We start from the raw sequence: 72,089 nt of genomic DNA, 5'->3' as shown, positions 1-72,089 counted from the left end.
TTTTTATCTCCAACAATTCAAGTAACTTATTAAGGAAAGTATTATTTCAAACAAATTCATTGGATTCTACTTTATGGAATTCTATGAGTATCACACATGTTCACATACAGGAAATTCTTTCTGTTCTCTGCTATTCATTATTTTCTCTCTTTATGGTTTCATGTTAATAATATTATGATTGATTCATTATCCAATTATGGGTTTCTATTAATTGATTTTCCTGGGCATATATCAATGTTATAGAAAAACTATATGAACGTTGCCTTTTGAGGTGATATTATTAAGCACAAGAAAATATATTCTTTAATTTGCAACCTCTTCAATATCTTTCTCAAATTATGGTGAACACATTCATTTCTAATGATTTCATTCTTGATATTCCTACTTGGCTATAGAAATTTTGCTCAAGAATAATTATTGTAAAACATGAATCCTCATTTCTGTGATGTACTTGATGAGGGTATTAGGAGAATACTTGGCTTTAGTCCCTTGTATAATATAATATATTGAAGGTGGAACAATGGGATTCACCTGTCCTTCATCTTTTGGGCTCAAGTCTTGTGCTTTGCCACTGAGCCACAGCTCCACTTCCAAAGTTCTAGTGGTTAATTGGAGATGAGAATACCCTGCACTTTCCTGCTCCTGATCCAGTTGCATCATCCCAAATGCCTTTCAGGCCGAGTTTCCTGACAAAGACCATGAACAACAAAATCATCCCCGCTAACTCCATCTCTGGGGCCTCACTCTCTGCGGTCTTGGATGAACTCATAACACCTGAGGTGAAAATCCACAAACATGTTTTCTAGCTCATGTTTTCTCCTGGATGAAGGCCACAGATGTAGGACCCCAGGAAATGGTTTTACACATAACTTCGGGGACCCATAAGTGGCTGTGATGAAATGTGGGCTATAGTACAGATCTCTATCAATAAAAAGACACTTACACACATGGAAGGAGATATCTGAATATACATACCTGAAACTCTGGGCCTCACTCCCAGTCAGACCTTCTGCTTAGCAGATGCTTCAGGGATGTGCCCTGTGATTTTAACACTCCTCCTCCAGCTTCCCCTCCTTGTCAGGTCCTTGGCTGGCACCAGCTGCTTTTCTACCATGAAGCACCGAGCACACGTGGATGGTGATATGATGATTGCTGGGTTTTTCCCTCTCTATACTTTGGGGACAGATCGTGGTAACAGAGATGGTTCCAGACAAGAAGAGCACAAGCCGTGAGTAGCTCATCATTTTCTTCCCATTTCCTGTTTTGTATTCAGCATGGTGGAGGGCTGAGGGAAATCTGAGTGCACACATCAATGTTCTCTGTCTCCTCTACACTGACCTCCATCATTATTGTAACAGGAACAGCTCACTTGCATTGTTTTGTCTTATATCATCTGTTGAATCGTTTTTTTCTACCTGCTACAAGTACAGGACACTAATTTCCTTCCCTGCAGCTTCTCCTCAGCAGGTTGGAAAATACTTCAACTTACTCCAGCATCCCTGTATCTCCTCCATGGCAGCAGTCATTACTGAAAATGAAGTGACGGTCTTAAAATCAACCTCAGTCACTGCCACGTGTTCTGTTCTAAAGGCTACAGCCACATTCCCTTCACCTCTAGACCAAGAGTCAGATTTTTCTTTTTACTAGCAGCTATATTTTCAGGACATTGATAGCTTTTCTTGTTGAATGTTTGTGGCTCATTCTATGTTCTTACTACTCATTAGATTTATATCTGATGATCAAGGTTTGAAACTAACCAAGGTAGAAAAATCAGTGTGCATCTGATTATATAAAATAATATGGACATGAACTCACTGAAATGGAAACAAGTTTTTTCTTTGGTACTGTTGCTTTTTTAATTTATTGTTGTTCATTCATGTGTCTTTAGGAGGTAAAGGAGGCAGAGAAATTGTGAGACTAAGGATGAATTGAATGTAGCAGTGGTACTCACTGAACAATATGTTAAAATGAACTCTAGTACTTGTGGGTCGGGAAGTGTGACAAATAGAAAAAGCAAGGTAGGAGTGATCTTTTTCAAAAGGAAAAGTATTATTTTTTGCCAGTCCCGAGCTTGAGCTCAGAGTCTTCACACTATCCTTGGACTTTCTGAAGGCTAGAGCTCTACCACTTGAGTCACAGCACCACTCCTGGCTTTTTTCTATGTACATGGTACCAAGGAATCAAACCCAGTCTTTGTGCATGCTAGGCAAGCACTCTATCACTAGGCCAATATCCCGGACATTGTTAATAATTTTTATGGATTGATTTCCTACCTAACTCTTTCCCCACAGTTCTAGATCAATTCTAGTACTTTTGAGGAGGAGACTTTGGGAATAATTAAACAGGATCACATTATCTGTAAAAAAAAAATAAAAAGATAGTTTGTTTTTGTATTTTATTTATTATAGGGATAATTAAGAGGTGTTTCAGTTACATTTGTCAGGTAGTAGGTACATTACTTCTCAAATATTGATACCCCTTCTCATGTTTTTGTTCTGATTTCCCCCCAACCCCTCCCAATCATCTTGTTTCCCCCTTCAATTCCCTATTTCAAATAAACAAATAAACAGATATGCAATATACCAGGAAACAAAATCAGGTGCAATAACCACATGAGATTAACCATATGGGGAAAAAAGAGATAAGAAATAACTTCACATAGTATATTAAGAACAATATACATAAAAATAAACATCTTGTTTCCATATCCTTGAGTTCATGTTGTTTAGCCTCATCCTGTATGACCATATGCACATAGCTCTGATCTATTGTGATCCTCTGCCAGGAGAGTCCTAGATGTGTACTAATTATTGCAGATGAGGGAAACCATGGAGCCTATATCCTTTGGGTCTGGCTTACTTCACTTAATGTGATTTTTCCAAGTCTTTCCATTTCCTTAATAATGGGGCAAAGCCATTCTTTCTGATGGTAGCATAGAATTCCATGGTGTATAAGTACCACATCTTCTTGATCCAATCAACTACTGAGGGGCATCTGGTTTGGTTCTATATCTTTGCTATGGTAATAGTGCTGCAATGAACAGCGTTGGACTAGTGGATTTAGTATGTCCTTGTTTCTGGACATTTGGATAAATGCCAAGGAGTGGAATTGCTGGGTCATAGGGGAGCTCTATGTTAAGTCAGAAAGAAAGAGTGTTAAATGTTCCTTCCCTACTTTGATCATCTAAATGCCTTTCCCCTTGCCAACTGCTCTTGCTAGGAATTCCAGTACTATGCTGAAGAGGAGTGGAGAGAGTGGACATCCTGATCATGTTGCTGATTTTGGGGGGAGATGACTTTAGACTGTCACTATTAAATACCATGCTGATTGTAGGTTTTTCATGTAGGTTTGTATATGATCATGAACTTGCTTCTGTTGAAGGGTTGTAATATAGTCATTGACTTCCATATGTAAAGCTGGGTTTGCATCCCTGGAATGAATGCCATTTGATCCTTTTGTAAGATTCTCTCCATAAGTTGCTGTGTTCCACTTGTCAGCATTTTGATGAGAAATGATGAATCAGTGTTCAGAAGGGAAATAGTTCCAATGTTCTCTTTTTCTCAGTATGTCCTTCAGGAGTTGAAATAAATGTATTGTTTGCTTAATAGAATGAGTTTGGTGGTATTTCCTCCCTTTCTATTTTATTAAAGAGTTTGAGAAGTAATTGGATGATAATTCTCCCTTAAAAGTCTCAAAGATTTGGCTCTATTGCAAATCTCTGCTTGGAGAGCCCAGGGATACATAAGGCCATATAGTATGACACTAAATGAAAGGACCTCTAGGATATAGAAACGTAAGCCATATAATGAATGATTGTTGTCCTTAAGGTACTATGTTATCTCTCATCTCTTTTGCTGTCCCTTGATTATCTCATATTGTTACAGTATCTCACTTTGTTACCTGATATATCAGATATATTTGTATTTGGTTATTTGAAATTGGATAGGGAAGGGGGGAAAACAAGATGAGGGGTGGGGGTGGGGGGAGGGAAATGGGGACCAAGACATGTGAAAGGGTATCAAGGTATGTGAATTAATGCACCTTCTATCTGGCAAATATCATGTAACTCTTCTATTAATTACAATAAAAATATATGAAAAAAGAAATAACAAAAAAAAGTCTCAAAGAATTTGGCTGGACTTATTCACCATAGCTAAAATACGGAGGCAACCCAGATGCCCTTCAGTAGATGACTGGATCAAGAAGATGTGGTACTTTTATACAATGGAATTTTATGCTGCCATCAAAAAGAATGACTTTGCCCCATTTGGAAGGAAATGGAAAGACTTGAAAAAAATCACATTAAGTAAAATAAGCCAGGCCCAAAGGAACATAGGCTCTATGGTTTCCCTTATGTGCAGTAAGTAATACACCTCCAGGATTCTCCCAGCAGAGGATCACAATAGTAAAGAGTACATGTGGCCATAAAGGATGAGGATAAGCAAAATGAACTCCAGGATATGGAAACAAAAGCTTTATTTTTATGTTTGCTCTTCTCAATCTACTATATGAGGTTATTTCTCCCCCCCTTCTTGTTTCGATACTCTCCTTATGGTTTGTCTTTTGTTGTCATGTTGTCACTATACCTGACTTTGGTACCTGATATATTGTACATACATTTATTTGTTTATTTTAAATAGGGGAGGAAGGTGAAAAACAAGATGACTGAGACGTATGTGGGGGAGGGAAAATGGGAGAAAAACATCGGAAGGGATATCAATGTTGCAGAATTATTGTACCCACTATCTGACAAATGTAACTGAAACCTCTCTTCACATCACCATAACAATATAATGCAATTAAAATAAGAAGAGCTTGGCTATAAAGGGACGTTTATTATTGGCAATTTGATGTCATGGCTTGTGATGGGTCTGTTTAACTGATTTATGCCTTCCTGACTCAGTTCGGGTATTGTTATTTTCTCAAGTAATATACCCTTCTCTGTCAGATTAGTAAATCATAATTGCCACAGATGCTTATGAAGTGTTCCCATTTAATAATCTCGAGTTTTGCTTGAGTCTGTGGGCATGTTTCCTATTTCATATAGATTTTTATTTATTTGGGTGACTTCCCTTTTTTTCTTAGTTATGTTGCTAAAGGCCTACCAATTTTTTTTCAAAGAACCACCTATTCCTTTTGTATATTCTCTGCATGGTTTTTTATTTAGTCTCTAATTCTTTTAATTTTGCTCTAATTTTAATTATTTCCCTCCATGTACTGGTTTTGCTGTGTCTTGTTTCTGTTTTTTTAGAACTTTGCTGTGCATCAATGGGAGTTGGCATTTGAGTCTTCATTTATGTTGAATGCTAGATGAAACTAAATTTCCTTTTTATTTTCCTCGATGACACAATAATTACTCAGGAGAAAAGAGTTCTGTTTCCATGATTTTGAATACCTTTGTGATGGTTTGGGCTATTGAACCCTACTATTATTGTGATACAGAGTATACATTCTTATATATTTTTCTTCTTCCTTAATGGTTCTGTCCTTTGGACTGAAAAACTTATTTTAGTATTTTTTTGTAGTAAAGGTCCAGTGGAGATATATTGTGTTAACTGTATTTTTCTGGAACATCTCTCTACCTCCTTCACTTCTAAAGGCTATCTTTGCTAGGTACAATACTCTTGGTTGATGATTTACATAATTTTTATCCTCAGAAATCTAAAGACCTCCTGCCATGTTCTCCTAGCTGCCATAGACTTTACTGAGGAGTCGACTTTTAGGGGTACATGGCCACCTATTTGTTATGGATCCCATTTCTCTTCTACTCTACGGAATCTTCTCCATATAAATGTATCACTAATGAGAGCTTCATCATGACAGCGTGGGGTACATGTTGACTCCCCTGTCTTCTTTAGGTATCTTGTAATATTTCCATATTCACATTAGTAAGTTAAATTCTATCACTACTTATTTGAACAAGCATTTTAACTTTCTGGCATTCTATTTACTGAATTGGCCATACACCAATATCTGCTTCTTGTTCCAGTTTACTCCTCCATAATTTATTATCCAGTCACCTTTTCCTCAAGCTCATTATTTTCTTCTGTTTGAAGACATCACTCACATGATAGGCTCCCATGTTGGCAATAACACATATGACTGCATTATATGTTGAACAATTTTAGTTCCATCATGCCTGCATTGTTTCTTTTTTCTTGGAAAGAATTTATTAGCACTGATTTTTACATCATATTTCAAAGGTCATGCTTAAAAACAAGTATTCAAGAAGGGAATCTCTATCTGTAATCACTGGCACATAGATTTTAGAACATAATTAAAATTAAGCTGAGAGTTTGTATGTCATAGATACCAATCAATCTATATAACATTATATCTATAGAGTATACATCCCATCATAAATTTTTGTGTCTGTATAGTTATGGTTATTGACAATGTCAATAACCTTGGATACATGAATATAGAGTCATTGCTCTTGTACTGTTTGGATCTAAAATCCACATGTCAAGGAAACCATGTGCCTTTTGCTCCTTTGGGCTTGACTTGCCTTGCTCAACATGATTTGCTCTAGTTTCATCCACTTCCCAGAGACTATTATTTTATCTTGTTGGCTATGTAGAATTCCACCGTATATATGTACCACATTTGTTGTATCCACTCATCTGTACTGGGGAATCTGCGGTGTTTCCATCACTTGGCTATTGTGAATAGTGCAAAGTTGAACATGGCTGAGCAGGTGTCCTTATCATATCCTGGGTTATGATGCTCGGGGTAGATGCCCAGGAGTGGTATGGCTGGGTCGTAGGGAAGGTCTATTTTTAGGTTTTTGCATTTTCTATTTTTTAATGTAGGTTGATTTCATTTTATTAATGTCTTAAAATGCTCTTATACACATTTGCACACACACAAGGAAGATAGAAAGAAAGAAAGAAAGAAAGAAAGAAAGAAAGAAAGAAAGAAAGAAAGAAAGAAGGAAAGTTACTTTGATCATTTTTAGTCCTTAATATTAGTTCTTTTCAGCATCTTTTTACCATGTGTGGGCCTTGGCGCTGAAATTCCCATGTATAGCTTGCTGACAATGTTTCTTCCTCATCCCAGTTGGAGGCTCTCTCTTCAGGATGAAGTTCTTTGACTTGGATGCATCCCTTTGATTTTGTTACAGAAATATGAGTGAAATTCAGCAACTTGTGTTTGAGCTCTTCTTCTAATAGATATTGCTGGAACAGTTGTTGCATATGCTGGGTCTGTGAGCAGATCTTCCTATAGAATCTTCCTTACATGAACTTTTGCTTCTGAAGTTGCTCTTAAGTGGTACGTTCATTAGTTAGCCTGACTTGCCAGATGACACATAACACATGCCTGCTGATTTAAGTGAAGGATTAATTTTTCCACAGGTTGATCTGGTTTTCCTCAGATAAAGGTAACAGCATGTTTGATATCTTCTGAAATGCTAATCTAATTAATGGACAGCGACTTTTTGTTTGGTGAATTGGGCAGTAAGGAAAAGCAAGCTTTCTCTCAACTTAAATAAGTTTCTGAATCTCATGCAAGACATATTCCCTTCAAGTCTGTCCCTGACCCTATAAACCAGCATAAAACACTACACTTGCATTCCATCCCAAATGAGGGGAATGTCCTAGAAAATTCACTGGCAAAGAAGTAAATATTCATCCATGTCATGAGCTTAGAAATACTCATTCTCAGTGTCTATGTTCACTATGCAGATTTATCTTCAAGAACTACCAGTTGGTTTTGGCCTTGGCTTTTGCTATGGAGGAAATCAACAAAAACCCTGATCTTTTACATAACCTCACTCTAGGATTTGATGTCTACAATGTTCACCATGCATATTGGGGTGTATTTAAGAATCACTTCATTTGGCTCTTTGGGAAATACACATTTCCAAACTACTCCTGTATGAGAGAAAGTCTGTTGCAGCTCTTACAGGACCATTAGGAATAACGTCTGCTGAGATTGGAACAGTGATGGAACTCTACAGGTTTCCACAAGGTGAATGTTGGAGGGGTGGATGAATATAAAAGTCCAATTTGGGAACTACAGTGATAGGAAGAGAATGAATTTAAGAATATATCATATTTTGTGACATCAACAAGTAAATACTCAAATATATTAGGATCTGTATATTACTACTGTCTGGAAAGCAAGATGGAAACATTAGTCAGGCAAATGGATTATTCAATAATTTACTGCAACAAAACAAGGAAATGGAAAATGACTTTCAAATGTCAAGATATGTTGAGCATGATACTGGTGGCTGACAGGGACAATCTTAGTTACTCAGGAATCTTATCTCCAATTAAATAGCAAAAGGTAAAAAGAGAATATCTGGCTGAATGTTTACAGCCCCAGTCTTGAGGGAAAAAGCCAAGCAAGTGCAGAAAGCTCTGAGTTTGTACAGGCATTCACATGTATATACAAACAATACACAAAAGAATGCAAGATATTATGTTGTATAAAGTTATTTAGGCTGAGATAGAGAAAGGGGCAAGTGTTCTATCACATATGAAAGTGAAATTTAAAATAAGAAAAATATTATGAATTCAAGAGGCAACATGCATGTAATTATGTAATGTAGAAAAGATCAATCTGATTGAACTGTGGTATACATAGGAGTCAAACTCATAGTGCAATCTTACTGAGCTACAGACAGTCCTCCACATTACACACGATAAAGCTGAAGTATACAAGAGAAGGGTAACTGTTAAGGGAAAATTGCAGAGGAACAAGGAATGGAGCATGGGAAAAGAACATAAAATTCAAATGGAGTTGGGAAACTCAGGGACTGGGTGAGGTTGATGTACATGGGAGGAGTTGATGCAACTGTGAAAAATTAAGAAGCAGCTTAGGGATAAGGTGATATATTGTACAACTCTTAATATGATTCAAAAAGCAGAATAAAAATTACCACCATGTACTTCAACTGGTTCTTAATATTTCAAGACTGAGACTGTGATGGATGGCAATCTTCATTTATAAAGCATACAATTTTCTTTCCCTTTAGCTAACCTTTGGGCCTTTTGATAATGCCCTGGGTGACCATAAGAAGTTTCCTGCTCTCTATCAGGTAGCCAACAAGGACACATCAATAGCTGCCGCCATGGTCTCCTTACTGCTTCACTTCAGCTGGACCTGGGTGGGACTGCTGACCTCACAAGATGAGAATGGTTTGTGGATTATTTCTGAACTGAAAGAAGAGATGGTGAAGAACAGAGTTTGTGTGGCCTATGAGCTACTGATCTTAAGCCAAAGCTTGTCACAAATATTCAATTTAATGGCAGTATATAATCAGATAAATAAGTCTTCAGCAAATGTTCTCATCATATATGGTGATAATGAGTCCTTACTATCTTTACTGATATGTATTGAGCAACTTGTAATAAAAGGCAAAGTTTGTATCATGAACTCACACTGGGATTTAACCATAAGAAAGAGCTATTTCATGCTAGGCTCATTACACGTGCCTCTCATTTTTTCTCACCATCATGCAGATGTTTCTGGATTCACAGATTTTGTCAAGGCAGCTAACCCTTCCAAATACCCAGAGGACTTTTTCCTTGCCAAGCTGTGGTTTCTTTCTTTTAATTGCTCAGCTTCTGAGTCTGACTGTGTGACATGGGACAGTTGTCCTCCTGACGCCTCCTTGGATTGGTTGCCAGGGCATATGTTTGACACGACCATGTCTGCAGACAGTTACACTATCTACAACTCTGTGTATGCGCTGGCCCAGGCTCTCCATGAGATGCTTCTTCATCAAACAGAAGAACAAGCAAGGGGAAATGGAGACGGGACAGTGCCTTTCACTGCACAGGTAATTTGTCTATGTTACAAGGCGCACACTATATGCAAAGATACTTCCTAGATTGTGTCTCACTCTGTGAAAATAAATATTTAAGATGTTTTTCAAAATTCCAAAATTTATTTTGTTTAATCATGTGTGATACTATACACCTGTGGTTATATCTTCTCACATGAAATAGAAGGCTTGTAAAGAGGATAAAATGTCTACTACCTTTGCATAAATTCCTCCTTTTTGTATTTTTGCCAGTCCTGGGGTGTGAAGTCAGGACCTGGGTGCTGTTTCTGGGACTCTGTGCTCATGGATAGTGCTGTGCCCCTTGAGTCACAGCACTACTTCTGGCTGTTTCTCAGTACTTTACTACAAACAAGAGTATGAACAGACAAGTATATGAACCTGGAGATTTCATCCTCCTGAATACCTAGGATTACAAGTGTGAATCACTGATGGACAGATTTTGAATTTGTTTACTTGCAGATATTCTGCACATACTAATACCTAATGCTATCAAATCTGTAAATTTTGCTTTTCCCTACATATCTTCAGAACTAGCAAAGGAAGACTTGATGAACAGAATTATTCATGTCCTCTCGTTCATCTTTTCACGTCATCTAGTTACATTCAACTTTGGTATTAAGAATTTAGCAGGTTCAATCTATAGATATTCGTGAAAGTAGTGGTTGTGATAAGCTGTAGCTAGACAACTCAGTTGGATTCATTCACTGATATTCTCTGGGTATTCGTTTCTCTTCAAAGAATGCCTTATAATTCCTGCCTTTATTTCTTTCATTTTATCTTTGTAGTCATGTACAGAGGGGTTACAGTTACATTCATTAGGAAGTGGATACATTATTTCTTAATCATTCTTACCCCTTCCCATGTCTCATAGTCCATTTCTGAGTAACCAGGATTCAAAACATCATTTTCATTTCTCCATAGATTTCCTTCTGGAATTCTTCATTAGATATCTAAACTACCCTTGAATTCTAAATCAGAAGTTAAGGGGTTTTTGGAACCTTTCTTTCTTTCTTCCTTTCTTCCTTCCTTCCTTCTTTTTATCTTTCTTTTTTTCTTTTTTGGTGGCTCGTCAGTGATGGGACTTAAATTCTGGGCCTGGGTGCAGTCCTGAGCTCTACAGCTCAAGGCTACTGCCATACCCCTTGAGCCAAAGTGCCAATTCTGGTTCTCTGGTGGTTCATTGGTGGTAAAAGTCTCCTGATCATTAGTGCCCTGGCTGGCTTTTAGTTGCAGGCCTCAGATCTCAGCCTCCTGAATCGCTAGGATTACAGGTGTGAGCTACTCAGCCTTGCAGGAGCTTTTCTTAGTTCAGGTATTCAATCTTCATTCTGGAATGTTCTTCACCATGATATCTTGAATCCATTTTAGCTGCATTCTTTCCTGAAGAACATCCAGTTTTACAATCCTGCTGGAGATCAAGTGATTTTGGATGAGAAAAAGAAATTAGAGCCAGAGTACGACATTCTGAACATCTGGAATTTTCCTGAAGGTCTAGAACTTGGAGTGAAAGTAGGACAGTTTTCTCCTTATGCTCTCCATGGTAATCAACTGTCTTTATCTGAAGATATGGTAGAGTGGGCCATAGGAACTACAGAGGTGGGTTGAATCTAATCATAATGATTTTAAAGACATATATATATATACACACATACATACATACATACATACATACATACATACATATATACATACATACATATGCAAACATTCCTTTAAACTTACAGCTGGCTGAGTCCCAGCAACTTTCTCCTCTATCTCTAGATACTCATAGAGTTAAGATCTGAATACCATTGTGTAAGGTCAGCCAAAAGAAACATTTCTTTGGGATTCTTTTCTCCAATGAACCACCAAAAAATTTCTGGAAATAGAGCTGTGAATCAAGTAGTAGATGCTAACCTTGAGAAAAAAAAAGCTGAAGACCACTGCCCAGACCTTGAAGTTCAACCCCAGGATTAGCAATGAAAGATTAAATGTGTTTCTAAATACTGATGTAGAGTTTTGCCATAAAATATTCATTATATCTTTCCAGGAGGTTTCCTACACTGTGATCCCTTTAGGTGCTTGAAATGTTTACTTTGTTCCCTTCCATGGAAAGTTCATTCTATGCTTAGTTGACCTCCAACTTAGGCACCTTTGAGGATAGGAAATGTGGAAGGCAGATCTGCGAAGATGCTCACTTCATGGCCACTGGAGAACTAAAAGGAAGATACGATGGGCTTGGGGGGTCTCAAAATGCTATGAAGAGGACAAATTCCTCCTTGCTTTTCTCCACTTCATAGATGAGTAGTGATGACAGATAATGACAGGAATATAAGAAATTCTGTAGGGTTTTGCACTAGGACTGACTTCCTCACCATTAGTTTCCACCTATTAAAATGACCGTATTGTTCAATATTTCACTAGGCTAGAAATCCAGGTTGTAATCCATAAGTCTATGGTCATTGTGGGATATGTAATTTGTATCAGAATTCAATTAACTGACTGCACATAGCTACATAAAAACATTAAGCTTACTAATTCAATTCTTTCTAACAATAGATCTCTGGATTGTTAGCTCTGTAAACCGGCACAGTTACTGACAAACCCCAATTTTCCCCAGACTCCTCACTCTGTCTGCAGTGAGAGTTGTGGTCTTGGATTCAGGAAATCTCCTCAGGAGGGAAAGGCTGCCTGCTGCTTTGATTGTACCCCTTGCCCACACAATGAGATTGCTAATGAGACAGGTAAATCCACAGCTTATGAAAAAATGATGCATTTCTCCTTAGTTTTCCTCAATCTAGCCAAGTCAATGCAAAATTTTTAAATTATGATTGCACAGCCTCTTTTCTTTCTCTCTGTTAATAATTCAATCTTGATAAGTGGTTCTATTGCTATTTGAAATATGATACAACATTATCTTGAATTACATATTTTAGTAATATTTTCTAGTCTATTGCAGGCAGAGTTACATTCAGAAATGCTCCTTATTTCTAATGGGTAAGACAAAAGTAAAGTGGAACATAAAATGAAACAGAGGTCTTATAAGGACAGTGTTCATATTAAAAGTTACATTCTGTCCACATATATGACATGCATCTTTACAATTTAATTTTTTGTGGGTCTTGATGCTTGAACTCTGGGCCTGGGCACTGTCCGTGAGCTCTTCAGCTCAAGACTACAACCCTTGAGCCACAGCTCTACTTCCCTTTTTCTAATGATTAAACTCAAGGTTTTGTAGTGCTGCAGCTGGCTTTGAACTGCAATCCTCAGATCTCAGCCTCCTGAGTAGATAGGATTATAGTCGTGGTCTACCACACCTGCTTATAATGTTAAATTTTATTTTATTGTCTGGGTGATGTATTAAAGGGTTATAGATACATTTTTCAGGTAGTGAGTATATTACTTCTTTTGTTATTGTAGTTTCTTGACAGTATAAGGTATAGAGGGGTTGCAGTTACATTTATCAGATAATGGGGTGTGTTTCTTTTCAAAACGTGATACCTCTTCTCATGTTTTGTCTCCATTTCAGTCCCAATCATCTTGTTTTCCCCCTTATTTTTCCTATTTCAAATAAACAATTAAATATAGGTAGAATACACCAGGAAAGAAAGTCAGATACAATACTTTGTGAACGTTGTCAGCGTGATGTATAAAGGAGCTGTAGGTACAGTCCTCAAGTAGTGACTGCATTACTTCTTGAACATTGCTCCCATTTCCCCATATTTTTCCTCACTTTTGCTCATCCTATCCCATCCAAGCATTAGAGTTCATTTCCAACATATTGTTTTGTGAATATCACTGTTGTGTTGGCTCACCCTTTGCCCTTTGACACATCATTTTCCTTTTCCCCTTCCCTTCCCTAATTCACATAAGCAAATAAATGTACATATAATATACTAGATACCAAACTCATATACAGCAACACCAGAAGGTGAACCAAAAGGGGGAAAAAACAAAAGAGCAATGTAATAACTTCTCATAGTACGTTAAAATCAACATCCACAAAGATCAACCTCTTATTTCCATATCCTGGAGTTCATTCCCTTAGTTTTTTCCTATATCGTCATATGCTCATAGCTTTTGAGATATTGCAGTCCTCTGCTAGGTAATCCTAGACATACTGTGTTTATTACAAATCATGGAAACCATGGGGCCTATGTTCCTTTCGTCTGCTAACTTCACTTAATATATTTTCTAAGTCTTTCCATTTCCTTACATGGGACAAAGTCATCCATTCTTATGGCAGCATAGAATTCTGTTGTGTATAAACATCACATCTTCTTGATCCCTTCATTTACTGAGGTTCATCTGGGTAGTTTTCAAATCTTAGCTGTGGTAAATACTGCTGCAATGAACATGGTTGTGCTAGTAAGTTTAGTATGACCTTGTTTCTGGACGATTGGGTAAATGCCAAGGAGTGGGATTGCTGGGTCACAAGGGAGCTCTATGTTTAGTCTTTTGAGGAACCACCATACTGTTGCTTTAAATTCTGGCCACATGCCCACCAACATCTGTTGTTATTATATATCTTGATAATTGCATTTTGAACTGGGGTTAGGTGGAATAGTAAAGGTATGTTGATTTCTATTTTGTTTGATTTGCATTTCTTTATTCTTTTTCTTTATTTTTTTGTGGGTCATGGGGCTTGAACTTGCCCTGGGCGATGTTCCTGAGCCCTTCAGCTAAAGGCTACCACCCTACCATTGAGACAAGCCCCAGTTCCTGTTTTCTAGAGGTGAAATGGATATGAGTGTGAGGTCCTTTTGTGGCTGGGCTGGCTTTGAACCTTTATCCTCAGATTTCAGCCTCCTGAGTAGCTAGGATTACAGGTGTGAGCCACCATGTCCAGTTGATTTGTAATTTTTATGGCCAGAGATATCCAGCATTTGTTCATGTGTCTGTAGACCATTCTTATTTCCTCTTCAAGGAAGTCTGAAGTCTATAGTCCACCTTTAAAAGAGATGGTTGCTTCGTTGAGGATGTGTTTTTGAGAGATTTAATTTTTTTGAACTCTGGCTGTATTTTAGATGTGAGGCCCATGTCTGTTGTACATCTAGTGAAGCTCTTCTCCCACTCTGTGGGCTTTCTGTTTTTCTTCCTAGCTATGTCCTAAGCTTTTCACAATCAGTCTCATTTGTCCAAACTTCCTTTGATATCCTGTGTATCTAGGACTTCATTAAGAAAGTTTCAACCTTGGCTATGGAACCCTAAAGTATCTCCTATTCCTTCCTGTAAAGTTGTGAGGTTTCTACTTTCCCTCCAGGTCTTTGATCCATTTGGAATTGATTCTGGTGCAGGGTGCCATATAAGGATCCAAGTTAAGTTTTCTACAGGTGCTTATCCAATTCTGCAAGCACCATTTATTGAAGAGTATGTCTTTTTCCCATCCTATTGTTTTGTCTCCCTTATAGAAGTTAGGTGGCCATAGGTCTGTGGCTGATTTCTTGGTTTTCACAAATCATTGTCCCATAACATGTATATTTCTCTCTGCACTTTCCACATAGCAAGTACACAGAAATGTGGATTCAGTTTTAGAAGTGAAAATGTCTTAGAGTATCCAAGAGTACTTTTTCTGTTTCTACAGCTTCATAAATGGGTGGGAAAGAAAAATATAATGAGAAGAATTCAAGTATGCACCTCAGGGATAAAATTAACATGTTACATACACACATAAGCTGTATTGTTCAAAATTTTCAATTAGATTGAAGAACAGCACAGTACCACCTGTTAAAGTGTGTGAGAAAATGTTCAGAAAATAGTAAATAGGAGATTAAGATGTCCTAAAGGGCACATTATCCATACAAGGAGTGGTCAATGAAGGGAAAAGCAAGTTGACCAAAAAGCCTGAATAAGAAGAATATTGAAGGGGAAGGTGTTTATGGTTTAGAAAAGAAATTAAAATGCTTTTATAATAGGAAATGCTGACATATCAGGAATATATCTAAATGAATACTTTCTACATTTCTCTGAAGAAAATGAAGTTCACAATATTGATTAATGGCAGATTACACTTCTCTCCAGATATGGAGCAGTGTGTGAGGTGTGCAGATCACCAGTATGCCAACACACAGAGAGATGAGTGCCTCCTGAGAGCTGCAAGTTTCCTGGCTTTTGGAGATCTCTTGGGCATGGCTCTGGCCTGCATGGCTCTTTGCTTCTCTATGCTCACTGCTGCTGTGCTGGGATTATTTGTGAAACACCAAGACACTGCCATTGTCAAGGCCAACAACCGGGCTCTCAGCTACATCCAGCTCATCTCCCTCATCTTCTGTTTCCTCTGTGCCTTGCTCTTTATTGGCCGTCCCAATACAGCCACCTGCATCCTGCAGCAGATCACATTTGGAGTTGTGTTCACGGTGGCTGTCTCCACAGTGTTGGCCAAAACGGTGACTGTGGTCCTGGCCTTCAAGGCCACTTGTCCAGGGAGGAGGATGAGGGGGCTGCTGGTGTCTGGGGCTCCTAACCTCCTCATCCCCATCTGCACCCTCATCCAGGTGAGTCTGTGTGGCCTCTGGCTGGGAAGCTCTCCTCCCTTTGTGGATACAGATGCACACTCTGAACATGGCCACATCATCATCCTGTGCAACAAGGGCTCCCTCACTGCCTTCTACTGTGTCCTGGGCTACCTGGGCTCCCTGGCCCTGGCCAGGTTCACGGTGGCTTTCCTGGCCAGGAACCTGCCTGACACCTTCAATGAGGCCAAGTTCCTGACCTTCAGCATGCTGGTGTTCTGCAGTGTGTGGCTCACCTTCCTGCCTGTCTACCACAGTGCCAAGGGGAAGGTGATGGTGGCTGTGGAGGTCTTCTCCATCTTGGCCTCTGGGGCAGGCCTCCTGGGCTGCATTTTTGCCCCAAAGTGTTACATCATCATGTTAATACCCCATAAAATATCTTTGCATGACTTCAAGGATAAAAGACATAGTAGTAGAAATTAGCTTTCTTTTGTTTTCTTCATATATTTTTATTGTAATTAATAGAAGGGTTACATTTTATTCACCAGATCTAAGGTGTATTACTTCACATACATTGTTACCCTTTCTCATTGTCTTCATCCCCATTTTCCTCCCTCCACCCCTGCCCCTCATCTTGTTTTCCTACCTTCCCTATCCTATTTCAAATAACCAAATACGCATATATATACATTATATCAGATAACCAGGTGAAATACTGTAACAATATGCGATAACCAAGGGACAGCAAAAGAGATGAGAGATAACATAGAGAAATTAGCTTTCTTATGATTAAACTCATGTTTGATTTGTATATATATTGTGTGGTGTAAATATACAAGATTGTTAGTTGCTATTTCAGGATATTTAGTTCACTGAGTAAGAATCTATTGCTCAATTTTCAGGCAGTTTTAGACACATGTGGTGGCGATTACTATTAAACTCATGCAGTTTTATTTCCTACTATTTAACCTGCACTTGATCTTCTGTTCTTCTCCTAAGTTAGTTTTCAGTGTTGTCTATTCTCAATCAGTATTCTAAATTTTCCAGTATGCCAACTTCCATTCTGCAGACTTCCATGCTGCATAGACATCTAATACTTTTCCTTAACAAATTTTCCTTCACAAAGTTTTCCCTTTCAATATGATCCTTGAGAGATTGTTTTGTTCAAAACTTCTATATTTTTAATCACGGATTTCCCTTTTGTATTAATCCTGAGTGTCTTTTCTGGAACTCTTTTCTGTATGTCTGTCTAGATCTCTCCTATTTTCCACTCACCATCTCCTTCCTCTTCCTCATCCTTCTCACTCTGCTTTTCTGATTTAGCTTTAGGAAGACAGACATACACTCCAAGAATACTCTTCAGTTTAGGATTATAATGTATAAGATCTTCGAGTTTCTGTTCAAGTATGTAATATATTATAATTTGCACCTGTTTACCTGGGCAAGCCTTCTAATTTATTGCTATTTAATAACTCTTCCTTAATTTGGTATATCGAAATGTGTTCATTAAATATACAAGAGCTCATGTCTTACAATGGTGTCACATTTTAGAATCTGTTGAAGCATGAATATTTTTAACTGTCACATTCAAAAGCTCTTAATTTGATAAGGAAAACATTAGTTATTGTTTCAAATTTGTTGAGTTACTGAATTCACTCTACTTCTACTAAATTACATGTTTATAGAAATATGGACACAGTTGCAGTCATTTATTGTCTGTTGGATTTTGTTCCCATGATTCTTCTGATACTAGTTAAAAGTACTCATGTATTCTTGAACTTGGTACCTTAGCTTTTTCACTCAAGGCTCCGTTACCATGACTAGAACTCCATTTCTAGCTTGTTCGTTGTTGCTGCCTGCCGCAACGATGCATCACTTTGGAGGCAGACTGAGAATGATCACAGACTCAAATAGCTATAAGCACAGGTCTTTTTATTTCTGTCTCCTTTCTTCTTTCTCTCTGCTTCTCTTCCCCCTTTCCCAGAAATCCTCCACTATTTATATCCTTAAGCAGCCAATCACAATAAAGGTCATCTGCACACACAGCAAGCAAACATGGAAAAAAATCTAGCGACCACGCTGTATCCATGAGCACAGAAGAAACAAATCAAGCAATGCAAAGAAACTTCTTGGTTAGCAAGTACTGACTCATTGGCGAGCTGCCAGGCGCCATCTTCTAATCTTACTTCCTCAGGAGGCTGAAAGCAATGTCTGCAACAGTTGGTGTTGAAGTAGAAATATTAGTCTCATGAACTTTCCAAGCTAGGCTGACTTTGAATCTCTTTTCACTTTCATATTTCTAATAAAAAACAACTGTATATTTCTATTAAACAAATATGTCATAAAAATATAAGAATGTATTACAAACATATTATGTCCATATTATTTTTAGGGCATAAGTTTAACAAATGAAAATGTAACTATACTGCATGTATGTATAATTTCTCATATGTTAATCATGATATGATCAAAATACTCCTTAGTTTATATTGAGATTTTTCCATCTTTCTTATTTATTTGAGGAATTTCATTATTAGGACTGTTTTCATATTATTCATTAAAATGAGTCCCCATTTTGTGACAAATATTGGGAGAATATTAGATTTCAGTGCTTTTGGAGACCATTTTGCATTCCTTGCTAATTTCTTCTCTGTTGAGATTTCAGTGAACTTAGACAACTCTCCTTTCTCTTCAGTGAAGGAATGAAGAAAATGTACACATGGATGAACTGATATGTTGAAACAAAACTGGAAGTATGGCAGGCAGGGAGAGAATTTATGGCATATAAAAGAGAATATCCTGGGGCTGGGAGTTTGGTCTAGTGGTAGAGTGCTTGCCTAGCATGCACAAAGACCCAGGTTCGATTCCTCGGTACCACATACATTGCAAAAAAAGCCAGAAGTGGTGCTGAGGCTCAAGTGGTAGAGTGCTATCCTTGAGAAAGTCCAAGGACAGTGGTTAGGCCCTGAGCCCAGGCCCAGGTCTGGCAAAAAAAAAGAGAGAATATCCAGGATAAATAGACATACAGGAGGAAGAGGAAGAGAACAAGAAGAAAATCAGTCAACAGCAGTACATAGAAGATAAAATAATGAAATTGAACAGTGCCTGGTGCAATAGGGATAGAGGTCAGTGTAGAGGACACAGAGAATGTTGATGTGCCTATCCAGACTTCCCTCACCTATTACTGTCCTCCTGACTCCCTAACCCAACTTGTCAAGTTCATTTCTAGTGTCACTCTGGTGGTTCACTCTTTATTCCAATGTTTCTGTTTCTTTCCCCAACCCATGATTCAGAGGCAAAATCCAGCCTGTTTTGATACATGGTTATTTGAAATCGGATAGGGAAGGGAGGAAAACAAGATGGGGGCGGAATGGAGGGGGGAGGTAACTGACGACCAAGACAAGAGAAAGCGTATCAATGTATGTGAAGTAGTGCACCTTCTATCTGGTGAATATAATGTAACCTTTCTATTAATTACAATAAAAAATATATGGAAAAATATATGAAACCAAAGACCTATCTTTTGAGAACATTGATTAATTTTCTGTTTGTAAGCTGCATACTTATGTGTATAATCCTAAGAATTTATGTGGTTGATCTCTATCAAGGTTTGAAGCCAGCCCAGGCAGGAAAATCTGAGACTTTAGTCTTTATCAGCCAAAAGCTGAAAGAGAAGCTGTGACTCAAGTGACACGGCACTAGCTTTGAGTGAAAACAGCTCAAGGACCTTCTCCAGCCATTGATTTCATGCTCTCGGAGTCACACACACACACACACACACACACACACACACACACGCATGCACACACACACACATGCGCTATTACTTCGTAGTAGTAGTTGCTGTTTCCATCTAAGCCTTGTGTCATTCTTTCACATCACATATTCTTCACAGCCCAGATATGTCCAGGCAGCTCAGCACTATCATCAAAGAGACCATATGGGAGAAGAAGATCTGCCCAGAAGAGTTCTGTTTACTTGTGCACTTAACAGTGTCTCACTAGTACATGTGTATACCAAAGAAACATAATGACTTACATAACTTCAAGATATTCTAGCAAACTACCTGATTCCTATTGCAAAAGAAAATGTCCTTGTTTCTATCATTGTCATTTCTTTTCAAGTGCTGGTATGGCAATTCTAGCCTGAGGCAGCCGCCCACAATTGAGAGCAGAGACCACTGGATAAGAGTTACCCTCTTCTTTGTTATAAAAGATACAAGTCCTTATCTTATATGTCACTAGTTGTTTATCTTTCTTTCTCTTGTTCTGGATTTATTTTTGTGAGATTCAATTTTTGAGCTGTAGGTTTGTTTTACATATGAGACCCTCATCTATTGTATGACTAGCAAAGATCTTCTCTCATTGTGTGGGCTTTCTATTTATTTTTCTACCTATATCCTTTGCCATAAAGAGGCTCTGCAATTTAATGCAGACTCATTTGTTGAACATTTCTTGGATTTTTTGTGTGTTTCTGGACATGTATTGAGAAAGTTTTTATATATGCCATGCACTAAAGACAAGTAACTACCAACCAAAAATACTGTTCCCAGCTAAGTTCTCATTCCTACCTATGGGACAAATGAAAACTTTCCACAACAAGGAAAAATTGATGCAATTTATCTCCACCAAACCACCATTACAAAACATTCTCTAAGACGTTCTACACATTGAAAATCAACACAAACATGATATTGTCAGAGATACGACACTTATACAGAGTACCAGCTAATTATACCAAGAATGGACACAGTCCCTTAAAAAAATAGACAAAATCACCTTTCAATCCTTATTCTCAATATTAGTGGACATATCTCCAATTAAATGACATAGACTGACTAGCTGGATCAATAAGCAAGACATATCTTTCTTGAGATATTCAAGAGCAACATCATCCTCACAAAAGAAACAATCTGAAAGCTAAAGGCTGGGATATAATTTATCAAACAAACGATGTCCATAAACAGGCCAGAGTTGCAACTCTACTATCAGATAAAGTAAACTTCAAATATAAATTAGTAAGAATAGAAAAGAAAGTTATTACATACTAATGGAAGATCTCTCCTACAGGAGGAAATAACCATACTAAATATCTATATACCAAAAGCTGGAGCACCCAATGTCATAAACAAACATTATTTACAATAAAAACATACCTAGATCCAAAGGCAATGATTGCTGGTGACTTTAACACACCACTGCCACATCTGGAAAAAGAACTCAGCAGAGAAACTTCAGAACTGAACAACTGCATAGACCAACTAGACCTAACAGACATCGGCAGAATATTTCACCCAGAGACATCAAAATATACGTTTTTCTCAGAATCACATGGAACATTTCACCACTTTACATGTAACTATAATTCTTCTGTATATGAACTTCCTGCTCCCTGACAATAAAATTGAATTAAAAAAATACACACAGGGGCTAGGAATGTGTCCCAGTGGGAAAGTGCTTGCCTAGAATGCACAAAAACCTAGATTTGATTCCTTTGTACCACATAAACTTAAAAAGCCAGAAGGGGTGCTGTGACTGAACTGGTAGTACAGTAGGTAGCCTTACAAAAGTCCAAGGCCCATGACTTCAAGCTTCAGGACTGCCCAAAAACCACACACACGAAGGAAGATGGCGCCAAAACAATAGGGACACTGCCTAGCTCTCTCTGACAAAAAGAGAGAACCAGGGAGTCCCACGAGCCAACTACCTAAAGAAATCCACAACAACAAACTCAAAAACCAACGGAGAAGGACTCAAACCGGAAAAGAAATCCAGATAAAGCTCACATCCAACTTTCTCAAAGAATTCGGAACGCGAAGACCCCTCCCCCACCTCTCGCCGCTGGATCCAAGCCTAGAAAGGCAAGTAAAGCCGCGAAAAGCGGCAGCTGGTGCCGGACGAAGCCGCGAAAAGCGGCTTCAGCGGGTGCCGGCTCCACGCTGGGAAAGCAGCGGCGGGCGCCGGCTCTAATCCACTAAAAGCTGCAGCAGTGGAGGGCACCAGGCTGGGAGCCCAACGGCTGCAGAAACCAGACAGAACCGGGCCAGCGAATGGCGGAAGCAGCAGAACCCAGACGCGGAACCAGAATAGCAAGCAGTGGAACGCAGATGCAGAACACAGGTGGCGGTGGAGACCCGAGGGGAGTGAAAGACTCCCCACCACCGTGGAGCACCCGCAGACGGACACAGAGGCGTAATACAGTGCGTCCCCAAACACATCGGGAAAGCGGAGCAGATGCCAAGCAATAGAACTTAACTCAGACCCCAACACCCCGCCCGAGAAAGACTGGCGGGAGCAGGGGGGCAAGGAATTTAGAATCCTGTCCCTTCCCTGAACAGCCCCCTCCCTCAGGCCATTGACTGGAGATTGACAGGCGGGCTACCCATAACACCCAGCACCCCACCAAGGGAGGCGGGGCTGTCCCAACTCCCACCTGCCCAAAGGGCTCAACCCCCAGCCCTCTGACTGGAGACTGACAAGCGGGCGGACCCTAAGACTCAGCACCCCACCAGGGGAGGCAGAGCTGTCCCAGCTCCCACCCGCCCACCAGGCTCCTCTTCCAGGCCACTGGATCTGGAGAATGGAGGGCGTTGGGACCCTGCCTTACAACAGTGGGTAGGGGGTGCGGGTAAATAGGAGCCAGCATCTGTCCCCCTCAATTCTTGAGCAGGGCATCCTCCAGCTGGGAACCCTGAGCAAGACACGACCGAGGGGCTCCCCACAGTCACAGACTCTGACAAAGCAGTGGAAACACAGCAGGGATCTGAAGGGCCGACCAGCAACCAAGCTCCCCTTCTGAGAACCAAAAAGGCGCAGCTCTGCCCTTGGAGCCGACGTCCCCAGCTGGGCACTGCCCCTGGGAACAGAGGGGCCTCCTACTGGTCCTGCTGAGAGCCCCTGAAACTCTCAATCCCCACACCCTTGGCTTCGGGCCACCCCTGGAAGCAGCACAGGAAAACGTCCGCCAACCGCGCTCAGACGGAAGCTCGCAGATCCATCCCATGGACCACTGTGAGGCCACTGGTTGGGCTAAGAGCTAGTCGTGCAGCAACACATAAGTTTTATTCTAATACTTTCCAAACTTTGTACTCCAATACGCTACCTACTTACCCCCTGACCTCTCTCATTCTATTTTTCTATCTCTGGACCTCTGCTCGTCTTTCAACCCTTATACTACATGGATCTACACTTGATGGCTGTTGAGCAACACTGTACATCTAGGTGTTTAAATATTCTCTAGGCTCAGAGGGACTTAAAGACAATAGAGATTGCATTGAGAGGCTTATTGTTTTGGGTATAAATCGCTTATCAGTGGATTATTAGACTGGTCGGTAACTGCACAAAAAGAAAGAGTGATAACACCAATCAAAACTTGTGACCATCTAGAGTCTGCCAGCTACAGAGGTCTAGGTTGGTTATATCTGAAAAACTATAATCATGTTTAGTATTAATCTTGCTCCCATTTTCAAATGGGCAGAACAAGAAACTCAAGAAAAATGTCAAATCAAGAAACAACATCCCCCAAGACATGTGAGAGGGTATCAATGTATGCTAATTAATGCACCTTCTATCTGGCAAATACCATGTAACCCTTTTACTAATTACAATAAAAAAATTTAAAAAAAAAAGAAACAACATCCCCCACCCCCCACCCAATGTAAACAGCCAATAGAACAGTCACTGGCAAACCTAGAGGAGAGTCTTCCAAGTGCTGTACAAATGCAATTGATAAACATCATTAATGAAAAATGTGAAAATATAAAGAAAGAGATAAGGGAGGAAGCCATAGCTGAACAAGAGGAAACCATAAACAAGGTGATAAGTGAAAAAGAAGAAGCCATAAAGGAGGCCATAATAAAGATTTTTCAAAGAAAGATGGATGAATTCATAGAATCCACAAATAAAAAGGTGACCGAACTCCAGCAAATGTTCAAAGAAAATAAAGCTACTGAGCTAACCACTCAAATGGAAATCAAGGAGCTAAAGAAATCCATACATGATCTAAAAGAAGAGATGCAAGGCATCAAAAATGAGCAATTAGAAGCAAGGGAGACGAAAAATAACGTAGATAGCTTTGATAGCAGGTTAGACAATGCAGAGGAGAGGATCTCCGGGGCTGAAGATAATTTAGATATTATAGAGAAAGAACAGAAAATGAGTCAATCCAAATCTAGGAAAAATGAGAGAGCGCTTCAGGAGGTCCAAGATACAATTAGGAAGCCTAATTTAAGGCTAATTGGTATTGAGGAGGGTCTGGAGAAAGAGGTCAATGGTATTGGAAATATACTTCAGGGAATCATCTCAGAGAATTTCCCAAATATCCAGAAGGGCAGACCCATCCAGATACAAGGAGCTTTTAGAACCCCAAACAGACCTGACCAGAAAAGAACATCCCACCGCCACATCGTAATCCGAACTGGATCAGTAGAAACCAAAAAAAGGATCCTAAAGGCAGCCAGGGAAAAGGGTTCAGTAACCTATAAAGGAAAACAAATCAGAATAACCCCAGATTACTCAGCAGAGACCATGCAAGCAAGAAGTGACTGGAAGCATATATGTCATGCCCTTAAGTCAAATAACTACCAACCAAGAATACTGTACCCAGCTAAGCTCTCATTCATAACTGAGGGAACAATAAAAACATTCCATTCCAGGGAAAAGCTGCAACAATATGTCGCAACAAAACCAACACTACAGAGAATTCTGAAAGATGTTCTATACATAGAAAACCAAAATAAATGCAATATAGGGAAAGAAATGGCACCTAAACAGCATACCATCTAAGGACCACAAGAACTGTCAAGACACAGGCCCAAGTAAAAGCTTTTAAAAATGGTAGGACCTAATAAATATCTCTCAATCCTAACTCTCAATATCAATGGACTTAACTCTCCAATTAAACGGCATAGGCTGTCTAGTTGGATGAAAAAGCAAGAGCCATCGTTCTGCTGTCTTCAAGAGACACATCTTACCCAAAAAAACAAGCATCTTTTGAAAGTGAGAGGTTGGAATAAACTCTATCAAGCCAATGGCCCCCATAAACAGGCTGGAGTTGCCATCCTCATATCAGATAAAATAGACTTCAAACTAAAATTAATAAGAAAAGACAAAGAAGGTTACTACATACTACTAAAGGGATCTTTCCTCCAGGAAGACATAATGATCCTAAATATTTACACACCCAATCCCGAAGCTCCAAACTTCATCAAGCAAACTTTACTTACACTGAAACCATACATAGATCGAAATACAGTGATTGTCGGTGACTTTAGCACAGCACTCTCACCTATGGACAGATCAACAAGGCAAAAACTCAACAGAGAAACCTTAGAAGTGAGCAACTATATAGACCAACTAGATCTAACAGACATCTGCAGAATATTCCACCCAGCAACAACACAATATACATTTTTCTCAGCAGCACATGGAACATTTTCCAAAATAGATCACATCTTAGGCCATAAAACAAACCTGTACAGATTCAGAAACACTAAAATTATTCCATGCACACTCTCAGACCACAAAGGCATCAAACTGGAACTGAACACACATCTCCAACAACGAAAACCCTGTAACTCTTGGAAACTGAACAACACATTGTTGAATCACCAATGGGTCATCGAAGAGATCAGAACAGGAATCCAACAGTTTATGAAATTTAACAGTAAGGAGCACACAAAATACCAACTCCTTTGGGACACAGCAAAGACAGTACTCAGAGGAAAATTTATAGCGCTGAGTGCCTACAACAACAAGTTGGAAAAATTGCAAACCAACAACTTAATGTCTCACCTTAAGCTCCTGGAAAAAGAGCAACAAACCAACCCTAATCCCAGTAGAAGAAAGCAAATAATTAAAATCAAAGCAGAATTAAATGATTTGGAATCCAAAAAAACTATAGAAAGAATCAACAAAACAAGGAGTTGGTTCTTTGAAAGAAGTAACAAAATTGACAAGCCCTTAGCAAATCTTACCAAAAAAAGAAGAGAGCATATCGAAATAAACAAAATCGCAGATGAAAATGGTAATATCACGACAGAAATTACCAAGATCCAGAATATCATGAGGGAATACTTCTCAAACCTTTATGCCAACAAATTTGAGAATCTAGATGAAATGGATGAATTCCTAGCCAATATTAACATACCCACACTGAACCAAGAAGAACTAAGCCAACTCAACAGGCCTATTTCAAGCTCTGAAATAGGAATGGCAATTAGAGAACTTCCACCTAAGAAAAGCCCAGGGCCAGATGGATTCACAGCTGAATTCTATAAGGTCTTCAAAGCAGACCTCACACCAATACTCCTCAAGCTCTTCAACGAAATTGAAAATGAAGGTTCCTTACCAAACTCATTCTATGAAGCCAGTATAACCCTCATCCCCAAACCAGACAGAGATTCATCAAAGAAAGAGAACTATAGACCTATATCTTTGATGAACATCGATGCAAAACTTCTCAACAAAATACTGGCCAACCGTCTACAACAACTCATCAAAAAAATTATACACTATGATCAAACTGGATTCATCACAGGGAGGCAAAGCTGGTTCAACATACGCAAATCAATTAATATAATTCAACACATCAACAGGAGCAAGGACAAAAATCACATGATTGTCTCAATAGACGCGGAAAAGGCATTTGACAAGATCCAACACCCCTTTATATTAAAAGCTCTGGAGAAACTAGGAATCCATGGAACATTCCTCAATGTAATAAAGGCTGTGTATGAGAAACCGACTGCTAGTATTACACTTAGTGGTGAAAATCTAAAGCCATTCCCTCTAAAATCAGGAACAAGACAAGGATGCCCACTCTCTCCACTACTCTTTAACATAGTACTAGAATTCCTAGCCAGTGCAATAAGGCAAGAAGCAAGCATAAAGGGGATCCAAGTAGGGAAAGAGGAAATAAAACTATCCCTCTTTGCAGATGACATGATTCTGTATTTAAAGAATCCTATAGACTCTACTCCCAAGCTCCTTGAGCTGATTCAAAACTTTGGAAGAGTAGCAGGCTATAAAATCAACCCTCACAAATCAACTGCCTTCCTTTACGCCAACAGTGCGAGGAACGAGGCAATAATCAGGAAAGAAACTCCTTTCACAATAGCCTCAAAGAAAATAAAGTACCTAGGAATTAGCTTAACTAAGAATGTAAAGGACCTTTTTGATGAAAACTTTAAAACCCTAAAAAAGGAAATTAAAGCAGAACTAAGGAAATGGAAAAACCTCCCATGCTCCTGGATTGGAAGAATCAACATTGTGAAAATGACAATCTTGCCAAGAGCTATCTACAAATTCAATGCAATACCCATCAATATCTCAATGGCATTCTTTAAAGAAATAGAAGAGGCAATCCAAAATTTCATATGGAATAATAAAAGACCCCGTATAGCAAAAACACTTCTTAGCAGAAAGAACAGCGCCAGAGGAATTTCAATTCCAGACTTTAGACTCTATTACAGAGCTATAATTCTCAAAACAGCTTGGTACTGACACAGGAACAGGCCTGAAGACCAATGGAATAGAACTGAGGACCCAGATATTAAACCACAGACCTATGGCCACCTAATCTTTGACAAGGGAGCCAAAAAATAGAATGGAAGAAAGACAGCTTCTTCAACAAGTTGTGCTGGCAGAACTGGTTAAGCACCTGCAGAAAACTAAAGTTGGATCCTTCTTTGTCACCTTGCACTAGAATTAACTCCAAATGGATCAAAGCCCTGGAGGTAAAAACTGACACACTGAAAACTTTACAGGAAGGATTAGGAGATACAGTAGGCCTCCTTGGCACAGGTAGAAACTTTCTTAATAAGGACCAAGAATCACAACAAATCAGAGAAAGGCTGGATGAGTGGGACTGCATCAAACTGCAGAGCTTTTGTATGGCAAAGGACATAGCTAGTAAACTAATCAGGAAGCCTACAGAGTGGGAGAAGATCTTCACCAACCAAACAACGGACAAAGGCCTCATATCTATAATATATCAACAACTCAAAAAGTTGAATCACTCCAAAACTAACCTCCAAAGTAACAACCATCCCATTAAAAAATGGGCCAAAGACTTAAAGAGAGTCTTCTCTGAAGAAGAAACAAAAATGGCCTATAGACACATGAAGAAATGCTCAACATCTCTGGTCATAAAAGAAATGCAAATCAAAACAACTCTAAGATTCTACCTCACTCCAGTTAGAATGGCCAGGATCAGGAAAACGAATAACAACAGATGCTGGAGGGGATGTGGCCAGGAGGGATCACTAGTACACGGTTGGTGGGAGTGCAAACTTGTTCAACCACTATGGAAAGCAGTTTGGCAGTGCCTCAAAAGGCTAAACATAGAACTCCCCTATGACCCAGCAATTCCACTACTTGGCATTTACCCAACCATGCAGAAACAAGGGCATACTAAACCCACTAGCACAACAATGTTCATTGCAGCACTATTCACCATAGCAAAGATATGGAACCAACCTAGATGTCCCTCAGTTGATGAGTGGATCAACAAGTTGTGGTATTTGTACACAATGGAATTCTATGCTGCTGTCAGAAAGAATGACATCGCCCCATTTGTTAGGAAATGGAAAGACTTAGAAAAAATCATATTAAGTGAAGTAAGCCAGACTCAAAGGAACTTAGACTCAATGGTTTCCTTCATTCGTCATAATCAGTAGAAACCTTGGGCTCTACTAGCAAAGATCTGAAATAGAGCAATACATAAGGCCATATAATTTGAAGCTAATTGAAAGGACCTCCAGGATATTTAAACAAAAGCCATATAATGAATGATTGTTGTCCTTAATGTACTATGTTTTCTCTCATCTTCTTTGCTGTCCCTTGGTTATCTCATATTGGTATAGTATCTCACTTTGTTATCTGATAGATTGAATTTATTTGTATTTGGATATTTGAAATTTGATAGGGAAGGGGGGAAAACCAAGACGGGTGGTGTGTGGGGGGGGGAGGGTAACGGGTACCCAGACATGTGAAAGGGTATCAATGTATGTGAATTAATGCACCTTCTATCTGGCAAATATCATGTAACCTTTTAATAATTACAATAAAAAATGAATAAAAAACCACACACATAATACCTTATCACAGAAAGAAATATGTACACTCATTTCTTTAATAAACATTAATTCTGAAGTTCTCAATGAAATTCTGGGCACATGAATTCAAAAACTCATCAAAAAATTCATACATAATGATCAAAAACATTGGTTCTGGTCATGCAAACTGGTTTAATGTAAGAAAGACATGAATATCACAATAGATGAAAAATTAAAATAAAATAAAAAGCCTTTGACAAGATCCTGAAGCCCTTTATGATAAAAGGTATGGAAAGGGATTGGGAGTTTGGCCTAGTGGTAGACTGCTTGGCTAGCATGGACAAATACTAGGGTTTGATTCCTCAGCAACACATACATAGAAAAAGCCAGAAGTGGTGCTGTGGCTAAAGTTGTAGAGCTCTAGCCTTGAGAAAACCCAAGCACAGTGCTCAGGCCCTAAGTTCAAGCCAAGGACTATCAAAAAAAAAGCTCTGGAGAAGAGACGCTAGGAATCTATGGAACATTCCTCAATATAGTACAGTTTATGTATGAGAAACCCACAGCCAGCATGATACTAACTGGTGAAAAGTAAAAACCATCTCTGCTAAAATCAGGAACAAGATAAGGATGGTGAATCTCACCACTCCTCTTAAGTCTACTATTGGAATATCTAGCCAGAGCAGTAAGGATAGAAGCAGCCATAAAGTGGATAAAAATACAAAAAGGAGAAGTATGACTGAGGATTTAAAGAACCCCAAAGACCCCTCTCCAAATTACTTGGGCTCATCTGAAACTTTGAAAGGAAGCAGTGTATAAAATTAAACCACTCCCAGCAGAGGATCACAGCAGCTCAAAAGCTATATACATACAGCCATATTGATGAGGCTTCCCAACATGAACTCCAGGATATGGAAACAAGAGATTTGTCTTTCTACTTGTTGCTCTTAATGTACTATGTGAAGTTATGTCTTTTCTCTTTTTCCCTTATGGTTTATCTCAAGTTGTTATTGTATCTGACTTTGGTACCTGGTATACTGTGTATATGTTTATTTGTTTATTTGAAACAGGCAAGTGAAGGGTAAAAAGATGACTGCCATGGGGTGTGGGAGGGAAAATGGAAGACAAACATGGGAAGGGGTATCAATGTTCAAGAACTAATGTACCCACTACCTGACAAACGTAACCCCTCTTACATCACCCTGACAATAAAATACAAATTAAAAATAAATAAAGAAAATTAATATACAAAACTTAGTAGCTTTTCTGTATGCCAATAATGAAACAAATGAAACTGAAATCAGGAAACCTTTGTAGAAGCCTCAAAAAATATTAATAATAATAAAAGCTGGGGGCAGGGGCACACGCCTGTAATCCAAACCACTCAGGAGGCTAAGATCTGAGGACCATGGTTCAAAGCCACTTCAGGCACTAAAGTCCATGAGACATATTGCCAATAAACTACCAGAAAGCCAGAACTGGCACTGTGGCTCAAGAGGTAGGGCAATAGCCTTGAACTGAATAGCTCAGGCACAAACCCCAGGCCCAGAGTTCAAGCCCTATAACCAACCAAAGTTTTAAAGAACATCTATGATGAAAACTTTCAAAACCTGAAAAAAGAAATTAAAGTAGATTCAAGGAAGTTGAAAAAAACTTACATGCTCCTGAATTGGGAAAAATTAAAATTGTGAAAATGGCAGTACTTCCTGCACAAAGGCGTTTATGACTCAACATAATATCCATCAAAATCTCAAGAACATTCTTCCAGGATATAGAATAAGATATCCAAAGGTTAATGTGGAATTACAGAGGACTTAGAATAGCAGAAACAATCCTTAGCAGGATAGAGCTGGAAGAATATTAATACCAACTTCAAAAGCGAATTAGAAGGCTGTGGTTATAAGAAGAACTTGGTACTGGCCCATGAACAGGACAGAGGAGTAACAGAAAGAATAAAAGAGCCAGAAATAAACCCAGAGACCTATGTCCACCTAAACTTTGCAAAGGGAGCAAAAAAAAAAAAAAACGTAGGATAAAAGAGAGACAGCCTCTTCAATGAATACCAAGGAGCTGATCTTAAATGCTGTAAAAACAAAGAAAAAGCTATAATACAACAGGAAAATATTAGAATAACTGCAGACCTCTCCATGCAAACCCTAAATGCAAGAAAAGCTTGGAAAAACATCATTCATGTCCTGAAGACCAAGAACTGCAAACCCAAACTATATCCAGCAAAACTAGAATTTACATTTGAGCAAAAAACAAGAAGATTTCAGTCCAAAGAGAAGCTATATGGACACATGCACACTAAACCAGCATTACAAAAAATATTAAATAATCAAGAACAAATTGCAGAACATCAAGAACCCCCATCATGAAGCAATTACCTATAATTCACTAAACACAAAAGGGGAAAAAAGAGAGAGAAAGAAACTTAGAGATAAAAATAAATAATGACAATGGACTCTGACCACTTCTCCATAATTTCCCTAAATGTGAATGGGTTGAACAATCCAATCAAAAGACACAGAGCAGCAGACTGGATTAATAAACAAGACCCATCCATATGTTGTCTCCAAGAGACCCATCTCACTGCCAAAAACAGAAACAAATTCCAAGTGAATGGATGGAAATGAATTTTCCACTCCAATGCACCATGCAAAAAAGCAAGAGTAGCAATCTTAATCTCTGACAAAATTAACTTCTCAGTAAAATCAGTACATAAACATAAATACGGCCACTACATATTAGTAAAGGGTACAATCCATACCCTCAATATTACAGTTATAAACATTTACTCCCCCAACACGGAGCACCCAAATACATCAAGCAATCTCTCTTAGAATTATAGAACAAGATAGACTCAATCATAGTGGAAGCCTTCAATATACCATTCTCACCAAATGACAGATCAACTCAAGGAAAGTTAAGCAAAGACACCATCAACTTAAATGACACCATAGCCCAGCTGGGCTTAACAGATATTCACAGAGTCTTCCATTCAATGGAGAAACTTTTTACATTTTTCTCAGCAGCACATGGAACACACTCCAAAATAGATCATATAATAGTTCATACAGAAAACTTAAGCAGACACAAGAGGACTGATATAATCCCTTGCATTCTATGTGATCACACTGGAGTCAGAATAGTGCTGAACAGTGCAACAAAAGTCAAAAAACATTCAAATACTGGGGAGCTGAACAACACACTTCTGAATAACTCCTGGGTTAGAGATCAGATCAAAGAATAAATTCAAAACTTTCTTGAATTTAATGACAATCAAGAGACATCACAAAGGAACTTATGGGACACACAGCAAAGGCAGTTCTAAGGGGAAAATTTATTGCACTAGGAGCGCATATTAAAAAGACAGAAGAAAAGCATGTAAATAACCTAAAAAAGAAATTGAAGCACATAGAGGAGCAAGAAAAAGTTAATCTAAAACAACTAGAAGGACAGAAATTACAAAAATAAAATTAGAAATATCAGAGATTGAAATAAGATCCACTATACACAAAATTAATAACTCAAAAAGTTGGTTCTTTGAAAGAGTCAACAAAATAGACCCCTGGCAGGATTAAGCAAAAAAAGGAGAGGAGAGACTCAAATAAACAGATTAGAGACCCCACGGGAACAATCACAACTGATATCCAAGAAATTCAGTCCATTATGAATAAGTACTACCAGGGCCTACATTCAAAGAAACAAGAAAATCTAGTAGAAATGGAGGATTTCTTAAATAAATATAGGCTACCCACATTGAACAAGGAAGAGGTAAACAAATTGAACAAACCAATTTCATACAATGAAATTGCAGAAGAAATCAGGGAAATGCCAACCAAAAAAAGCCCAGGTCCAGATGGTTTCATTGTGGAATTCTACAAGATGTTTAAAGATGAAGTAACACCTGTACTCTTGAAACTCTTCCGAGAAAAAAAGCAGAAGGAACAATACCAAACTCCTTTTATGAAGCCAATATTACTCTCATCCCCAAACCAGGGAAAAACTCAACAAAAAAAGAAAACTACAGACCTATCTTTCTAATGAACACAGATGCAAAACTCCTCAATGAAATACTAGCCAACAGAACGCAGAAACAAATTTTAAAAATTATACACTACGATCAAGTAGGCTTCATCCCACAGATGCAAAGCTGGTTTAACATTCACAAATAATCAATGTAATGGATCACATCAATAGAGCTAAGGATAAGAATCATATGATAATTTCTCTGGTTGCGGAGAAGACATTTGACAAAATACAACATCCGTTCATGTTGAAAGAACTAGAAAAGTAGAAATAAGAGGTACATTCCTTAAAATAATCAAAGCCTTATATGACAAATCTACAGCCAGTATTATACTAAATAGTGAAAGACTGGAACCATTTACCTTAAAATCAGGAATCCACTTCTCTTCAGTATAGTGCCTTAGCCAGAGCAATAAGGCAAGAAAAAGACATCAATGGGATCCACATAGGAAAAGAAGAAATTAAACTATCCCTATTCTCAGATGACATGATCCTCTACTTGAGTGACCCAATATGCTCCACTCCCAAACTCCTAGAATTAATAAACCACTTTAGCAAAGTGGCAGGATACAATTAACCTTCAGAAGTCAGTAGCCTTCTTGCACACCAACAATACACAAACAGAAGGCCAAATCAAGAAAATGATCCAGTTTGCAATAGCCCCCAAAAGAATAAAATATTTAGGAATTAACTTAACCAAAGATGTAAAGGAATTATTTAATGAAAACTATAAAAGCTTAACAAAAGAAATTAAAGGGGACACTAGGAAATGGAAAGACATCCCATGCTCATGGGTATGAAGAACCAACATAGTGAAAATGGCTATACTGCCAAAATTGATATACAAATTCAATGCAATCCCCACCAAAATCCCAAAGATGTTCTTTACCGAAATAGAAGATACAATCCAATGGTTCATATGGAACAAGAAAAGACCGAGAATAGACAAAACAATTCTAGGCAAAAAGAGCAATGCAGGTGGTATTACAATACCAGACTTCAAACTCTACTATCGAGCTATAATAACATAAACAGCATGGTATTGGCACAAAACAGACCAGAAGACCAATGGAACAGAATAGAAGATCCAGAAATAGAACCACATGCCTATAGTCAACTTATATTTGACAAAGGAGCCAAAGATATACACTGGAACAAACACGATCTATTCAATTATTGGTGCTGGCAAAATTGGGCAGCCACATGCAGAAAACTAAAAATTCATCCTAGTCTTTCGCCATGCACAAGCATTAACTCAAAGTGGATTAAAGACCTCGATTTCAGTCTGGAAAGTGGTACATGATAGAGTAAGAGAGAAACTGGAACTCATAGGCACAGGCAAAAGATTCCTGAATGGAATCCCAGGGTCACAACAAAATGGAGAGAGACTTGATAAATGGAACTACCTAAAAATAAAAGGGTTCTGCACAGATAAAAGCATAGCTACTAAAGTAGAAGGACAGCCAACAAACTGGGAAAAGATATTTACCAATAACACATCTGACAAATGCTTAATATCCAGTATCTACAGGGAACTCGAGAAACTAATCCCCCTAAACCCAACAAACCATTCACTAAATGGATAAGGGAACTAAAGACAGACTTATCGAGAGAAGAGATTTTTTTTCTACGTATGTGGTACCGAGGAATTGAACCCGGGTCTTCATGCATGTTAGGCAAGCACTTTAACCACTAGGCCAAACTCCTGACCCCTCAAATAACTTATTAAGGAAAATATTATTTCAGACAACTTCATGGGATGCTAGTTTATATAATCCTAAGATTATCACACAAGTTCACATAGTGGAAATTCTTTCTATTCTATTCATCATTTTCTTTTTCTGTTTCATATTACTAATATATGATTGAGTCAATATCTGATATCCAAGTATGGATTTCTTTTAATTGATTCCTGTTGGATTGTAGCAACATTGTAGGGAAAATGTATAAATATTGCTTTTTTGGGGTGGTATGATTTAGAATACGTGAAAATGTATTCTTATATTTGTATTATCCTCAATATGTTTATCAAATTAGGAGAAAATTTTGCTTCTAATTATCTTATTCTTCATATTCCTTCCTTGTTTTAGAGAATCCTCATTTCTGTGACATACTTGATGAGGGTATTAGTAGAATATTTAGCTTTAGTCCCTTGTGTAATATTTGGGTCAGTCTTGAAGGTGGAACAATGGGATTCACCTGTCCTTCATCTTTTGTGCTCAAAACTTGTGCTCTGTCACTGAGCTACAGCTCAACTTCCAAAGTTTTAGTGGTTAATTGGAGATGAGAATACCCTGGACTTTCCTGCTCAGGCTGAGGCAATCCAGTTGCATCATCCCAAATGGCTTTCAGACAGAGTTTCCTGACAAAGACGATGAACAACAAACTCATCCCCGCTAACTCCATCTCTGGGGCCTCACTCTCTGCGGTCTTGGATGAACTCATAACACCTGAGGTGCAAATCCATAAACATGTTTTCTAGCTCATGTTTTCTCCTGGATGAAGGCCACAGATGTAGAACCCCATGAAATAGTTTTACATATAACTTCGGGGACCCATAAGTGGCTTTGATGAAATATGGGCTACAGTACAGATATCTATCAATAAAAAGACACTTACACATATGTAAGGAAATATCTGAATATACATACCTGAAACTCTGGGCCTCACTCCCAGTCAGACCTTCTGCTTAGCAGATGCTTCAGGGATGTGCCCTGTGATTTTAACACTCCTTCTCCTCCAGCTTCCCCTCCTTGTCAAGTCCTATGCTGGCACCAGCTGCTTTTCTACCATGAAGCACCGAGCACATATGGATGCAGATGTGATGATTGCTGGGTTTTTCCCTCTCTACACTTTGGGAACAGATCGTGGTAACAACGATGCTTCCAGTCAAGAAGAGCACAAGCCGTAAGTAACTCATCATTTTCTTTCCATTTCCTATTTTGTATTCAGCATGGTGGAGGGCTGAGGGAAATCTGAGGGCACACATCAATGTTCTTTGTTTCCTCTACACTGACCTCCATCCTTATTGCACCAGGAACAGCTCAGTTTCATTATTTTGTCTTACATCTACTGTGGAGTGATTTTCTACATGCTACGAGGGCAGGACACTAATTTCCTTCCCTGCAGCTTCTCCTCGGCAGGTTGGAAAATACTTCACCTTACTCCAGCATCCCTGTATCTCCTGCATCGCAGCTATCATTGCTGAAAATGAACTGATTTTCTTAAAATCAACCTGAGTCATTGCCTTTTGCTCTGTTTTAAAAGGCTTCAGCCACATTCCCTTCACCCCCAGACCAAGAGTCAGAATTTTTTTTTAGTAATACCTCTACTTTCAGGACATTGATAGCATTTCTTATTGAATGCTTGTGGCTTCTTCTATATTCTTACTACTCATTAGATTTATATCTGAGCATCAAGGTTTGAAACTAGCCAAGGTAGGAAAATCAGTGCACATCTGATTATATAAAATAATATTTATGGACATGAACTCACTGAAATGGAAACAAGAGTTTTTTCTTTGGTACTGTTTCCTTTTTCCTTTTTTTGTTGCTATTCATTCATGTGTCATTAGAAGGTAAAGGGAGCAGAGAAATTGTGGGAGAAAGGATGAACAAATGTAGCAGTGGCAATCACTGGACCATGTGTTGAAAATGAACTGTAGAACTTGTGGGTAAGGAAGGGAGGGGAATAGAGAGAGCTAGGGAAGGAGTGATATTTTTCAAAGAGAAAAGCATTCTTAGGTTGACTTATGTAACTGTAAACCCTCAGATGCACAAAGATATTGAAACTTGGGGCCCTCTCCGAATCACCTCCCTTGTTCCACACTTTGTGTGTTGCTTCTTCCACACTTTCCTTTCATAGACTTCAATAGTTATTAATTGAGCTCAGCAGTAGTGAACTTTGATGTTTACATTAGGAGTGGTCCTTGGTGTGTTACAGATTTTGTGATACTTAGACTAAAATGGATTACAACAAGCTTTTTTGGAATGATAGCAATCCAGGATGTTGAGAATGAAAGAAAAAGGGATAATACATTTAGTAGAGAGCTATAATCCAATCTGTAAGTGAATGTGCAGAAATACTGTAATGACCTCTTTTCCTTTGCTATTTTAAGATAAAATATTCAAGAAATACAAATGAAAACTACAACTGCATTGCATTCTTCCCATCCTTTGTAATGATGAATAATACATTTATGTTTCCTATGGTTATTACTAAATACACTAATTTTCCATCTGCAAAAAATATGTGTACAATTTGTCTCACACAATGACAATGCTAGCACATCCACAGCTCCCTCATGTACTCACCCTTACCAAGAAGTTCAATACATTATTTAAATTCTATTTTCTTAGGTAATTTTACATGAAGAAGTTTATGAACTCTACTGCTACAATACCCCTCCTTCAATTTTCTACCCTTTACCTATGTCTTGATTTTTGTCCATTTAACAGAGCAATTTAGGATGCATCTTGATCTGTGTCATGCCTTCAATATGCCTCTCACCCCTTCTACCCAACCCTTCCCTTATTTTTCCCAATTGGGTGGCAGTTGCAATGAATTCTTTCCTCTATTTTAATGACATTCCACATTCATACTTCTATTCCTCTGTATTTGTTCCACCACCTCCTGCCGGTATTCCTGCTCCTCGTTTTGTTAGACTTTGGGTTTCTCTTTCTATGTAATTATACTACCTGGTCACCTTAGATTCGATTACACTTCAGTTAATTCATTTAGAATTGCTTGGGTCACAAGCATTGTGCTTGTTGCAACATTCATAGGCACGTTCTAGTCTCCATTAAGGAGTGAAATCATGCAATGTGCGCTTCTCTGAGTCTGGCTTACTTCACTTAACATAATCCTCTCCAAGACCTTTCATCTCTTTATGAATGGTTCAATGTCATTGTTTCTAATGGATGAACAAAATTCCCTTGTGTTTATATACCACCATTTCTTGATTAATTCGTCCATTGAGAGGCATCTGGTCTGAGGCTATAATTCAGTTATAGTAAATAAAGGTGGTTGTGGTGGCCGCATTCGTGTATCCTTGTTGATATCTTATTGGATATGTGCCCAGAAAAGGAGTTTCTGGGTCAAAGGGTAGCTTGATCTTTGTGTTTTGGGGATCCCTCCTATAGCTTTCCAGACTGGCTGAACAAATTTACACTCCCACCACAGTGTCATAGATTTTTTCCTTTGGCCACATCCTTGCCAGCATTTATTATTGTTTTCTTGATAGTGACCATTCAAACTGGGGTGAGGCACAATCACTCTGTTGCTTTGACTTGCAGTTCTTTATGGCCAGAAATATTGAACATTTTTTTCATATGTCTATTGGTCATTCTTATTTCTTTGTCTTAGAATTCTGTCTTTAAGTCATCAGTTCATTTATTACTTGGGTTGTTGATTCTTTTCTTTGAGGGACTGACTATTTTGAACTCTGTGTATATTTTGGATAAGAGCCTTACTCTGAAGGATAGCGGATCAAAGTCTCTCTTGTTAACTATACGTTTTGCAATTTAGAAACTTTTATGTCACATTTATCAACATTTTTGATATTTCTGGCTCTGGATATTTCCTCAGAAATTGTTTATCCATTCTCAGAAGCCATAGTATTTCCTCTAGCCTTCCTGTAAAAGTTTCAAGTCTCTGACTTTACAGAGAGGTCTTTGATCCATTTTGAATTGAGGTGGTACAAGAGGGTGTTGGAGAATCAGGGCAGTTTTCTGCACATGGATGTACAATTTGGCCACTGGCATTTGTTGAATCAGCTAACTTATTTTTGGCATTTATTTTTAGGTCTTTATCTGAATATTAGATGGCTAAAGGTCTATGGATTTATTTCCTTGGACCTAGGCCTATTTTGGGGACAGTACATTCTCTTTTCATTACTATGACTCTGTAATAGGATTCTAAGTTTGTTATTGTCATACCTCCAACTCTCTTCCACCTGTTTAGAATTGCATTTACTAGTTCTGGTCTTTTGTAATTCTCTATTAATTTTTAGATGACTTTCTCAACCTCTGAAGAAATTGTTGGGATTTAATGGATAGTGCATTGAATTTATAAATTTCTTTAGGCAGTATTGCTGTTTTCACAATGCTAATTCTTTCTGTCCAAGAGAACAAAGTATCTTTCGAACTTCTTAAGTTTCTTCAATGTCCTGTTTCTTATTTTTTGTAAGTTTTCTATGTAGAGGTCCTTTACCTCTTTGACTAAATCCTAGCCTAAAGAGGCCATTGCAAATGGACTTGCTTTTCTCATTTCAGTCTTGCTCTTCTTATTAATATTAGTATAGGTCGATTTCTTAGCTGACTCTTTTCACACAGTTCTGAATCAACTCTAGTAGCTTTCAGGAGGAGATTTGGGGGCTATTTAGGTACAGGATCACATTATCTTTTTAAAAAATGAATAAATAAAAGAGAGAGAGAGGTTTAAATGTTCCATCCCTACTTAAATCCCCTAAAAGATTTTCCCCTTGCCAACTGCTCTTGCTAGGAATTCGGTACTATGCTGAAGAGAAATGGAGAGTGGACATCCTGATCATGTTGCTGATTTGGGGGGAGATGACTTCAGACTTTCACTATTAAACATAATTCTGGCTTTAGGTTTGACATATACAGCCTTCATTGTATTAGGGATTGGGCCATGGATTATTACCTTCTCCAGAACTTTTATCACAAATCTGCATCTCGTCAAAACATTTTTCTGTGTCTACACACATGATCATGTCATTCTCATGCTTCTGTTGATGAGTTGAAATGTGTTAATTGACTTTTATGCTTAGCATTCCTGGAATGAATGCCATTTGATCCTAGTGCACGATTTTCTCCATTGGTTATTGGGTTCCACTTGCCAGTATTTTGATGAGAAGTGGTGCATCAATGTTCATAAGGGAAATAGTTCCAACATTCTCTTTTTCTCAATATGTCCTTCTCTGTTTGAAGTACCTGCATTACTAGCTTAATAGAAAGAATTTGGTAGTCCTTCCTCCCTTTCTATTTCACAAAAAAAGTTTGAGAAATATTTGATCATAATTCTCCCTGAAAGGTTTTAAAGAGTCTGGCTTTGAAGCCATCAGATCCTGAGCTTCCCTGGAAGAGACGTCTGTTATTGCCAGTTTGATGTCATTGTTTGTGCTCCGTCCAATTAGTTGATTTATGCCACCCTGACTCAGTTTGGGTCTTTTTATCTTCTCAAGTAATATACTCTTCTCTGTCAGATTAGCATATCATATTTGTTGCCACAGATGCTTATGAAGTATTCCCTTTTAATATTCTTGAGTTTTGCTTGAGTCTATGGTTATTATTCGCATTTCATATGGAAGTTTATTGATTTGGGTGGCTGCCTTTTTTTCTTAGTTAACTTTTCTAAGGGCCTACCTTTTTTTTTTCAAAACTGACCTTTTCATTTTGCAGATTCTCTGGATGGTTTTTGTTTTAGTCTCTAATTCTTTTAATTTTGCTCTAATTTAAATAATTTCTATCTGTTTCCTGGCTTTTGTGTGTCTTATTGCTCTTTTTCTAAAATCTTGAGGTGCATCAATAGGGCATTGATTTGAGATTGTTCTAATTTGTTGATAGAAGCACTTATTGATATAAATTTCCCTCTGCCTTTGCTGCATCCCAAAGGAGTAGGCACTTGTGTCTTCATTTATGTTGAATGATAGAAGCAAATAAAATTCCTTTTTATTCTCCTCAATGACCCACTAATTGCTCAGCAAAGAAGCATTCTGTTTCCATGAGATTGAGTATATTTGTGATGATTTATATTGTTTAACTCTACTATTGTTGCAGTGAGATTTGACCAGATACAGGGTACACATACATGTTTATTTTTCTGGTTCCTTAGTGGTAATATCTTTAGGTCCAAAGGACTTACTTTAGTGCTTTTTGTAGTGAAGAGCTGGTGGAGATATACTCTATTAACTGTGCTTTTCTGGAACATCTCTTTCCCTCCTTCACTTCTAAAGACTACCTTTGCTAGGTACAAAACTCTTGTTTGAAATTTTGCATAATATTTATCCTCAGAAATGGAAAGATCTTCTGCCCTGGTCTCCTGATTGCCATGAACTCTACTAAGGAGTCAGGTGTTAGAAATAAATGGGACACCCATGTGTTGTCGGTTCCATTTTTCCTCTACTCAACAGAATCATCTCTCTATATATTTCACTTATGAAAGCTCAATCATGACAGCTTTGGGTACAGGTCAGAGTCAAAATATGATTCATCTTTCTTCATCAGGTATCTTACATTATATCCTTTACATAAAGAAGTTAAATTCTATCATTATTTATTAGAACAAGCATTTTATTTTTATTTACTTTTTATTAACAAATTTATTAATATAGATTTTTACATCATATATCTTTTATTGTTTTTGTTGGTTTTGTTTGTTTTTCATGTACTTTTATTGTAATTAATAGAAGGGTTCCATTATATTCACCAAATAGAAGGTGCATGACTTCATATAGATTGATACCCTTTCTCATGTCTTGGTCCACATTTCCCTCCCCCTACCCCCCCATCTTGTTTTCCTCCCTTCCCTATCCAACCTCAAATAGCCAAATATGTGTATATATATATATACATATATATATATAATAAATCAGGTAACCAGGTGAAATACTGTAACAATATGAGATAACCAGGGGACAGCAAAAGAGATGAGACATAGCATAGTGCATTAAGGACAAAAATCACTCATTATATGGCTTTTGTTTCTATAGCCTGGAGGTCCCTTCATTTAGGGTAATCCTATATGGCCTTATGTATCTAGGTTTTATTCTATTGTAAATCTCTTCTAGGAGGGCCCAAGGTTTCTACTGATTATGACGAATGAGGGAAATATGGAGCCTATGTTCCTTTGAGTTTGGTTTACTTCACTTAATATGATTGTTTCTAAGTCTTTCCATTTCTTACAAATGGGGCAATGTCATTCTTTCTGACAGCAGCAAAGAATTCCATTGTGTATAAATACCACATCTTGTTGATCCACTCATCAACTGAGAGGCATCTGAGTGGGTTCCATATCTTTGCTATGGTAAATAGTGCTGCAATGAACATCATTGTGCTAGTGGATTTAGTATGCCCTTGTTTCTGGACAATTGGGTAAATGCCAGGTAGTGAAATTGATGGGTTATAGGGGGGATCTATGTTTAGTCTTTTGAGGAACTGCCATACTGCTTTCCATAGTGGTTGAACGAATTTGCACTCCCACCAACAATGTAGTAGTGATCCCTCCTGGTCACATCCCCTCCAGCATCTGTTGTTATTAGATTTCTTGATCCTGGCCATTCTAACTGGAGTGAGGTGGAATCTTAGAGTTGTTTTGATTTGCATTTCTTTTATGGCCAGAAATGTCGAGCATTTCTTCATGTGTCTATAGGCCATTTTTATTTCTTCTTCAGAGAAGACTTTAAGTCTTTGGCCCATCTTTTAATGGGATGGTTATTTTTTTGGAGATTAGTTTTGGAGTGGTTCAATTTTCTCAGCTGTTGATATATTTTAGATATGAGGCCTTTGTCTGTTGTATGGTTAGTGAATAACTTCTCCCACTCTGTAGGTTTCTAGTTAATGTGTTAGCTATGTCCTTTGCCATACAGAAGATCTGCAGTTCAATGCAGTCCTACTTATCCAGACTTTCTCTAATTTGTCAGTGTATCTGCTTTTACCTCGAGGTCTTTGATCCATTTGGAGTTAATCCTGGTGCAGCGTGACAAAGAAGGATCCAACTTTAGTTTTCCGCAGGTGCTTAACCAGTTCTGCCAGCATCAATTGTTGAAGAGGCTGTCTTTCTTCCATTCTATTTTTTGGGCTCCCTTATCAAAGATTAAGTGGCCATAGATCTGTGGGTTAATATCTGGGTCCTCAGTTCTTTCTTTTCATATATTTTTTATTGTAATTAATAGAAGGGTTACACGATATTTGCCAGATACAAGGTGCATTAATTCACATACATTGATCTGGGTCCTCAGTTCTATTCCATTGGTTTGCATGCCTATTCTTGTGCCAATACCAAGCTGTTTCGGTCGCTATAGTTCTGTAATAGAGTCTAAGGTTTGGTATTGAAATTCTCCTGCGCTGTTCTTTCTGCTAAGAATTGTTTTTGTTATACGTAGTCTTTTATTATTCCATATGAAATTGTGGATTCCTCTTCTATTTCTTTAAAGAATGACATTGGGATATTGATGGGCATTGAGTTTAATTTGTAGATAGCTCTTGGCAAGATTGCCATTTTCACGGTGTTAATTCTTCCAATCCAGGAGCATGGGAGGTTTTTCCATTTCCTCAGTTCTGCTTTAATTTCCTTTTTCAGGGTTTAAAAGTTTTCATCAAAAAGGTCCTTTACAAAGGTATCAATGTATGTGAAGTAATGCACCTTCCATCTGGTGAATATAATGTAACCATTCTATTAATTGCAATATATATATATATATATATATGTCCTTTACATTCTTACTTAAGTTAATTCCTAGGTACTTTATTTTCTTTGAAACTATTGCCAAAGGAGTTGCTTTCCTGTTTGTTGCCTCACTCCACTCATTACTGGCATAGAGTAAGGCAGTTGATATTTGAGGGTTAATTTTATACCCTGCTACCTTTCCAAAGTTTTGAATCAGCTCAAGCAGCTTGGGAGTGGAGTCTATAGGGTTCTTTAAATAAGGAATCAAGTCCTCTGCAAAGAGGGAAATTTTCACTCCTCTTGGATCCCTATAGGGATTCCCTTTATGATTGCTTCTTGCCTTATTGCTCTAGCTAGGAATTCTAATACTATGTTAAAGAGGAGTGGAGAGAATGGGCATCTTTGTCTCATTCCTGATATTAGAGGGAATGGCTTTAGGTTTTTGCCATTAAGTATAATGCTAGCTGTGGGTTTGTCATACACAGCCTTTATTGTACTAAGGAATTGTTCCATTGATTCCTAGTTTCTCCAGAGCTTTTAGCACAAAGAGGAGTTGGATCTTGACAAATGCCTCTTATGTATCTATTGAGACAATCATGACTCTTTTCTTCTTCCTGTTGATGTGTTGATTATATTAATTGATTTGCCTATGTTGTACCAGTTTTGCATCCCTGTGATGAATCCTATTTGATCATAGTATATTTTTGTTGAGTTGCTGAAGACAATTAGCCAGTATTTTCTTGAGAAGTTTTGCATTAATATTTATGAAAGAAATGGGTCTTTACTTCACTTTCTTTGATGAATCTCTGTCTGGTTTGGGGATGAGGGTTATACTGGCTTCGTAGAATGAGTTTGGCAAAGAGCCTTCGTTTTCAATTTCGTTGAAGAGCTTGAGGAGTATTTGTGTGAGCTCTGCTTTGAAGATCTTATAGAATTCCGCTGTGAACCCATCTGGTCCTGGGCTTTTCTTGGATGGAAGGTCTGTTATTACTATTTCTATTTCTGTGCTTGAAATATGTCTATTTAGTTGGATTAGGTCTTCTTGGTTCAGTGTAGGTATGTTAATATTGGCTATAAATTCATCCATTTCTTCTAGATTCTTAAATTTGTTGGCATAAAGGTTTGAAAAGTATTCCCTCATGATGCTCTGGATCTTGGTAATTTCTATTGTGATATTACCATTCTCATCTGTGATTTTGTTTATTTGGGTGTGCTCCCTTCTTTTTTTGGTAAGATTTGCTAAGGGTCTGTCAATTTTGTTAATTTTTTCAAAGAACCAACTCCGTGTTTTATTGATTATTTCTATAGTTTTTTTGGATTCCAAATCAGTTAATTCTGCTTTGATTTTAATAATTTAGCTTCCTTCTACTGGGATTAGGGTTGGTTTGTTGCTCTTTTTCCAAAAGCTTGGGGTACGACATTAAATTGTTGGTTTGCGATTTTTCCAATTTTTTATTGTAGGCACTCAGAGCTATAAATTTTCCTCTGAGTACTGCCTTTGCCATGTCCCAAGGGAGCTGGTATTTTGTGTGCTCCTTTTTGTTAAATTTCATAAACTCTTGTATTTCTGTTTTGATCTCCTCGATGACCCATTGGTGATTCAACAATGTGTTGTTCAATCTCCATGAGTTGTAGGGTTTTGTTAGTGGTGATTGGTGTTCAGTTCCAATTTGATGCCTTTGTGGTCTGAGAGAATGCAGGGAATAATTTTAGTGTTTCTGAATCTGCACAGGTTTACTTTATGCCCTAAAATGTGGTCTATTTTGGAAAATGTTCCATGTGTTGCTGAAAAAAACATATATTGTGATGTGCTGGGTGAAATAATTAGCAGAAGTTTGTTATAACTAGTTGGTCTAAACAGTTGTTCAGTTCTAAAATTTCTCTGTTGAGTTTTTGCCTGGTTGATCTGTATATAGGTGAGAGTGGTGTGTTCAAGTCTCCTGCAATCACTGTGTTTCGATCTATGTGTGGTTTTAGTGAAAGTAAAGTTCGGTTAATTAAATTTCAGTCTCTGGGATTAGGTATGTAGATATTTAGGATGGTTATGTCCTCCTGGAAGAGAGAGCCCATTATTAATATGTAATATCCTTCTTTGTCTTTTCTCACTAATTTTAGTTTGAAGTCTATTGTACCTGATGTGAGGATGGCAACTCTAGCCTGTTTATGGGGGCTGTCATGTTGATAAACTTTATTCCAACCTCTCACTTTCAAAAACTGTCTTTTGGGGCAAGATATGTCTCTTGAAGACAGCAGAACGATGGATCTTGCTTTTTGATCCAACTAGACAGTCTATGCTGTTTTTTGGAGAGTTAAGTCCATTGATAATGAGAATTAGGATTGAAAAATATTTACTAGTTCCTGCCATTTTTAAAAGATTTTATTAGGGCCTGTGGCTTGACAGTTCTTGCAGTACTTAGCTGGTATGACTTTTAGATGTCATTTCTTTGTACGTATCATTTGTGTTGGTTTTTCAATGTGTAGAATTTTCTGTAATGCTGGTTTGGTTGCTACATATTGTTGCCACTTGTTCTTGGAATGGAAGGTTTTTATTTTTCCCTCAGTTATGAATGAGAGCTTAGCTGGGCACAGTATTCTTGGTTGGTAGTTATTTGTCTTAAGGGCATGACATATATCCTTCGAATCTCTTCTTGCTTGCATGATCTGTGCTGAGAAATTGGTTATTCTCATTGATTTTCCTTTGTAGGTGATTGTTCTCTTCTCCCTGGCTGCTTTTAGGATCCTTTCTTTGGTCGCTATTGATCCTGTACAGATTATAATGTGGTGGTGGGATGTCCTTTTCTGGTCAGGTCTGTTTGGGGTTCTAAAAGCTTCTTGTATCTGGATGGGCCTGCCCTTCTGGCTATTTGGGAAGTTCTCTGAGATGATTCCCTGAAGTATATTTCCATTATCATTGACAGCTTTCTCCAGGCCTTCTTCAATACCAATTAGCCTTAAGTTAGGTTTCCTAATTGTATTTTGGACCTCCTCTAGCGTTCTCTCCTATTTCCTTCATTTGGTTTAACTCATTGTCTGTTCTTTCTCCAAAACAGCTAGATTACCTTCAACCCTGGAAATTCTCTCTTCTGCATAGTCTAACCTGCTATCAAAGCTTTCTACTTTATTCTTCCTCTCCCTTCCTTCTAATTGCTCATTTTTGATGCCTTGCATCTCTTGTTTTAGATCATGTATGGACTTCTTTAACTCCTTGATTTCCATTTGAGTGGTTAGGTCAACAGCTTTACTATCCTTGGAGATTTGTTGGAGTTCTGTCAGCTTTTTGGTTGTGGATTCTATGAATTCACCCATTTCTCTTTGTAAATCCTTTATTATGGCCTCCTATAAGGCTTCATCACGTTCACATATCACCTTCTTTATGGTTTCATCTCATTTAGATATGGCTTCCTCATGTATCTCTTTCTATGTGTTTTCAAACTTTTCATTAATCATGTTTATCAATTGCATTTGTATAGCATTTAGAGGACTCTCCTCTAGTTTTGCTATTGACTATTCCATGGCCTGTTTATATTGGGTGGGAGATGTTATTCCTTGATTTGCCATTTTTCTTGAGTTTCTTGTTCTGCCCATTTGAAAATGGAAGCAAGATTAATACTGCACAAGATTACAGTTTTTAAGATATAACCAACCTAGAGATGTCGCCGAGGTGGAGGAATGGGGTTAGAGGGAGCATCATATCCACGGAAGTCCCTGAGGCAGCCTCGGCGGAGGAGCAGAAGGAAATGGAAGATAAAGTGACTAGACCAGAGAAAGCTGAAGAAGCAAAATTAAAAGCAAGATATCCTCACCTGGGACAAAAGCCTGGAGGTTCAGATTTTTTAATGAAACGATTGCAGAAAGGGCAAAAATATTTTGATTCTGGAGATTACAACATGGCTAGAGCAAAGATGAAAAACAAGCAACTGCCCACTGCAGCCCTGGACAAGACAGAGGTCACTAGGGACCACATTCCCACTCCACAGGACCTTCCTCAGCGGAAACCTTCCCTCATCGCTAGCAAGCTGGCTGGCTGATTAAAAGAGCTGAACTGCATGAATCTTCTAGTTCCCATTCTTTCTCCTTAATATGTTACTTGCCCACTTCTGTTTCCTTTTATTCACTAAGTCTTTTGAGACTGACAGCTTTGCAGGTAGCGGTAGTGTGTGCTGCTATTGTAAGGGACTATTCCTGTGTAGAGGTTTTGATTAGCTTAACAGTGCACTGATGAAAAAGACATGTTAGAGCAATATAAGTAATCTACTTGAAAATAATTGTATATATTACCTAACATCTAATACAGGACTGGTTCCAACAAGTAACAAAGCAAGTTGTACCATTTTAGTGTTCTGGCTTTCTTTCTTCATCTTAATTATTGCTTCGTACACTAACTACTGTTTAATATGACCTCTGTTGTGTTGATTTCTTTTGTATTTTCCTCCTGGATTTTGTAAAATGGAAGTTTAAGACCACAAGTTGGAAGAAAAGTCACATAACTCAAACACAAATTGACGGGGCTCCAGTTAATTGGAATAATTATGCTTAAACTTGAATGGCCTTCACCCTATCTCAGCGTTCACAGTAGACGCTCCCTTGGGCAATATTTGCCCATTCCAGTGTAACTTTTGTGGCTTCAGTGCTTGGTGAAGCTTGTCCCTGGTTTTGTGGTGTTACAACCCTTTCATTGTGGAAGATGTGAATGAAGCGCGCATGTGCAGTGACTGTTGCATTCACTTTTGTGCCATTTTTGTAAATACAATAGTTTTACACAACCTTTAAAAAAAAGATATAACCAACCTAGAGCTCTTTTGCTGGCTAGGCAAGAGATCTTCACAATTTTAGGTTGGTATTATCACTCTCTCTCTCTCTCTTTTTGTGCACATACAGGCAAATCCAATACCACCACCTATCACCATTTTATGACCAAAAAAATAAACCCCTCAATCCACTCTCTATTGTATTTAAGTCCCTCTGGACCTACAGTATAATTGAACACCTAGATATACAGTATTGCTCAACAACCACCAACTATAGATCTATGCATTATAAAAGTTGGAGGATGAACAGAGGACCAGAGATAGAAAAATAGTATGAAAGACAAGAGGGAAGGTAAGAAAAGAGTAATGTAGGAGTGTAAGATTAATATAGTAATGAAGAAAAGGAATAGCATAAAGATAACTGACCTAAGGTGATAGAAAGGTAAAATAGTTGAGTACAAAATTTAGAAAAAATAAGATAAAACTTATGAAAATAAGAGTAATAAGAAGAATATATAGAGAAAAGAGGAAGGTATACCTAGGAGAGTTCACTGATAAAAATTTTAAAAAGTAAAAATAAAAAAAAGAAAAAGAAAAAAGGTGGGGGAAGATCCCACACAATTTTGAGTTCTTAGCCAAGAAATACTAGGGTTAAGAACCAACAGATTAAAAAGCAGGTGACTATATCGATATAAATATCATTTGTATCCAGTCTGTACCCAGTGCTGTCACCATGTTTCCAGGAATGACCACAATGTCAGAAGGAAAGCGGGGGGAAAAAAAGGAAAGAATCATAACATTAAAAAAAAAAGGTGCAGGTAAAAATGGCCAAAAAAAAAGAAACACAAAAATGCTAATGAAAAAGGGTAGAAAAAAAAGAGAAAAAAGAAGAAGAAAAAAAAGGAAACGTTATTCTTCAGTTTGTTTTTTGGGATGCGGAGGACAGGCTAGGAAACTTGTGTCTCCACTAAATTTAGGATCCAAACCCTTCAAAAAGTCTTTTTCTCTTGTGATTTGGCTTTGAGTTTTTTCTGAACAGTTTGCTTGATTGGGCAGAAAAAAAAAAAAGCTGGAGGAGTCACAAGCAGCTTTGTTTACCAGGAGCACGGACCCGCCTGGGGGGGGGGGACTTCCACTAGGGCAGCCAAGCTGCCTCTGGGAAAACCTTTGCCCTTTTGATTGATGGCACTGCCAGCACCACTTCTCAGGCTCCACCAAGTCTTTGCCAGCAGTCAAGATGGTGCTGCTCTCGGCTGGTTGGGGAGGGGATTCCTTCCCAATGCCGTTCTGAGAGCAGAAGTGGAAGCTTCTCCATGGAGGTACTCACAAATTGTTGGTTCCATGAAGCTGGCAGGCCCATGCCTCAGCCGGGTGATGGTTCTGGGCTTGCTCATGCTCTGTGTGGCTCTGTCTGGAGCCTGGAGCCAGCAGGTCTGTACTGCCGAGAAGCAATGTCTGCTTAGGTTCAGGAGGGAGGCTTTGTCTCTGTGGTGGCTCCGAGCGGCTGGCTCTGCTCCATGCTGTCTTCTTGCTCCGGTTTTCTGCCTGTTTTCTCTCTGACTGAGATCTCTGTGGTGCTAACACTTACTTAGGCTGGATCTTTGGGTATGAGCTTTCCCCTATGATGCTAGAACTGGCATCTTGGCGAGAGCTCAGAAAGACAAACTCACACTGAACCGCCGCCGTCTTCCGCCGATCCTAGAACAAGCATTTTAAATTTTTGACATTCTCTACCATTTCCTGAATTGGTCATATACTAATATTTGTTTTTTAATACTATAGTAACCTTTTGTAAAATATATTTTATTGTACTTAATAGAAGTGTTACATTGTATTAATCAGATAGAAGGTGCATTACTTCACTAATATTGCTACCCTTCCCCATGTTTTTGTCCCCATTTTCCTCTCCCCACCTCCTCACCTCATCTAGTTTTCCCCCCTTCCCTATCCTATTTCAAATAAACAAATAAACACATATATATATATCAGATAACAAAGTAAGATATTGTAACAATATGAGATAACCAAGGGACAACAAAAGAGATGAAGAATAATATAGTACATTAGGAACAACAGTCACACCATATATGTCTCTTGTTTCTATATCCTGGAGGTCCTTTTATTTAGCCTCAACTGTACTAACCTTTTGACAAATCTTTTCTTCACACATCTTCACACTTGCTTCCAGTTTACTCCTCTATAATTGAATGTTCAATCAGCCTTTCCTTAAGCTCACTATTTTCTTCAGTTTTGAAGATATCACTCACATGATAGGATTCCATGGTGGTAATTTCTCAAATGCCTACATTATATGTTGAACATTTGTATTTCCATCATGTCTTCATTGTTACATTTTTTAAATGTGGATTGATTTCTTTATATTAATTTCTTTAGAATGCTCTTACACACATACAATCACATTTGCACAACCTTGATAGAAAGAAATTAAGAGAGAAAGCAAGCAAGCAAGCAAGAAAGCAAGAAAGAAAAACATAAAGAAAGAAGGAAGGAAGGAAGGAAGGAAGGAAGGAAGGAAGGAAGGAAGGAAGGAAGGAAGGAAGGAAGGAAGGAAAGAAACAAAGAAAGAAAGAAAGAAAGAAAGAAAGAAAGAAAGAAAGAAAGAAAGAAAGAAAGAAAGGTACTTTGATCATCTTTAATCCCTACTATTTGTTGTTTTTCGGTGTCTAACTAAAATATATTGGGAAGAAAGTAGTTGTCACTACTCTTTACCATGTTGACATGGGCACTGAGATTCCAGTGTGTAGCTTGCTCACAATGCTTTCTTCATTTTCCAAGTTAGAGGCTCCCTTTCCATAATGAGGTCCTTTGACTTGGATGCATCCCGGTAGTTTTGTTACAGAAATATGAGTAACAGTCTGGAACTGGTGGTTGACCTCTTCTTCTAGTTGATATTGCTATAACAGTTGTTCAAGATGTTGGGTCTTTGAGCAGATCTTGCTACAGAATCTCCCTCACATGAAATTTTGTTTCTGAAAGTTGTTCTTAAGTCGAACACTGGTTACTTAGCCTGATTTGCCAAATTATACATAAGACATACTTGTTGACTTAAAATGAAGGATTTGTTTTTCCACAGGTCAAGCTACTTTTCCTAAGATAAAGGTACCGGTATGTTGGATATCTTCTGAAATCCTAGTCAATATTTAATGGACAATGGCTTTTTATTTGGTGCTTGTAGTAAGGAAAAGCAAGCTCTCTCTCAGCTTAAATAAGTTTCTGAATCTCATTCAAGACATATGTAGGGTCTGTACCTGATCCTATATACCAGTATAATACACTACACTCTCATTCCATCCCAAATGAGGGGAATGTTCTAGCGTATTCATTGGCAAAGAAGCAAATATTTATCAAAGTCATGAGTTTTGAAATGCTCCTCCTCAGTATCTGCGTTCATTATGCAGGTTTATCTTCAAGAACTATCAGTTGGTTTTGGCCTTGGCTTTTGCTGTTGAGGAGATCAACAAAAACCCTGATCTTTTACATAACTTGACTCTGGGATTTGATGTCTATGGTGTTCACTTTGGAGCTTGGACAGTATTAAAGAATCCCTTCATTTGGCTCTTTGGGAAGTACACATTCCCAAACTACTCCTGTATGAGAGACAGAAAGTCTATAGCAGCACTTACAGGCTCATTAGGAATAACATCTGCTGAGATTGGAACAGTGACGGAACTCTACAGATTTCCACAGGTGAACATGGGATGGGTGGATGGATATAAATAAATATCACATTTGATGCCATTTTGTGTGTTAGAATGATAGGAAAAGAATGGATTTATGAACCTATAAAATTTTGTGATATCAACAAGCAAGTACTCAAACATATTGGGATCTGTATATTACTACTATCTATAAAACAGGATGGAAAAATTACTCAGGCAAAGGGATTATTTCTTGTTTCAAACTTTATCAGAAAAATTTTTCGACACAAATATAGCAATAGAAAATGACTTTCAAATCTGTAGATATGTTGAGCATGGTACAGGTGGCACACCGGGGCAATCTTAGTTACTCATGAATCTTATCTCCAATTAAATAGCAGAAGGCAAGAAGAGAATGTCTAGCTGAAAGGGTAGAACACCATTCTTGATGGAAAAAGCCAAGCAAGTGTATGAGGACCTGAGTTGTATACATGTATAGGAATGCAGATGCATACACACACATACACACATGAATACAAATATTATTTTGCATACGGTAACATACATGTGGTAGAACTTCATAGAGCCCCGTTACTGATCTACAGACATTCCTCAAAAATGTACACCACAAAGCTGAAGCATACCTGAAAAGGGTAGATGTTAAGGGAAAATTTCAGAGGAACAAGGAATGGATGCATGGGAAAAACAGCATAAAAGTCAATGTACATATGTGAAAAATTGAATTAGGAAACTCAGGGAGTGGGTGAGGTTGATGTACATGGGAGGAGTTGATGCAACAATGCAAAAGATCAAGAGGCAGTTTAGGAATAAGTTGATATATTTTACACAACTTTTAAAAATGAATTCAATGTTTTTAAAAACAGAATAAAAATTACCTCCCAGGTATTTCAACTGGTTCATAATACTACAAGACTGAGACTGTGATGGATGGCAATCTTTTCATTTATAAAGCATACAATTTTCTTTCCCTTTAGCTCACCTTTGGGCCTTTTGATGATGCCCTGAGTGACCATGAGAAGTTTCCTGCTCTCTATCAGATGTCCAAGAAGGACACATCAATAGCTGCCGCCATGGTCTCCTTACTGCTTCACTTCAGCTGGAACTGGGTGGGGCTGCTGACCTCACAAGATGAGAATGGTTTGTGGATTCTTTCTGAACTGAAAGAAGAGATGATCAAGAACAGAGTTTGTGTGGCCTATGAGCTTCTGATCTTAACCCAAGGCTTGTCACAAATATACAGATTAATGGCAGTATATAATGAAATAAATAAATCTTCAGCAAATGTTCTGATCATATACGGTGATAATGAGTCCCTACTATCTTTAATGATATGTATTGAGCAACTTTTAATAAAAGGCAAAGTTTGTATCATGAACTCACCATGGGGTTTAACCATAAGAAAGAGATATTTCATGCTAGGCTCATTGCATGTGCCTCTCATTTTTTCCCACCATCATGCAGATGTTTCTGGATTCACAGATTTTGTCAAGGCAGCTAACCCTTCCAAATACCCTGAAGACTTTTTCCTTGCCAAGCTGTGGTTTCTCTCTTTTAATTGTTCAGCTTCTGAGTCTGAATGTGTGACATGGGACAATTGTCCTCATGACGCCTCCTTGGATTTGTTGCCGACGTACATGTTTGACATGACCATGTCTGCAGACAGTTACACTATCTACAACATTGTGTATGCAGTGGCCCAGGCTCTCCATGAGATGCTTCTTCACCAAACAGAAATTCAAACAATTGGAAATCGAGAAGGAACAGTGTCTTTTGCTGCACAGGTAATTTGTCTATGTTACAAGGCACACCAATATGAGCAAAGAAACAGCCTAGATTGCGTCTCATGTGGTGAAATTAAATATTTGAGATATTTTTCCACATCCCAGGAAATTATCTTGTTTAAATATCTGTGACGTACTGTGTGTGTGTGTGTGTGTGTGTGTGTGTGTGTGTGTGTGTGTGTGATTATTTCCTCTCCTATGAAGTAAATGGCTTCTACAAAGGATAAAATGTATTCTATATCTGTATCAATTTCCCTTTATTTTGCTGGTCCTTGGGTGAGAAGTTATGCCCTGGGTGCTGTCTCTGGGACTCTTTGTGCTCAGGACTCTATCCCTTGAGTCACAGTACTACCTCTGACTTTTTCTCAGTACTTTACACAGATAATGTGTACCTGGGCAGTTTGAACTGCAACTCTCATATCTCAACCTCCTGAAAACCTAGGACTAGAAGTGTGAGTCAGCCACACACAGGTTTTAAATTTGTTTACTTACAAATATTGTCTACATAGTCATAACTAATGTTTTCAAAACTGTAAATTCAGCTTTTCCTTAGATGTCTGGTCAGTACTAGCAAAGGATGACCTGTGGAACAGCATTATACATACTTTTCATGTCATCCAGTTGCATTCAACTTTGGTATTAACAATTTAGCAGTATCACTTTAGTAGTGGTTGTGACAATCTGTAGCTGGGACTGGTTTCTCTTCAAAGAAAGCCTTACATACCCTTTATGATTGACAAGAATTCAGAGAGATATGTCCATATATTTCCTTCTGGAATACTGGTATCTGAGTAATCCTTGAATTCTAAATCAGAAATTAAGTGCAATCAGAAGACTTTCTTAGTTTAGATTTTATGTGCTAATTTTGTAATGTTCTTTATCATGATGTTTTTCTCTCTATTAGCTGCACCCTTTCCTGAAGACCATCCAATTTTACAATCCTGTAGGAGATCAAGTGATTTTGGATGAGAAAAGGAAATTAGAGCCAGAATATGATATTTTTAACATCTGGAATTTTCCAGAAGGTCTTGAACATGTAGTGAAAGTAGGAATGTTTTCTCCATATGCTCTGCATGGTAATCAACTGTCTTTATCTGAAGATATATTAGAGTGGGCCATCGGAACCACAGAGGTGAGTTGATCTAATCATAATGATTTTAGACAAACATCTACCCTTAAATTTAAACTTGGCTGAGTCCCAGCAACTTTCTCCTATCTCCCTAGTTACTCAGAGAGGTGAGAGCTGCATAGCATTGTTTAAGGCTAGGCAAAACAGAGAAGTGTACTAGTCTGTCTCTCTTTTCTTTTCCTGGTGGTGGGGCTTGAACTCTGGGCCTGGGCACTGTCCCTGAACTCTTCAGCTCAAGGCTACCACCCTATTCCTTGAACCACAGCACCACTTCCAGTTTACTAGTCATTAATTGGAGATAAGAATCTCGCGTACTTTATTGCCCAGGCTGGTTCTGAACCACGATCCTCAGTCTCAGACACCAAAGTAGCTAGGATTGCAGGCATGAGCTACTGGGCCCTGCAAGTGTGTAAGTCTCTTATCTCCAATGAATCAACAAAATTATCTGGAAGTAGAGTTGTGACTCAAGCAGTAGAGTGCTAACTTTAAGGGGAAAAAAAAAGCTGAAGTCCACTACCCAGACATTGAAGTTCAACTCCAGAATTAGCAATGAAAAATTAAATGTATTGCTAAATACTGATTTAGAGTATTGCCATAAAATATTAATTACATCTTTCCAGGAGGTTTCCTACACTGTGATCAAGTACCCAAGGATCCCTTTAGGTGCTTGAAAGGTTTACTTTGTTCCCTTCTATGCTTAGTTGACTCTGACTTAGGCACCTTCGGGGACAGGAAACATGAAAGGCAGATCAGAGAAGGTGCTCACTTCATGGCCACTGGAAAACTAAGAGGAAGATATAATGGGTCTGGGGGGGTCTCAAAATGCTATGAAAAGGACAAATTCCCCCTTGCTCTTCTCCATTTCACAGATGAGTTGTGAAGACAGATAATGACAGGAGTACAAGAAAATCCCAGAGGGCTTTGCACTAGGACTTATTTCCTCACCATTAGTTTCCACCTTTTAAAATGACCACACTGTTCAATATTTCAATAGGCTAAAAATCAAGGTTGTAATACATAAGCCTATGGTAATTGTGGGATATGTAATCTATAACAGAATTCAATTAATGACTGCACCTACCTACATAAAAACATTAAGTTTACTAATCCAATTCTTTCTAACATTAGATCTTTGGAATGTTAGCTCTGTAATCCTGCACAGTTACTGACAAACCCCGATTTTCCCCAGACTCCTCACTCTGTCTGCAGTGAGAGTTGTGGTCTTGGATTCAGGAAATCTCCTCAGGAGGGAAAGGCTGCCTGTTGCTTTGATTGTACCCCTTGCCCACGAAATGAGATTGCTAATGAGACAGGTAAATCCACAGCTTATGAAAAAATGATGCATTTCTCCCTAGTTTTCCTCAGTCCAACCAAGTCAATGCAAAATTTGTACATTATGATTGCACAGCCTCTTTTCTTTCTCTCTGTTAATAATTCAATATTGATAAGTGGTTCTATTGCTATTTGAAATATGATACAACATTATCTTGAATTACATATTTTAGTAATATTTTCTAGTCTGTTGCAGGAAAACTTATGTCCAGAAATGCTTCTTATTTCTAATGGGTAAGAAAAGTGTAAAGTTAAACATAAAATGAAACCAAGATCTTATAAGGACAGTGTTCATATTAAAAGTAACATTGTCTATATACAAAATGTGTATCTTTTTAATTCTTTATTTAATATTGTCAGAGTGATATAGGAAGTGATTATAGGTACATTGGTCAAGTAGTAAGTACATTACTTCTTTTTTATTGTCGGAATAATGCATAAGGGGGTTACAGTTACATTCATCAAGTAGTAGATGCATTACTTCTCATGCTTTTGGCCCCATATCTCTCCCCTCAACCTCTCCCAATCATCTTATTTTCCAATACTCCCCTTTCCTATTTCAAATAAACAAATAAATGTCTATACAATATGCCAGGTAACAAAGTCAGATACAGTAACAATATGAGATTAACCATAATGGCAAAAAAGAGAAGAGAAATAACATAGTACATTAAGAACAACAATTACACAAAATAAATCTCTTGCTTCCATGTCCTAGAGTCCATTCATTAAGACTCATCCTATATGACCTGATATATCTAGGTTTTAAGCTGTTGTAATCACCTGCTAGGAGAGTCCTAGATGTGTACTAATTATTACAAATGAGGGAAACCATTGAGCCTATGTTCCTTTGAGTCTGGCTTACTTCACTTAATAGGATTTTTTCCCAAGTCTTTCCATTTCCTTACAAATGGGGTGATGTCGTTCTTTCTGATGGCAGCATAAAATTCCACTGTGTATAAATACCACATTTTGTTGATCCAATCATCTTCTGAGGGGCATCTGGGTTTGTTCCAAATCTTAGCTATGCTGCAATGAACATCATTGTGCTAGTAAATTCAGTATGTCCTTGTTTCTGTACATTTGGTCAAACGCCAAGGAGTGGCATTGCTGGGTCATAGGAGAGATCTATGTTTAGTTTTTTGAGGAACTGCCATACTGCTTTCCATACTAGTTGAACGAGTTTCCACTCCACCAACAGTGTAAATGGGGATCAAGACATGTGAAACGGTATCAATGTATGTGAATTAATGTACCTTCTATCTGGCATATATCATGTAACCCTTCTATTAATTACAGTAAAAAATATATGAAAAAATAAATATTATTAATTACCAGATTCATTATTAAACAAATTTACCTAAATATTTTCTTTACATCATGACATATATAATGCCATCGTTCATTTGAACAAAAGGTTTTGATAGCCATAATAAAGAAAAATCTAAATGAATGACAAAAACAAACTTTTTTGTTATATGTCTATGGATATCTAATACTTGTCAACGTATACTACATATTTTGTGTCAATATAACAATAAGGAAAAAAAAAACAGTGTAGTAGGGATCCCTCCTGGCCACATCTCCACCAGCATCTGTAGTTATTAGATTTCTTGATCATGGCCATTCTAACTGGAGTGAGGTGGAATCTCAAAGTTGTTTTGACTTGCATTTCTTTTATGGCCAGAGATGTGGAGCATTTCTTCATGTGTCTATAGGCCATTTTTGTTTCTTCTTCAGAGAGGTCTCTTGTCAAGTCTTTTGTGTTTCTAGGCATACATTAAGAAACTTTAAACCGGGGCCAAGGATCCCTAATGTATCTCCTATTCCTTCTTGTAAAGTTTTCAGGGTATCAGCTTTTGCCTAAAGGACTTTGATGCATTTGGTATTGATTCTGCTTCATGCCATATAGAAAGTACACAGAAATGTGGATTCAGTTTAAGATGTGGACATGACTTAGAGTGTCCATAAGTGGTTTTTCTGCTTCACGACTTCAGAAAAGAGTTGGGCAGAAAAATGTAATAAGTATGTGCCACAGGGTTAAAATTAATGTTACAGAGACATGTAAGCTGTGTTGTTTAAAGTTTTTAATTAGTTTGCAGAACAGCACAGAGTCCAATCTGTAAAAATGTGTGAGAAAAGTTTGTAGAAAACATTTGTAAGGAGATTATGATGTCTAAAAGGCACATTGGCATTACAAGTAATAGTGAATAAAGGAAAAAAGTAGAACAAAAAACTAGAATAAGGAAGAATATAGAAATAAGAGATATTTAAGGTTTAGAAAAGAAACTAAAATGTATTTATGTTAGTCAATGCTGCCATACTTTCATACATATTTGGGGGGAAAACTCACAATTTTTCTTAATGTACTATGTGCAGTTATTTCTTTATTCTTTTTTTCCCCTTATGGTTAATCAAATGTGGTTACTGTACCTCACTTTGTTAATTAATATAATGTGTATCAATTATTTTTTTATTTGAAATAGGAAAGTAAAGTGGGAAAACAAGATGATTAGGGGGAAAGAAAGGAAGACAAAAACATAAGAAGGAATATAAATATTCAAGAACTAATGTACCCACTACCTGGCAAATGTAAACATAATCCCTCTATGTATGCCCACAAAAATAAAACTACAATGAAAAATAAATAAAAATAAATTAAGTACAAAAGAAAAATAAGTTCACAATATTGGTTAATGGTAGATTATACTTCTCACAGATATGGACCACTGTGTGAATTGTCCAGATCATCAGTATGCCAACACGCAGAGGGACGAGTGCCTCCTGAGAGCACAAAGTTTCCTGGCTTTTGGAGATCCCTTGGGCATGGCTCTGGCCTGCATGGCTCTTTGCTTCTCTATGCTCACTGCTGCTGTGCTGGGATTATTTGTGAAACACCAAGACACTGCCATTGTCAAGGCCAATAACCGGGCTCTCAGCTACATCCTGCTCATCTCCCTCATCTTCTGTTTCCTCTGTTCCTTGCTCTTTATCGGCCGTCCCAACACACTCACCTGCATCCTGCAGCAGATCACATTTGGAGTTGTGTTCACGGTGGCTGTCTCCACAGTGTTGGCCAAAACGGTGACTGTGGTCCTGGCCTTCAAGGCCACTTGTCCAGGGAGAAGGATGAGGTGGCTGCTAGTGTCTGGGGCTCCTAACCTCCTCATCCCCATCTGCACCCTCATCCAGGTGAGTCTGTGTGGCCTCTGGCTGGGAAGCTCTCCTCCCTTTGTGGACACAGATGCACACTCTGAACATGGCCACATCATCATCCTGTGCAACAAGGGCTCCCTCACTGCCTTCTACTGTGTCCTGGGCTACCTGGGCTCCCTGGCCCTGGCCAGCTTCACGGTGGCTTTTCTGGCCAGGAACCTGCCTGACACCTTCAATGAGGCCAAGTTCCTGACCTTCAGCATGCTGGTGTTCTGCAGTGTGTGGCTCACCTTCCTGCCTGTCTACCACAGTGCCAAGGGGAAGGTGATGGTGGCTGTGGAGGTCTTCTCCATCTTGGTCTCTGGGGCAGGCCTCCTGGGATGCATTTTTGCCCCAAAGTGTTACATCATCATGTTAATGCCCAATAAAATGTCTCTGCATGGTTTCAGGGATAAAAGACATAGTAGTAGACATTAGCTTTCTTATGATTGAACTCATATGCTTGATTTGTGTGTAGCATGTGTGGGGCAATTATACAGAATGTTTCCTTTGTCAGTTTGTATTATGGAATATTTATTTCACTGAGTAAGAATCTGTTGTTGTTTTCTAGCAGTTTTAGTTAAATGTGGTGGTGATCACTATTTAATTTCGAATATTTTCATATAGTTTTGATTCCTCCCATTTAACCTGCACTTAATACACTTTTCCTCTCTTTAGTTTTCAGTGTTTTCTTTCTGTATCATTTTTCTAAATATTCAAGTACAACAGCCTCCATTCTGCACACTGCACAGACTTCTAATACATTTCCTTAACATTTTCCTCTTTAGGAAGTTTTACCTTTTAATATGAACCTTTAGGGATAGTTTTGTTCAATACTTCTTTATTTCTAGTCAAAGGTTTGCCTATTGTATTAAACCTGAGGGTTGATTGTGTGGCCTATCTCTATTTGTCAGTCTGGACCTCTCTTTCTCTTTACCACTGTCTGTCTCTCCCTCCTCCTCCTCCCTCTCACTTTGCTTTGCTGATATAGCTCTGTATACTCCATGAATGCTCTTCAATTTAGAATTACAATGTGTAAGATCTTCTGAGTTTCTGATAACATTAAAGTATGTAATGTGTCATACTTTGCTCCTTTACACCTGAATATACCTTTTAATTTATTGTTATTGAATGACTTGGCTTTAAGCTGGTATATAGAAAATGTATTCGTTAAATATACAGCGAATTACATCTTGTAATGGCAGTCACTTTTTACAATCTGTTGAAGCATAAGCATTTTTAGCTGTCACATTTCAAAACTCTTAATTTGATAAGGAAAGCATTAGTTATTGTTTCAAATACATTGACTTACTGGGTCCATTCTATTTCTACAAAATGACATATTTACAAAATATGGACACAAATGCACTCACTTATTTTCTGTTGGATTTTCTTTCCATGATTCCTCCAATACTAGTTAAATTTATTCATGTATTCTTGAACTTGGTGCCTTAGCTTTTTCACTCAAGGCTCTATTACTGTGAACCAGAACTCTATTTCTAGCTTTTTTTGTGTTTAAGTAGAAAATAGGCTAATTTTGAACCTATTTTCACATTTATATGTCTAATAAATGAACTATAGATTTCTATTAAATAAATATACTGTAGAAAATATAAAAGTGTATTGCAAATATGTTGTATCCATACTCTTTTTTTGAGGGCATCCTGTTTTACAAATGAAAATGTAATAATGTATATCCATCTTTCTCAGTATGTTAATCAAGGTATGACCCAAATACTCATTGGTTTTTATTGAGTTTTTCTATATTTCTTATTTTTTGAGGAATTTCATTATTAGGACTGTGTTCTTATTGTTCTGTAAAATACAAAAACTCATTGTGTGATATGAAGCTGTAGGAGTATATTTTATTTTAGTGCTCATGCATAACATTTTTCATTCCTTGCTAATTTCTTCTTTGTTGAGATTTCAGTGAACTTACCCACACTCTTCAATATTCAGTGGAGGAATGAAGAAAATGTACACATGGATGGATTGATGCATCAAAGCAAAAATGGAAGTATGGCAGGCAGGGAGAGAACTAATGGCACATAAATGAGAAGTTCCTGGAAAAATAGAAGAACAGGAATAAGAAGAGAGCAAGAAAAATGTAGCCATAAGAAATGATTTTTGTTCTTTTGTCTCACAATAAAACTCCATTCATCAAAATAGGCTGGATTTTGCCTCTGAATCATGGTTTGGGGAAAGAAACGGAAACATTAGGACAAAGAGTGAACCAATTCCAGAGTGACACTAGAAATGAACTTGACAAGTTGGGCTAGGGAGTCAGGAGGACAGTAATGGGTGAGGGAGCCTGAGTAAGCACATCAACATTCTCTGTGTCCTCTACACTGACCTCTATCCCCATTGCACCAGGCATAATTCAATTTCATTATTTTATCTTCTATGTACTGTTGACTGATTTTCTTCTGCCTGTTAGTAAGAGAGGACTCCATTTTCTTCTAGACAGCTTGTCCTTTCCAAGTCGGTGAATTCTTTACTCCAGCCTTCCCATATCTCCTCTATTTCAACTGTCATTGCAGACAATGAAGTGATGCTATTAAAATCAGCAGGAGTCACTGTCATGAGATCTGCCCTAAAAGGCTGCAGTTATATTCCCGCCTCCCTAGGCCAGCAGTCTGACAACTTTCTGTAGAAAAACCTATGTTTTGAGAACGTTGTTTGTAAGCTGGAGGCTCATGCGTGTAATCCTAAGAATTTTATGTGGCTGATATCTGAGAATCAAGGTTTTGAAGTCAGCCCAGGCGGGAAAATCTTTGAGTCACCATGCTCAGATGTCAGCTGCCTGGGTAGATAGAATTACAGGCATGAGTCCCCCATACCCAGCTCACTCTGTGTATTTTTGTGATAAGTTTGCTCTTCCAAGCTGTGCAAAAAATGGGCTTCAGTGCTTTTATAAGCATTGCCGACATAGCCAGGATTTTAGGCATGACTACTGTTGAGACTAACTTCTGTATGGGATTGCACTGGAACTCTGATTTCCTCCATCTCTATCTCTTGCACAGCTGGATAACAGACATTTGCAACCTGACCTAGGTAAGAGATCCCGTGAAATCTTTTGTCCCACCTAGATTCCAACTAGGATCTTCAGATTCTCAATAGGGATTTATAGGTATTGGTCATTACTTTTCGTTTAGGATTACTTTTTCTGTTCCTAGAAAAAAAGCGGGGGCTCTGTAATTTTCAGGGGAATAGCAGTGAATCTAGCCATTTTGGGACTACAGTCATGTTCACAGTTTTAATTCTGCAAAGTCTGTGAATATAGGAGTTCTTGCAATTCTCTGGCTCATATCTAATGTCTTACTTCTAAACTTGACTTTTGAGCATACTGGTTTTTTATGAGACTTTTATTAGGTTTTTGAATCCTAGGTAATTTCTTTTTGTAAGGCCAACATTTTGAGGTAAAAATGAGATCAATTCCACAATTGGGAGGTGGGTTTTTGTTTTGATTCTTTTATCTTAATGCATTAAAAATTGAGTTTGGGCAAAATTTGCAAGAGAAGTTATTTTTATAACTTTAATCATATTGATGTTTAAATTTAATTTTTGTATTACTTTACATTTTCCAGTATATATAGTTTTAGGATAATTTTATTTGGGTACATAAATTCCTTTGATCTCCTGTACCTTTATCCATTCCCATTTTTTTTGCCAGTCATTGGACTTGAACTCAGGGCCTGCACACTGTACTTGGGTTTCATCAAGGCTAAAGCTCTACCGCTTGAGCCACAACACCTCTTTCAGCTTTTTCTATATATGTGATACTGAGGAATTAAACCTGGGTCTTCGTGCATTCTAGGCAAGCACTCTACCACTAGACCAAACTCCCAGCCCTATCCATTACTTTTTAATTCCTCTAAAAATTTAAATTATCCTAATTGCCTCCATTATTTTATTTTCATTTATGCATGTGAAATACTTAAGGGTTCCATAGGATATATATAAATCTAAATGCATATCCTAGAGGTCCTTTCATTTAGCGGCATACTATAGAACAAAAGCCATATAATGAATGATTGTTGTCCTTAATGTACTATGTTATCTCTCATCTCTTTTGCTATCCCTTGATTATCTCATACTGTTACAGTATCTTACTTTGTTATCTGATATATTGGATATATTTGTATTTGGTTATTTGAAACTGAATAGGGAAGGGAGGAAAACAAGATAAGGGGTGGGAGTGCGGGGAGGGAAATGGGGACCAAGACATAAGAAAGGGTATCAATGTATGTGAATTAATGCACCTTCTATCTGGCAAACATAATGTAACCCTTCTATTAATTACAATAAAAATATATGAAAAAAATAAATAAATAAATCTAAAAGCAACAAAAATATGTAAAAATTTATCAAATTACATTCGATTCCTAATATTACACACACACACACACACACACACACACACACACACACACACAACAAGATAAGTAAACCATGACTCAGGAGACAAATTCAGCCAATGTCTAACTCATAAAGTTTTATTGTAACACAAAAGAAAAATAATTTCATATGGCTACATTTTCCTTGGTCTATTTTTCTTATTTCTGTCCTACAATTTGTAGGTGAACTTCTCTTTTATATTCCATTAGCTTTCTCCATACATGCCTTCCATACATTATTGTTTCAACACATACATACATCCATGTATGTATCTCTTCATTACTTCATTTACCAAGGAATACAAAATATTTTGCAAAATCGAATAATCCCCCAACAACTTCACACCACACAAGGAGGATTCTCTGTGTTAATCAATAATATAAAATCAACTCTAATAATGAAATTGTAAAATAAATAAGAAAGATAAAACCTCAATGGAAACAGATGAGTATGTTGAGTATATCTTAATTAGCATACTTAGGAAGTTGTACATACAGTATAGTTACATTTTCATCTGTTAAGCACCGTGCCCTCAAAACAGATCAGGCACACAATATTTTTTGTCAATACATTGTTTTAATTTTTTTGTCAGTTGTGGGATTTGAACTCTAGACCTGGGCCCTGTCCCTGAGCTCTTCTACTGTTCTACCACTTGAGCCACAATGCCATTCCGATTTTCAGGTAGTTAATTGGAAATAAGAGTCGCACAGATTTTTGTGCCCTGGTTGGCTTTGAACTGAGATCCTAAGATCTCTGCCACCTGAGTAGTTAGGATTACAGATGTGAGCCACTAGCACCCAACACATTTTTTTACTTTTACCAAAAATGAGCTTAATAAAAATTAATAATACGTTGCATAGTCACTTTTATTACAAATATAAATATGCGAAGAGGTACCAAGTAATCCTGAAAAGGAAAATTCTGTAGAATATGATTTCCAATTAAAGACCTCCCAAAAAAGAAAGAAAGAAAAACAAGAACTGGAGCTCTGGTTCAAGTAGTAAAGCAGCCTTGAGTGAAAAAGTGAAGGGACAGTTTGGGCCCTGAGTTCAAGAGTGCAGAAATTAATTTAATTTCAGAAGAAACATGTAATGATCACTGAAACAGAGAAGAAACAAGTGCAAGTGTGTCTATAAGTCTTTAAATATGTGAATCTGTAGAAATAGTATAGAACCCAATAATGGAACCTATTTGAAACAAGTAATCTTTTCCTTATCAGATTAAGTATTTTGAATTTATTTTTGCCAGTCCTAGAGCTTGAACTCAGGGCCTGAGCCCTATCCTTGGGCTTTCTCAAGGCTAAAGCTCTACCACTGAAGCCACAGCACCACTTCTAGCTTTTTCTGTATATGTGATACCAAGGAATTGAACCTGGGTGTTCATGCATTCTAGGCAGCACTCTACCACTAGACTAAGCACCCAGCCCCATGTTTTGAAATTTTTGACAGTACTGACAAATAAAAATGTCCATGTGTCAACAGATTATAACAAGTGATATCATTACAAGAAATAATCTTGTGTATATTTAATGCAGAAAGTTTTATTGCTCATTGGAACCTCACTTCATTTTCTTTAGTTACTGCTGAGATGAAAGAGACACAGGGATGCTGGAGTAAAGTGAAGAACTTATTGATGTGCAAAGGAGAAGCCACATGGCAGGAAATAAAGTCCTCTCCTACTAGCAGGCAGAAAATCCCTCAACTCGCCAAGCAACACAAAGGTCATGAAACTTAGTTTCCCTGGTGTGCTAGGGGTGGGAATGGACTGTAGAGGAGACAGAGAACAAGGATCTGTGCACCCAGAGTTCCTCCCCCATCCAAAACCCTTAGAAGAACACAGCAAATGGGAATAAAATGATGAGTAACTTACACCTTCTGTTCTAATTGCATGGAAGCATCTTTGCTACTGTGATCTGTTCCCATAACGTAGACAGGGAAAACCCTCCTATCATCACATCTCCATCCATGTGTGCTCGGTGCTTCATGGTAGACAAGCAGCTGGTGCCAGCCAAGGACCTGATGGGGAGTGGAAACATCCCCGAAGCCTCTGCCATGCTGAAATTCTGCCTAGAATTGAGGCTTGCAGTGTCGAGTACATATATTCATATATATTTTGATATGTACGTATGTGTCTTTTTATTCAGAGAGATCTTCACTATAGCTCATGTCATGAAAGCCTCTCGTGAGTCCCCAGAAACCCTGTGTAAAACTTTCCTGGGGCTCTGCATCTGTGGCCCGGCATCCAGGAGAAAAACAAGAGCTGGAAAACATGTTTGCGGGTTCACCTTGTTCACATCAGGTGCTGTGATTTCACCCAAGACCACAGATAGTGAGGCCCCAGCGAGGAAGTTATCTTGATGTATTTTGCTCAGCATCTGTATCAAGAAAGCATTTTCATGAAAGCCATTTGGAATGACACAACTGGATTCCCTCAGAGGATGCCATGTCCTGTGGATCGTGAAATGGCCACAAAACTTGGCTTCTATGAGTTGTCAACCAAAGTTATGAGGGGACCATTACCAGAGTGGTGATTTACACACACAATATCCATAGCAGTCTTTGGACATAGGTGGTTGATACAGGCAGATTTCTTCTTTTTTTTTCATCTTCGATTTCTTTTATTTTTTTTATTATAATTAGTAAAAGGGTTACATGATATTTGCCAGATAGAAGGTGCATTAATTCACATATATTGATACCCTTTCACATGTCTTGGTACCCATTTCCCTCCCCCCCCCCACACCCCCCTTCCTTATCAAATTTCAAATATCCAAATACAAATAAATTCAATATATCAGATAACAAAGTGAGATACTATACCAATATGAGATAACCAAGGGACAGCAAAGGAGATGGGAGACAACATAGTACATTAAGGACAACAATCATTCATTATATGGCTTTTGTTTCAATATCCTGGAGGTCCTTTCAATTAGCTTCACATTATATGGCCTTATGTATCAAGATTTTGCTCTATTGCAGATCTCTGCTAGTAGAGCCCAAGGTTTCTACTGATTATGATGAATGAGGGAAACCATTGAGCCTAAGTTCCTTTGAGTCTGGCTTACTTCACTTAATATGATTTTTTCTAAGTCTTTGATACAGGCAGATTTCAATAACAATTCCAAGTACAGAAGCATCCTGAAATACAGCCATTCATTATTGCCTAAGAAAGCAATGATGCTTCTGAAACTTGCCATTACATGTCAATAACTCAAAGCAATACAGAATTGAGTTCTATTTTCCCATCCTGAACTTTCACCTGCAAACAGGTAATTAATATTAAACATGTTAACATAGATCAAGTCATTTTCAGGATGTACTGGCCTGAGAACATGTGATAATACAGGAAATGCTTTCCTACTCACAAACCTCAATAAATTTCAAAACCAATACTATGTTTTCTTCTTGTCAACACAGGTGAGGATCAAATTTCATGCAGAGACTTCAATGACTTCAACAGATATTTCAGGGCACAGAATATACTCTGCACAAGGCTCTAGAATTGGACACAGATGACAATACATTTGCCCCCAATCATGCATTACATGTCAAAAAAATCCCAGCATATATGTACTGTTTTTGAGTTTCCATGTTTTTCAAATTTTTGTTGCACAGTCTATGTATGGATAATACAGTTCCATTACAATTCTCTATAACGCCATCATGTGTATATGCTACATGTTCTGTGTTCCTTCATGGATGTCTGTGTTGATTCCCTGTCTTTGCTCTGGTAAACTGAACAGCAGTGAGCATGGTGGTGCAGGTAGCTTTAATGAGGGCTGTGTGTGGTCATTTGGGTAAATGCCCAGCGGTGGGATTGCTGAGTCTTATGGGGCTTGCTGAGCTCCTTGTTGAGCTCTAGGTTCATGTTACTCTTCTGAGCACTGGGTGCTCACCATGCAACTATGAAGAAAATGTGGAGGTTAGAAAGTCAGAAGAGCCTCCCCGGCCCTTGGAAACTAATGTTAATGTTTTCAATTTTAACAATTACACATATTTGATATTTCAGAGACGTTTGTAGTATTTCTCTGTCCACATTTTTAAAATCTTTTTTATTCTAATCAATAAAAGGGTTACATGATATTTGCCAGATAGAAGGTGCATTAATTCACATACATTGATACCCTTTCACATGTCTTGGTCCCCATTACCCTCCCCTCTACCCCCCCATCTTGGTTTTCCCCCCTTTCCTATCCAATTTCAAAAAACCAAATACAAATAAATCTGTCCACATTTTATAAGCTTTAAAATGATATTTTTTCTGCCTTGAGATTTACATCAAGAAAAAGCACCTCTCTTCACCTGAATGCTCTGAAGAATAGAGACTTATTTCCCACACTTAACAAGGGTGTTGTACCCACATTTGGTAGTATCAGTTGTTAAGAAGGAAATCAATTATTGCATTTGATTTGGATGGATTTTAAAAGAAAATAATGGTCCCTATTCCAAGGATAATTAACATTTACCATCATCATGTTCTTTTTTTATGTAAAAGGAACTAGAACTTGGAGACATTAACATGCAAAAGTCTTTCATCATTAGCTCCTGAATTTGAGAAGAAGCAGCTGTCTTTTTATATGCTTTTTGACAAATCATATTGTAATTCTTTTGTGCGAAAAAGAACTACATGTATTCAAGAAGAAATATGAAATGCATAATTTATAAGTGGGCTGGAGATTTTTTTCCAATATGAATTTCCAAAATGAAAGGGGATCATCAATTTTAGTTTTCAGGTCAGGGAACATTTTGAAAATGTTAAAGTATGGACCAATGTTTTCTGAAAGCTAAGGGAGGGCAAGGGTAAAATAGGCCTTCAGTCTCTCACTCTACATAGACCAGCACACTTTCTTCTGCAAACCTGAGAATGACTACACCACAAAAGCTAATTTGCTTTGGCCCCTGTAATCTCAGGACTTGGCTTGAATATGAAAGATAGACAACTGATAGGTTTTCAATGCATAGTCAGCCAGAAAAAACTTGGTGTCAGGTAATGCATATTTGTTTCATCTTTGTTTTATATTTATTTTTCATTTAGGTTTTATTGGGAATGGTTTTCAAAATACTCAGTTCTGCTTAGGTTTGTTTTGAGGGGTGGGGAATCCTCTTTTCTGTAGTGTAATTCCATTTAAGAGGTGGTCTGAAGGTTAGTCTTCAATCTATAGGAAGATTTTAATACCTGAGAAGAGTCAAATTAAGAATATAAACTTTTGTAATTTGTTATAAGTAAAAGGAGAAAAAGGACAACCTTTGAAATTATGTAACATTAGTAATTTCAATTTTTTTGTACATGGGACAGCACCATGGTCTTGTACCGATTTTAAATTCTGTTAGGATTTACTTCATTGTAAATACTTTAAGGGTACCTTTGTACTTTGCTTTTCACCTTGGTTCTGTGAATTGGGTGTCAACAACTTCCCTAAAAAGCACCAGTATGTTAAATTCTAACATCAAGATCTCAAAATGTGTTACTGATCTTTAATCATTTTTTCACTCTTGATGTGAACAGCAGAATTTTTAATAAAGAGTTATGGAGATAAAAAAATGAGAAATAGACTTACTCATTGAAATAAACATTCCACAATACAAACTAATAAAACAGTGGAAAATTCCTGTAGATTTAAACCAGACATTCTCTATACAAATCAAACACAAGAATTTGTAAGAAAGCGAATTTCTCCTACAATGTCATTATTTTCTGCCAGTCCTGGACTGGGGCTCAGAGCCTGAGCACTGTCCTTGGGCTTTCTCAAGGCTAGAGCTCTACAACCTGAGCCTCAGCATCATTTCTGACTTTTTTCTATGTATGTGGTACTGAGGAATCAAAGCCAGGTTATAGTGTATGTTAGGCAAGCACTCTACCACTAGACCAAACTCCCGGCCATACTATGTCTTTTATCTCTGAAGTCACACAGATAATTGCTATTGGGCTTAAATGTAATGATATAACACTTTGGGGCAAAAATGCATCCCAGGAGGCCTGCCCCAGAGGCCAAGATGGAGAAGACCTCCACAGCCACCATCACCTTCCCCTTGGCACTGTGGTAGACAGGCAGGAAGGTGAGCTACACACTGCAGAACACCAGCATGCTGAAGGTCAGGAACTTGGCCTCATTGAAGGTGTCAGGCAGGTTCCTGGCCAGAAAAGCCACCGTGAAGCTGGCCAGGGCCAGGAAGCCCAGGTAGCCCAGGACACAGTAGAAGGCAGTGAGGGAGCCCTTGTTGCACAGGATGATGATGTGGCCATGTTCAGAGTGTGCATCTGTGTCCACAAAGGGAGGAGAGCTTCCCAGCCAGAGGCCACACAGACTCACCTGGATGAGGGCGCAGATGGGGATGAGGAGGTTAGGAGCCCCAGACACCAGCAGCCACCTCATCCTTCTCCCTGGACAAGTGGCCTTGAAGGCCAGGACCACAGTCACCGTTTTGGCCAACACTGTGGAGACAGCCACCGTGAACACAACTCCAAATGTGATCTGCTGCAGGATGCAGGTAGCTGTGTTGGGACGGCCGATAAAGAGCAAGGCACAGAGGAAACACAAGATGAGGGAGATGAGCAGGATGTAGCTGAGAGCCCGGTTGTTGGCCTTGACAATGGCAGTGTCTTGGTGTTTCACAAATAATCCCAGCACAGCAGCAGTGAGCATAGAGAAGCAAAGAGCCATGCAGGCCAGAGCCATGCCCAAGGGATCTCCAAAAGCCAGGAAACTTGCAGCTCTCAGGAGACACTCATCTCTCTGTGTGTTGGCATACTGGTGATCTGCACACCTCACACACTGCTCCATATCTGGAAGGAAGTATAAGCTACCATTATTTCTTGTTGCAAATTCTTTGTCATCAAAGAAATTGAGAAAGTGTTCATATATATACATATATATATATAATCCTAATACTTAAGTATTTACTGTTATAAATGCAATTTGGTTCTTTTCTAAAGCATAAATCCATCATATTTCCATATTCTTCTTCATTCAGGCTTTTCATTAAACTTCTTTTTCCTTCTATTGCTTGTATTGATAATGTGCTCTTTGGGACATTAAATCTCATAGAAACTATTCCCTACACATTTTCACACTTTTTAACAGGTGTGCTTTTCGGCCATCCAATTGAAAATGCTATACAATATTGCTTACCTGTCTTTGTAAAACATTATTTTTATCCCTATTCCACATACTTGAATTATTCATGTTATATTTTGCAGTCAACTCATTTATGAATCAGTTAAAAGAGAAAATTCACTCTTGCATAGTGTAAGTTATACTCACTTCTCAAACTCTGTCTACATTTCTGAGCACTTGCTCTGTGGCATCAATGGATCTTGGCAGAGAGAAATATAAATGTGCAAGATCCATCCTTCTTTGTGCACAGACTTTAACTTTTCATGTGAACACTGTCCTTAGGAGCCATGCTTTCTTTGTGCACAGAATGTAACTTTTCATGTGAACACTGTTTCATGTTTTGTTCGTTTTACACATTTCACTCATTATTGATACAAAGGATTTCTGGTCATAATTTTTCCTGTGAGAGACTCAAAAATATCACTAAGATATGTAATTCAAGCCATGATATGTCATATTTTAAATTGCAATAGCAAAACTAGTCAGTATCTGTGTGGACTCCTAGCTGGTGGTGTGGGAGCCCCGCTGCTTCCAACTTGTGTTTCAGCACATACACACTCAGTAATCCTTTACTTGAGGTCAAGTTGAACCTTCAACATTGCCTTCTGGAAGTATTCCCAGTAATTGTTACTCCCCAGGCTTCCTTTACCCTCAGTCAGACAGTAATCTACCCCGGTGGATCTGGGAACCACACAGCCTACAACTGCTTCAATATCGGAAGGCAGTTTACTTTCGGGGATACGTTTCTTATGATATAAATCCTCCTTTTTTAATAAAGCTGCAGTCAGGGGCAACACCATTGCCTCACATGGAATTCAGATCTCCTCCCAGGCCTTAGTAGATACTGGAGCTAAAAGAACTTGCTTAGGAAACAGGAAGTTCCTGCCTCCTAGAAACACTGCCTCAGGCCCCAGCTCCACGGTTTAGGCAGCCTAGTAGCATGTTCACAAGGGCACTCTCTCTGCCCTGGTGAGAGCTGTTCAGCACTGGTA

General features: G+C 38.1%; 1 protein-coding gene and 3 pseudogenes across 1 annotated transcript; 3 read left to right on the top strand and 1 right to left on the bottom strand.

Annotated features, from left to right (window-relative positions):
- The first annotated feature begins 1,112 nt into the window (after positions 1-1,112).
- Positions 1,113-16,710, top strand: LOC150068771 (vomeronasal type-2 receptor 116-like; annotated as a pseudogene).
- Positions 16,711-47,380: 30,670 nt separating this feature from the next.
- LOC150068770 (cAMP-regulated phosphoprotein 19 pseudogene) lies at positions 47,381-48,287 on the top strand (annotated as a pseudogene).
- Positions 48,288-49,806: 1,519 nt separating this feature from the next.
- LOC150068769 (vomeronasal type-2 receptor 116-like) lies at positions 49,807-60,020 on the top strand. The gene is made up of 6 exons (XM_090329063.1): positions 49,807-49,896; positions 51,865-52,173; positions 53,120-53,926; positions 54,831-55,058; positions 56,245-56,368; positions 59,107-60,020. The coding sequence occupies exons 1-6, from the start codon at positions 49,807-49,809 to the stop codon at positions 60,018-60,020; spliced, it is 2,472 nt and encodes an 823-aa protein (XP_090185189.1).
- A 6,121-nt stretch (positions 60,021-66,141) lies between these two features.
- LOC150068768 (vomeronasal type-2 receptor 116-like) overlaps positions 66,142-72,089 on the bottom strand; it is a 17,261-nt pseudogene continuing 11,313 nt past the window's right edge.

This window comes from Megascapheus bottae, chromosome 1 (genome assembly GCF_031878675.1).
Source record: "Megascapheus bottae isolate mThoBot1 chromosome 1, mThoBot2.hap1, whole genome shotgun sequence".
Lineage (NCBI taxonomy): Eukaryota > Metazoa > Chordata > Mammalia > Rodentia > Geomyidae > Megascapheus > Megascapheus bottae.
The sequence above is the reverse complement of the archived record's forward strand: the minus strand, read 5'-3'. Positions and strand labels throughout refer to the sequence as shown.

Excerpts from the sequence above, each read along its gene's own strand:
- LOC150068769 (XM_090329063.1), top strand. The coding sequence starts at position 49,807 with ATGAAGCTGGCAGGCCCATGCCTCAGCCGGGTGATGGTTCTGGGCTTG. Across the intron at positions 53,927-54,830 it reads CAGTGTCTTTTGCTGCACAG|CTGCACCCTTTCCTGAAGAC; the intron begins GTAATTTGTCTA and ends TCTCTCTATTAG. Across the intron at positions 55,059-56,244 it reads GGGCCATCGGAACCACAGAG|ACTCCTCACTCTGTCTGCAG; the intron begins GTGAGTTGATCT and ends GATTTTCCCCAG.